Consider the following 72,089-nt stretch of genomic DNA (forward strand, 5'->3'; position numbering starts at 1 on the left):
GGTTATAGTATAAGGAAATTGATTGTCCAGCAAGACGCGCAGCAAAGTCGTCAGCAAGAGTAAAGATATGGGTGGGTGGCATGTTGGAACGATGTTATAAACAGCAGTTGCGAGTTCCCAAGCGGCTTTACATTGGACTTTTGACCAGAGATGACAAAGTACAAACATGGGCTGGGCCGGTTCAAAATTTTCCATTACTAAACCGCTGCAGCTGAGCCCATGGCTTCTTTACACTGGGAGCATCCACCTCTTACTTACTTTCGATGTGATTAATTTTAATGCCGCATTTTGTGGATCGGATGCACTCCGAGGGGGTTTCCAGGGAGGTTGGTATCGAATCGATCTCAAACGGCGCTCGTGGCTTTCGAGGCTGGCATGCTGCCGTTGTTGCTAATATTCTGGCCGGATAAAGGAGGTTCTATATTATACGCATGCCTGGATGCTTCGACTTTTTCAAAGGCGTCGTGGTCGGTTGGTGTGCAGAGCCGCGGGCCTATGGACAAACCCTTCCTTTCACCCGGGGTTAACCGTGGCGCTCCAGCGACAGGTCAAACTCCCTCTTTCCACTTTATATCATCCAAAGGATTGGGGCCGGTCAAGCTCAGAGGCTTTGTATAGTTTTTGTCAAGCAGGGTTTCAAACATATAATGGTGTGCGGCCCGCACCGGGGAGCAGTCGAATGTTTGACAAGTGGATGATGGAGCTCTTTATCAAATTTATAACAGTACAAAAATGATGTGATTCCCTCGTCAAACCTATAATTATCAACCCAACCCCACCAACGACCTCTGCCTTTCGAAATTCGACCACAACACTGTCGAAACACTGGTTGTATGGTGTAAATATAAACGATCGACGTCGGTCAGCAGCACTTTGTCCTTCCTAACGCTGTCCAGCTTTCAAAATGCCCGGTCGTCGGACAGTCGTCAAAAATGAATTGGAATGTTAGTATCGCAATGGTGTATGTCGACTGCGATTGCCTTGTCCAGTAGGTGGTGCGGATCTGCATCTCTATGCACCAAGGCCAATTCCCCTGACCCGGGATCTGTGAAAAGACCTAATCAACGTGCATTGAAGTTTTGCGTTCATCATATCTCACGGCTGACTTGATCAGGACGCCCGACTCGCATCCTCCATTCTTCCAACCTTGTCGCCGGTATGCCTTGCTTAAAACAAGATGGCCGAAACCGATAACTGGTGTGCGGGCGACGGAGATGTCGGCAGATGGGTGTCGATACGGTTTTGGATGCGGCTGCTGATGGGGTTGGCCTGCTCCAGTTGCGGATTGAACCAACGCAAATAAGGCATTTTATTATAAAACACCCTGGAGATGGCAAAGTATCGGAAGAGACCTTGGTTAAAACCTTGAGCAAGGACGCCGGGTGTTTTTGCAACGACCAAAGTTTGGACGCCAGCATGGCCACAAAGGCCGCCGGGCCGGGCTTCACGGCAACCGAATTTCGGTTTGTAAACAAGGAGAATAACCTTTTTCTGTTTTGTTTTTGAGATATTTACTTTCGTCGTGAGAGCCCTGGTCATGCTTCAAATATGATCATTATCGAATCTCGCGCTTCTATCGTCGGCACCAATGTCAGTAACTCGTTTCAAACTGCCCTGGAAGAGATTCGACAGCAGATGCAAAAGCAGAGGATCATAACAAGAATGATTTCATGCCGAAAAAAATGCATTTTGGCCTGCCTGCTCGGTTCCAGCGACCGACGCCCTTGTCCACGCGAAAAACAGCACAGCTTAATCTTTTCAGTCTTACAGCAGCCACGTCATCGGAACAATATAGGTGTCGCAGTGGAAACCATGGCGAATATGGACCTCGGCGTCAGGCCACCTGCTTTGAACACAGGAGGGCCTCGGCTCTTTCTTGGTGTCGACCATTCAACCAGCCCAACCTCCCAAATTCTAATCAGTTCGGCCTCCTTATCGTGGGCTTTGTTGCAACCACAGGACAGCTGGGCTATAACGCTCCTTCTGGCATATACGATCAAACGTCATTCGGTCGGACCAGAGAACCCAAAAGGGTAGCGGTGAAAGGCGCTGTGGAGCAGGTCCTTCTTTACAACGCCCATAATGCAAAGGCGCCAATCTGCCGTCGACATCGTCGAGTCCATTATGTGGCCTCCTTAAGGACTGGAGCACTGGAGGGGTGGGATGGAAGCGGGAAATAAACTGCAAAAATGTGTCGGCAAAATCCAGCAAAATATTGACCAAAGCAAAACCTATGTAGAAAGCAATTGGTTAGGCCGGCTAAAGGCTATATAAACCGAGACGTTGTGCATTAATAGGGATTATGATTTTGAGCAAAAGCTGGCCGGAAATCTAGTTTCATAAACTGCGCTTCGTTTCGAATTTCCATTCAGCAAGGAGCATATGGCATCGTCGGCTCGGTTATATGCTTTATTTCTATATGGGCGTCCACGAGGCTTGCATTGGCATTACTTTTTCTCGCACGACTTTTGTCAGCCGTGTTAAAAAAAACCCAAAAAGCCGGGACACAAGGGAAGCCTCTTATCCAAGCTCACTGTCTGCATCTTGCCTCTTATCCAAGCTCACTGCCTGCATCTTGCCTTCTCCCCGTATCTGGGTGTCCCAGCGGTCCCGGGAGCAAAACTGTTCGGTTTTATCACGAGGTATTACCGGAGGGTGGGAGCCTCGGTTGGAAACAATAACAAAGCCAATTTCGATGTTAGAGAACACGTGTACTATACGCCGCAAACCAAGGCAGGCGGAAGGGCAAGAGCACTCGAATTCGGAACGCACCAAGAATCGAGACGCACAAGACGCACAAGACGCACAAGACGCACAAGACGCACGAAATAGTAGCCGAAATACTTTCGTCCTATCCAAACATGCCAGTATGGGGATGGGAAATTAGGTCCTATGCACACCTGCAGAGAAAGGACTGCGTGCGGACGATCGTAAGGGTTTGAAGGCGACATGCGAGCCATCAGGACGATCGCATCGAACGGCAGGTTTGAGAGGGGCCGTATATCGACACGGCGTTGTACGATTGCGACGCAGTGGTGTTTGCGGATATAAAAGTCCCGGACAGGGCGCTCGAGCCGGAGCATTATTGCTGCTTCCCGGTACTGGGGAACCCTTTCGTAGGTGGTCGACGGAAATTGCGGCGTCGTCAAGCCAGGATTTATCTTGGACAAGCAGGCCGTGGTGGGTACCCAGCAATTCAGGGTGTGGTCGTGTCGGTGACAACCTGGTCCGAGACAAACTCAGGCTCGGACACGGGAAAGCCCTGTAAAGATATGCCAAAAGTGGTCGATGATGTAACTGAACGTGTCTGCCACTATCGCCATGCTTAACACACCGGACAAGCCCGTATATACGCTCAGGTTCGATGACGAATATATAATCACGTACCTCTTGTACTCTTTGTTCGGGTCGTCCCTGTAAATGGACATCGTAACGACGACAAGGTCGAAATTACGTCGGGGCACGATAACAAAGCCTCGGATATCGATTTGTAAAACAGCGTGCCGGACGTCTCGCCATTGACGAAACCTGCAATGCTATGGATTGGGTTATGTCGTACGGCACTGTGTATTTTACACTCCTGTTTGTCTCTAACAATTTCGTGTCCATATTAACATTATTGGGCCTCGTTCTACTTAACCTTTTGCAAATTTGACGCGGCCGTCCGCAACGGGCTTTAACACCGTCAGCTCGAATACGGCTCTTTTTGTTATATTTACATTTCCGCTCGTAATCGCGAAAGGTCCCGATTTTGACGACGCCGATAGCATGCTCCTCAGCACAAAAGGTCGACTGTGGGCTGCTGTTTCCTCAGCGTTCTAAATGGCGTTACGCATACCAGTCCTTCCACATTGCAACCAGGATTGTCGGGCTCGGATGTTATCTCGTACAAGGGCGTGCCAGAATCGAATTTCTTTCACTTTTAAAGACGAATGTGCGTCCGTCACCGCATATCCGAACGAACAACCTTTACACCATCGGCTTTAAGCATGAGTTTCCCCGAATATGCCGATATGTCGCTCACGTCCACTACTGTATAGTCGAACCTCCGAGCTGCCGACATGACGTTATGTCCGCGCAGATCCTCGAATCGGCGTAAGTTGTTTCCTCAAGTGTTTCGAACTCAGTCCTGCGCCTCTGGAGCCTCGTGATAACCCTGGCTTTCGGGTTGATTACGAGGTTATACGACAACTCGACCATGGCGGAATCGTATTCCGATCTTACGACCCGACGTGAATGGGGACTTATACGATACAACCAAAACGACACCTGGGGCGAGGTTCCGTTTTTGTCGAAGAATTCGGCCGTGTCTGTGTTTATGGAAGCGGTGACATTGCCAGGATACCGCTGCTGTGATTGGTTGCCTGGTATTCGTTCCATCCACCGGGGCCGTGGCTGGCCATGACTTTCCCAAAAGAGAAAACACCAGAAGATAGCCGCACGGGTTGGTTTTGAATGTAGTAGTGCTGTAATTACAGCGAGAGAAATGGCGACATGAAATCCAGCAAAATGATATAAAAAGGTTAAAGGGGAACATGGAAAGTGGAAAGTGTGAAAAAAGAAAACAAAAGCCGCAGTTGATAAAGAAATATTATGCCGCTTTTCCGTGGATAAATTATAGAGCACATTTGAACAAATAAAATATAAAATAAATAAATAGTTTTAAAATTAATAAACCGTTTTTGCCACCATTGCTAAAAAGAATAACCCACCAACGTTTTAAATTTTTGTTAAAAAACGAAATCGATTTTAATTACGAAATAATTATCGACGTAGTATATTTAAATGGTAAACCAATATTTTGTATAATTGATACGAATACCGCAATTTAACTTTCACGTTTTTCACGCAATCTAAACGTTAAAAAACGTGGAAAACGTTTAAATATTATTGGTTAAATACATTTTTAAAATTATCCGACGTTATTATCCACAATATAAACACCAATTTTGCATTTAACTAATTTAAAAACGAAACGAAATTGCTAAATATGAAAGTTTAATAAACTTTTATAAAAACATATTGGTTAATTGGCAAAATTAGACGTTATAATAAATTGCTGCGGCGAATTTACGAAATTATAATTGCAAAATGCAAAAAATAGCTTTTGAATTTGCATCGCAAACAACCGTAAGAATAATTAACAATACGGCAAATTTACACGGTTTAATACCAAAATTATTAATATTCGATATAATATTTAAAATTAATAACAACTTACCGCCCATAAAATATTAAATCGAACGTTTAAAAACAACTAACAAACCATAAATAAATTACGCAAAATGCAAACCAAACGGTAAATTAACGATACTATTAATACGCGCAACGGGCCTAATACGGGAAAAAAATTAAAATTTACCAAAAAAAGACGGTTGGACAAAACGATTTAAAATTTTAACGGTTAACGATAACGCGGTAATAATTAAAACGGTAAACGGCCAATTAAAATTTAAGAATATTTGTATTCGGCCGTATTACAAATCGCCAAAATGATTAAATTAAATTAAAAAAACAATAGGCGGAACCGGAACCGGAAAACCCGGAATTATTTACGTATTTAAAACCGGCGCAATTAAAACAACGAAATGAACCGCCAAAAATAGGCAATAAACAAAAAACCCCGGAAAATTACCCAAATCGAACCGGAAATTACCGTGGTAACGCAATTAAACGATAATTTTAAAAGCAAAATACCACGGCAAAATGCGCGCACCAAACGACTAAACGCGAAAATATTTCTAACTTAAAAAAACAATTGGTATGAAATATAACGATTAAATTAAAATAAAACACAAGATTCTTGCGCCAAACGCACCATTCGAAAACCAATTTTGGGAAAATCGAATTCTTATTGGCCGCAAACATAATTAAACCAATATATTATTTACAATTATTTAATATTAAAATTTTGGGATTAAAATTGGTGTGAAAAATAAAAGGATTCTTTAACGCGCCATACGAAGAATTAGTATTGGTTGTTTAAAATTACAACAATAACGGAAACAGCAGTTTATTTACGCAATCACCCACAATTATAAAATGCAATTAAAAATTTATATTAATATTTTTACTAAATTTAATCGCAAAAGCTTTTACGTTTACATTCCGAAATATTAACCAAACTTTCATATAAAATTCGACAACGCTGCAAAAATGTATTTTGCTGCGTATACCGCAAAAATAAAATATAGATATGCAGTAAATATAATAATATATATATTAAACCATTGTATGGATTTGCAAAATTAAAATTGCATTAATATGCAACGTACCAATAATATTATAAAAATTATTTAAATTGCGTTCTAAACAATTATAATCCGTATTTTTTTTAATAAAAACCAGAATTCTTTTCGGCGTTATAAATATGCAAACAAACGATACGTTAAATTTGGAAAATTAAAATTTTATGGCAATAAAAAGTTTGAAACTTCCGAAAATCAAATTTAAAACAAAATTACAGAACAAATTTATACCGGAAAACGAGGATAGTTTTAAGGGAAACCGTATGGTGATAAAAAACGAGTTAATAAAGTTAACGTAAAGAAACAGGAAAGTTGATTCGAATTTATACACTTTAAACAAACGAATTTAAAACATTAGTACTTTAGTTAAAAAGTGAAAACAGAATAAATCTTCTTTATACCAACCAAAAATAGCATACGACTTTGTTGCGGCGGTAAAAATTAAAAAAACCGCAGAATAAAAAGTTCCAATGGTAAATCGAAAACGCAAATAAAAAATTAAATTACGTTAAATTAAATTTATATATAAACCAAATATACGTGATTGTTAACGGACTATTCGCCAATATTAAGAAATAATTATCCCAATCGGTTATTTGATAATTTATGGCAACGGACGTTTAATAAATTACGGGACGATATTTGAAATTACCGGTAATATAATTTATTGGTTTTTTTTTATTCAATTCAAAAAAATAACCCTTATTAAACAAAGGCCAATATCAACGCAATTCATTTAACACGCCGGATCTGAACACCCTTTACTACGCCACCATATATTATCCGCAACGGTACCATTACATTAGCGCGACGACACCGCGTGCGCGCGAATTGGCATTTCGCCGAATCCGGACAACGTTTTTATTTTCGGGTTCGGCCGCGGACCTATACGTTAACGTTAAAAAACGCCCCACCCCCCGCAAACGCACCCCGGTTCCGTTTTTTGGTATTTATTTTTTTACAATCCGCAATTATAAACCACCGCGCATAATTTGGAACGGTTCCGTATCGCCTTCGAAAATAGCGCCCCCAATTTTATAATCGTTTTATTTTCCCGTTATCCCAATTTTACCCCGCGCAATCCCCGTTATTTTAATTTTTAATTTTATTTTAATTTTAACCGTTTTCGTTAATTGTTTTTTTTGCACGTTTAAACCGTTACCGGATAGTAAAATCCGGTGTTAAAATAACATAGGCAGCGCAACGCAAACGGAATTAATCCGCGATTCCGCCGTACCGGGTTTGTATCCGACCGAATTGGAACGGTTTTACCGGTAAAAATATCCTATAGGAATATTAGCTGGCCTTTAGCCCCCTAGCGTAATAATAAATAAAAAATAAAATAAAAATAGAAAAACAGTTGATAAAAACTTTGATAAATTTACGGTAATTATATAAGAATAGGGAAATAAATGAAATTTAATAAATATTTAGCAACGATAATCCGGCAAACATTATAATAATATAAATATTAAATAGAATTTTGGGAAAATTGGTAAACCGGAATAAATTGAAAATACGTATTAAAATTAGGTAAAACGTTTTCACAAAACGCCAAATTTACGAAAGTTGTAATCGCTATTACGGTATGCAAAACTACGGTATTTGTAACCTTTGTTACAATACGTAAATTACGAAAATTTTAACCGTTGATACAAAATAAATATAATAGCGCACACGTAATTCAATTCGAATATTTAAAAGGTATGCAAAAGAATATTAATTGCGCCAAATATTACCGAAAGAACAAAACAAAACGAAAAAACATTCCAAATAAACAAACCAAACAACCTTTTTCTATTTTTCCCCCGTTTCATCGCAAATTTGAAAATAGACATATTATTATTATTACCATTATTGGTGATGATGTTTAAATTAAGTCGACGTTAATTGGAAATATTCCACCGAAGCACATTAAACTATGTAAAAACTACCAACCGACCCGCAATTTTACGTTCCGAAACAAATATATATTTTAAATTAATACTATTTTTATTACTATTGCCCGTATAATTCGCGATTAAAAATATAATTTCTATCGTGGTGCGTTAACGATTAAAAATTTAATAAACAATTAATTACACGAACAAATTGCACAAAGAATAAAGTAATTTATAACCGGACGTTTATACGAAATAGAACGAAACGGGAATTTTTCGCCGCGTTTGCGCTTGCGAAGAATTATAATATTAACGTTATCGTCGTCGTAATTATGTTAACCGGAACCGAATTTTCGAACACGTTTTTAGTAATTAAAAATACGCAAAAAATATTGCAGGTTTAAAAACGATCGAAAACTTTAAAACATTGCGAAAGATTAGCGACAAATTGAAACCAAATTGTAAAAAAACGAAATAGAATTAAAATAAATATTTATATAACGATACAAAAATGCCCAAAAAATATTTAAAACAGCGGCGATTTTTGGGTTCGCTTGCATTATTGTAATAGGCGTTATCAGCACCAAAGTTGAACTGTTTGCCAACCAAATACGAGCGCAGGCAACCAAAATACGGTACAAGGCAATTAATTTTAAATACGATTAATTAAGAATATTTTATTCTTATTTATTTGTTATTACGCTAGGGGGATAAAACTCATTTGATATTTTTATCAAATAATTTTACCGGTAAAACCTTTTTTAATTGGTCGGATAAAAACCCGGTACGGCGGCGTTGCGAAACAAATCCGCCTGCGTTATATTATTTATATTTTTTCGATACGGGATTTTATTATTCGGTAATGGTTTGGAAATATAAAGAAGAAACAATTTACAAATTAAATGAAAAGGTATACGGGGTAAAATTGCAATAAGAAAAAAGTAAAATGTTTATAATATTGGAACGTTATTTCCGGAGACGAAACAAAATCGTTTTAAAATATCCGCGGGAATTTATAACGGGGGTTTGTAAAAGAATAAATATCCGGAAACGGTTCCAAAATATAAATGCGGAAAATGGAGTATTTTCCACGTTAATATATAAATTTGCGGCCGAAAACGAAAAATAAAAATTTCGTCCGGATCCGGTAAATGGTAAATTTGCACGCAAACGGTGATTTCGCGTTCGTATAAAAATACCGTTGCAATTAATAAATAATGGCGTAAATTGGAATTTTCGAATTCGGCGTATGAAATAAATTGCGTAAATATTTTATTTTTATTAAATAAATTCGAAATAAAATACGGTGTATAAATATTAGGGCGCTCTTTTTTAATAAACGGGTTTTATGTTTTTCGCATTATATTATTTAACGTTGAAATAAATATTATATTCTTTCCGGTCCCCCGGTAAATCCGCGTTAAATCCAGTTTTATTCCGTTGCAGTTTTTTATTGCATAATAATTACAATGGCCGATTAAAAACGACGTTTTTATAATATTAAACGGTTTCACCCACCGCCCGCACCCGTCAAAAACCCGTTTATTAATAACAACGAAAACGGCGACAATAACGACGATAATAAGTCCGGCGATAATAACAAACCGGTTTCGAAATAATTACGTAATGGGCCCGGTATATTTAAAATATCCAAATCAAAAAAGAATAAAATTCGAAAAATTGGTATAAAAATTATATTGGTAAATTTTTTAAGAATAATAAATACCGCTGCTATTTAATTTTTGATAAATATTTTATTATTTGTAAATATATTTGTAACGATATTAAAAGGACGGCTCGAGAAAAAAAGTGCGACCCGCGTTCGAAAATCATCCCAAATTCAATTTTGAAAACAGAATTGAAATTTCGCTATCCGATATTTCCCAGCGACGGTGCCGCATCGTGCACGCGATAGCGGCGCAAAATGCGGGAATTCCGATAATGGTGGACGACGGCCTAACAAAATTGGATTAAAACCGCTATTATCCAAACGCGGAAATTAGCGAATTCGGATTTTTAACGGGTTAACAACGGTATACAATCGATTTAACGACGAATACGCAAAATATTAATTTGCAAATTTTCAAACAAATCCGAAATTTTTTAATATAAAAAAACGACCATATAATTTATAAAATAGTGGTTTTCGCCATTTTTTTTAAAAATACGTTACGGAAATAAATCGAATATAAAATAAACCAACCGTTTATCCGTTAACAATTGCGAAAGATTTTTACAATTTACATTAAAAATTAATTAAACAAATCGGTACGAATTTAACCATTACCAAATTTTTATAAGCCGCGCTTACGGTTGCAAATTTTCCAATTATAAATTTTTCCAAAAAATATAAATAAAAATTATTTATTAAAATCGGATTTATACCGGTAAAATTCCGAAACCGTATTTACGTCGAAACAATTATTATTATTAATAACGTTTTATATATTAATAACGCAATTGCAATCCGGAAATTGCAAAACGGCGATTTAGTCGCCACGTTTAAAAACCAAACGAACAAATATATTAAAAATACGTTTTGGATTCGTACTGTATTTGGAAATACCGCGTTTGTTAAACCACGAAAAATTGCCCTAATAATAAAAATTTTTTTTGCGAAACGGTTATAAAATAAATACGATATAAATTCGTTTAAAATATTAATAAATAGAAAAATTAAACAAATTTACGGTACGGAAATAATAATTGCCAAATATCGGATCCAATTATTCAAAAATAACCAAAATAAAATCGGCCAATTATTAATTTTTATTTATATTATAGCCGCCGCCAAATAATTATACGACCGCAATTTATTTTTCGAAAAACAATTGTTCGACGTGGAATTATTTTACCGCGAAATCACGTTTAAACGCTATTATAAATACCACGGATAAAAATATATAAAAAGATATTGCAAAAATTACGAAAAATGCAAATATTGCGGTACCGGAATTTATTAGAGCGGAAAACGCATTTGTTTTTCGGCGAACCCGACGGTTCGAAAATATTATCCCAATTATAAAAATAATTATATAACGTAAAATATTATATATTTTATTTTCCAAAAATAAAAACGCAAAATAAAAACCGTTTTTTCGATGCGACCGTTTATAATTTACGCCGAAATTCCGAACCGAAACCACCCGTTTATTTTCCAAATTAATTTAAAAAATATTCCGAACCCGACGGTCCAAAAAACCCGCGGTAAACCCCGAAACGGATTCGCAACGTTTTCGACGAAATTCCAACGCGATTTTTTTTTTTTCAATTCCAAACCAACCAATTTAACAATTTTTATAAATAACGAACCCAATTTTCCCATTGCGTTATAATAATTATATTCGCTATATAAAATATATAAAAATTTAAATATAATTTAACGGTTGCGTTACGAAATAATATTAATATTATCGCAATTTAAAAATTTTGGCACAATTTATAAAATGGAAAATTATTTTTTTTAAAATTATATAAATACCGGACGGTCGAAAACGGCGGTAAAACTGCGATATATATTAGCAAACGGTGGAAACTCGCTTCGTATATAATAAAATTCGGTATTAATTAATATTTTATTATTTACGGCGAAAACGAATAAACTATAATTTTATAATCCATATATTTTCCAAAACGCAAACCCGAAATAATTTGGAAATTTCCGTTATACGAATTCGCCGGAAATATTTTTCGGAACCATTATATATTCGCAGAAAATTTTAATATAAAATATTTTTTTTAAAATATATACGGTAGGGAAATTTCCGATTCGGACGTTTTTATATTAATTGCAATACTGTAACGTTTTGTTTTCGTTATACCTTTCGAAAAAATAACGAAATTATATTTAACTTACGCAAATTTAATTTTGGATTTATTTTGGATTTCCGAATTATTACGCGTATAATATAAGAATAAATTCGATTGGTTTGGATCCAATTATTTAATAATAAAAATCAATATTAATTCCGGTACGGTTTTTGCATTTCCAATAATTAAAAAATGGTATTAATTTTTTATAAACGACGGATTTGTCGAAACCGAAACCTGGGTTAAATTAAAAAAAATTTTCCAATTTTATACCGAAAACCAATTTAACGAAACCGTTAAATAGTTAATACGGATTTTTACCGATATTATATAATTAATTATACCTAAAAAAACCGCCAATACCGGAAAAAAAATTCCAAAATAAATATTTTATATATATATTATTTACAAACGGGAAAAAACCGTTATACAATTTTTTATACGGAACCGGAATAAATATACGGCGGTTAAATATAAAAAAACGATAAATAACCGGAAAAAAACAATTAACCAATTTTTTCGCGCGTTATGGAAACGTATTTTCGCCGCAATTTCGAACGATTATAAAATTTTTTGGAATTTGGAAAAATGGGTACGTTTAAAAAATTAAATTTTTCCAAAAACCGATATTATATTTGCGTTAAAACGCCGGAAAACCAATCCAAATATTATAACAAATCCGGTCCAAAAACAGCGATTTTATCCGAACGATTTTTCCCCAATCCGCCCGTTTTATTAAATAATATTTTATTTATCGACCAATAATGTCACGGCCAGGCATACATTGGAGAACCTCAGTGTATTAGGCGCTATCGACGAAAATTCTAAACTGAAGAGAAGAGAGAAATTACAATTGACGGCGCGCTGGAGAGACGCGTTTTAAATCCGGGGTGAGTGGACCCTTTGCACGCCCTGGGCCTAGTGTGGCTGGTGAGTGGAGTGGTGATTCTGAGGGTGGGTCTGGTGGCCTAATCCTCACATTACCCCCCTCCAAGGCCTGATCGACGCAGGCGGTCAGGGTCTTGAGTTTGTCACGTGTGTCTCCTCGGGGCCTTCCGCCGCTCTCGTGTCTTTTTCACATCATGCTCGGCAACATTGTCCTCGGGTCCGTCCTCCGCAAAAACATCCTCTGCTGCGCTCCTGATCCATTGTTGCAAATTTACCCGAGGTCCTGCTGCGTCCGGGTACTCCCTGTGAAAGGTATCCAGCAGTACTGGTGAATTTTTCAAGTCGCGGGCCTCATACCATGTCTCATCAGGGTCGAGTCCGACCCACGATACCTGATATTGCAACGTCTTTTTTCGTCCGAATAGTCGCGAGGCCAACACTTGCTCCACCTCCCACTCCGGTTCTCCGTTAATTTCGACCGGTGGTTCCGGCTTTTGATACTGCTGAGGTAATGGATCCGTTGCTGCCTTGCGCAGTCGGCTGGCGTGGAACAGCTTACTACCTTTATACCAGGCAGGGGTGTCGAGAACGAAGCTGTGGCCCTTTTCCTCGAGAATCGTCCATGGTCCTGCATTTTGCGAGTCCAACTTGGTCGTAGGAGCTTCGGTGGAAAAACCCTTTTTGCTAACGTAAACCGCATCTCCCACCGTAAAGTCGACCGGTCGCCGCTTCTTATTAGCCTGCCTCTGTTGCTCTATCTGCGCTCCGAGTCCGTTGTTGCGGGCCAGTTCCTGAGCTTGCCGGGCTTGGCGGACCATTTCCAGCGCCTTTTGTTGCTGACCGGTCTCCAGGTCTTCTTCGGGTAAAGGTAGAGAGAGCGGGTCTCTAGGGCGAGCTCCTGTTTCTGCTTCGATCGGTGCCATGCCAATAGAGGCGTGAACGGACGAGTTGTGGCCGAAGTCGAAAGCGGGGATATGCCGTCGCCAATTCGTTTGGTATTTGTCTACATAAAAGCGCATTTTCTGATCCAATTCAGCGTTGGTAATTTCGACGCTGCCCTGACTTTGAGGGTGGCGGGCGCTTCCATGTTTATGCTTTGTTCCTGTCAACTCGTTTAGAGTGTTTAGGAACTCGGATATAAACGGTCCGGCGTTGTCGGAAAGCCATAAATCGGGGACGCCTTTCCAACGGTACACGGTCTGATAATACCGCATGGCCAAGGTCTCCGCGGTGTCCGTCTTTTTTCCCGGTAGGGTGGCCAAAAGTTTGGTCAATCGGCAGATGAAGACCCAGACGTAATTATAGCCTTCTTTATCCTTGGGCATATCTTTGCCGTCTACCATTACGTGCTGCCAACACCGTCTAGGGATCTCCAGTGGGTGCAACAGCCCAGGCGTCTTATCATGTCGTACCTTGTTGCGTTGACATTCGCGACAATTCTTAATGTAGCGTTTGACGTCTCGATTTCGGTCGGGCCACCAATAGTCCTTTTTCAGGCGGCTGAGGGTTTTATTCTGGCCTCCATGGCCGAAGATCTTGGGCTCATGAGCTTCGCGGATGAGAGCCGTTCTTAAGAAGATTTTGCCATCCTGGGTAGTCTCGGGTACCGTTAACAAATTGTCGTGGTGACCTAGGTTCTGTTTCAGGTTTTCTTCCAGGATAAGGGCCACCAGGTCAGCTCCCTGCGGTGCGGAGGGTTCCAAGTTGCTAATGGTTGGAAGAGGTTCGCCGGGTCGGGAGTCGATCTTTTCTGGAGGGATTAGTGCAATGGTGCGGTCTAACACAGCTCGGGCCTTGACCGTAGGGTTGTCGATGGTTTTGCGCGAAAGGGCATCGGCTGCCACATTATCCTTGCCGGGACGGTATTTAAAGGTGATGTCGAAGTTGGCCAGGTAGTCAGCCCATCGTATCTGGCGAGCGGACAAAAGTTTCTTGGTCGACCAATAAATTAGGGCCTGGTGATCGGTGAAAACACAGAACTTGGTACCCAACAGGGCTGGTTCGAAGTCCTTTAGCGTATTAATCACAGCTAATAGCTCCTGGTCCTGAATCGGATAGTTTTGTTCAGCAGGGGACATGGTTTTGGACGAATAGCCGATTGGCTTCCAGCTGCCATCGTCCTGTTGCTGCCACACGACACCGGCGGTGGCCCTGCCACTGGCGTCGGTGTCCATCCTGACAGGCATACCGGGTTTGAAGAAACTCATCACGGGGGCGGTGACCACCAGTTGTTTCAGCGCTTCAAAGGCAGATTTCTGCTCGGGGCCTCTTTCGAACGGGACTCCCTTTTTCAATAATCGGGTCAGAGGTTCTGCTTGTTCGCTGGCGTGATGGCAGAACGTCCGAACGAAATTGCATAAGCCTAGGAAGGATCGTACTGCCGAAACGGAGGTGACGTCGTCCCATTGCCAGCTGGTGATGGCTTCGACCTTTTTGGGGTCGATGCGGATACCTTTACCGATCTCTAGAAGTAAACCCAGGTACTCGATTTCGAAAACGCCGAAACTTGACTTTTTGATATCGCCTTGGAGTCCGGCTTTGTGCAGCCTGTAAATAACCTCCTCGGTTTGCTCAAAATGGACTTGCTCCGATTTGTCCTCGGTATAAATCAACACGTCGTCTGCGTAGGCGCTCGCGAAAGCGTCCAGCAGTTCATTAAGCTGAGCGTTGATAAAAGCTTGGAACCAGGCGGGTCCGACCTTCAGTCCAAAGGGTAGGACCTTCCACTGAAATGTGCCTTGTCGCGTTTTGAACGCCGTTAAATACCGTGACTTCGGATCCATTAGCAATCTGTTAAAAGCTCGAATAATGTCGATCTTGGTCATCCTCCGGGCTTTTCCACACTTGCTCAACGTCCCGGCCACGTCGGGGGCAAGTACTTGTCGTCCTTTGATGAATTTGTTTACCCATCGGTAATCCACACAAAAACGCTGCTCCTTCGATTGCGGTTTAGGAACGAACAAAGTCGAAGCTGCGGTCTCCTCCATTGTCCGTTCAATGAAATCGATCCTCAGAAGTTCGTCGATGGTTTCCTTTTCCAACTCCATCATCGCGAAAGGGGTCGAATAGCGGGCTGGCCTCCCCTCCAAAGGTTTCTCGAGTTCCAAAACCACGTCGAAGCCGGGTCGGCTAGGCGGGAGAATCGTCGACGCCTTTTTGGAAAAGAAACCTTCAAGGTGAGCAAGCGCTTTGGGTAACTTGGCTCGTACTTGCGCGATGTGCTCCGGGTCTTCGCCTGCAGGAAATGGAATGGGATGTCCATCGTGAGTCTTGTTCCATTGCAGGGCTGATACCGCATTGAGGCTGGTTGTAGGCGTATCGTTTACTGGTACCAGCGGTATAGGCTCCGTGGGTAACGGGGATCGCTTCCATCGATCTTGACGTGGGTCGTTAAGAAGGGCACAAATATTTGCTGGCAGGGCTTTGTTGGAAACGGTCTTTGGGATAGTCGGAAAGACGCTAATTTCTGCGATCTGAGCCTGGTTTCCGTGTTGGCGTTTAGGGCCTTGAAGTATCTTGCGGACCTGGATGCGACGGTCTTCTTGTTCCATCTTGCGGTCCCGGCGGACTGCGTCAGCTTGGGCCTCGAGGTCCAGAGGCGGATTTGAGCGTTGTACAACGATTGCCGGTGAGTATTGGGCCATGGCGGGCAGGTCGTTGGGCCAAACGAAGCTGCGGGTAGCTGGGAATAAGCCTACTCGATGCTTCGTCCACCATTCTTGTCCGATAAACACATCGTGTGCCGTCTCGAGGAGGATAAATTTCTGCCGTGGGAATTGTCGTCCGTCGATTTGCAAAGTGAGCCGAAGGTATTCGGTGGCTCTTGCGGTAACCTTCCGGTTAAAATCTCCAAAGTCCAAAGGTTTGGGGAGCTTTTTGATAGGTAGCTCTAAACGTTGGGCGACCTTTTTCGCGAGGCTCGGTCGAATGGATAAGTACACATCTGCTCCGGTGTCACAGAGAGCTTGGGCGTTGAGACCACGACCTTTGTCTTGCAATTGAATGGAAGCAAGAAAGGTGTTTAATTTAGGTGATCTATCGATTTTAGCTATCTGAGGCATGCAGACTGCCGAGGAGACTTCCGGCAGCCTTAGCAGTTTTCCGAATCAGACGAGGAAGATAAGCTGTGGCCGGATCGTCCACAAGCCTCTCGATCGCCTTCGTGTTGAAGGGCGAGAACGGCGGCGATGTGAGCGGCCTTTTCGGGGCAATTGCGTGCCAGGTGCCCGGCTTCTTTGCAAATGAAGCATCTACCCTCAGTGACCAATTTGGCGTTTTCTCTGCTGGGCGACTTCGGGGCGTCAATGGTCTGTGTGCGGGTTTGGTTCTTGGCTTCCTGGCTGTGCCGGCGATTCTCGCGTCGACGCTGTTTGCGTTCGGCGCTGGCTGAACGCTCACGGCGCTCTTCCCTCTTTTTGCGGTTTTCGCGGAGCTCCTCCCAAGCGCGTTGTTGGGCCAGCGCCGAGTTCGCAACTTCTCCGGCAAAGGTTTCGTACGAGATATTTGGGTCTTTGGATAGGCTGAGAAGCTGGGGGTTCAGGTTGGCAGGAATGTGCTCATAGAGAACCAATTTGCGTTCCGTTTTGGCAATGTTGGCTTTATCGGCTAGGCTGTTAACCTTGCCAATAAACTGGTGGATGTCTGTTGATTTGTCCGACAGATTAAACTTTAGGTGACGAAGCTCCTCACGGGCTTTGGAGGCTTGATTGTCATCGTGGTAAACAGCGGCTAGGGTCGCGACCATTTCGGCTGCGCTGCTGAAAGGCATAATGGTGGATTCATAGCGGCCTTGGATAAGGTCGTTGGCAAGCCCTTCAGTGAGGGAATTGATCACCGCCATGCGGCTTCTTTCTGTTTTATAAGTTTCGTCGTCCTCTACAAATTTATCTGCGATTTTGGTGATCCATTTATCAAAACGATCCTTATCACCATCAAACATGCCGGGGTCGATGCCGGCTTTACGTGCCGTCCTGTCGTAGGCAGGGTTTTTAGCATTTTGGTTACTTCCGTAAGGCTTAAATGCTGTCCGGGCAGCGATACCATGGGGCTTAAACTCAGCCCCTCCAAAGGCGCTGTTCAAAGGCGTAATACCGCGGGTTTGACGGGTGGCATTGTTACTCGGGGTGGCAAGCTGGTCTTTAAGTTGGGCAATGGTGGCCAAAAGATCTTGCAGCTGTGATTGAGTGATGGTAGCCTGGCCGGTTGTGCTTTCGCTTTCGTCTGCCATTTCGCTTCTCATTTGGGCGGCAGGCGAGGGCGCTCTGCTTGGAGATTTCGGAATTTCGTTCCTGCCGTCTGACGTTTTGGCAGAAGGTTGGTGGGGAGGGCTTCGCGCCTCTCCTGGGTGCTCAGAAACTGACTCGTACTCGTACGATCCGTCAACTTCGATGCTGTCGACTGGCTGATCTTGCTCTGTGTCGGATTGGGGCTCAACGGGCTCTTCAGGCTCTGTGTTGGCGCTGGTAGGAGCGGGCTCTACTGGCTCTGGGCTCACTGGGGCAATTGTAATCTCTCCGTTTTGATCCGAACCTTCGGTGTTGGGAATAGCAGTGCCGGAAGCCAAATTATCTGGCTTTGCTGAGTTTGCGTTTGTTACGCGTTGGGATTGGCGAATCGGTGGGCCGTAATTCTTACGCGGCGACATTGATTTCGCGAATGGTGTCCTCTGTTTCTGTGGCCTAGTTTACCGTCGCGCACAGCCGACGTAGTGAATGATTGAATGAAGGGATTGAACGATATATTTTAATTGCTTCACCAGCAAATCGTAGTGAGTTTAGAATTATGTCACGGCCAGGCATACATTGGAGAACCTCAGTGTATTAGGCGCTATCGACGAAAATTCTAAACTGAAGAGAAGAGAGAAATTACAATTGACGGCGCGCTGGAGAGACGCGTTTTAAATCCGGGGTGAGTGGACCCTTTGCACGCCCTGGGCCTAGTGTGGCTGGTGAGTGGAGTGGTGATTCTGAGGGTGGGTCTGGTGGCCTAATCCTCACACAAATTTGGATATTACGCCACCCAATATTTTCAATAAAAGTTAATCGCAACGTCCCCTAATATATCTTTCAAAATTTACGTAATTATTGAAATTGTGGTGGGCTTTCATTTCACGGTTTGTTTCCTTCTCGTGCCCCAAATAATTCCGCAAAATCGGTTCGAACCAGGCGAATATATCGTTTTTTTAAAATCGAAATTGCGCAAATAATTTTATTTGCATCGTTATTGAAATTATCTTCGTTAAAATAAGAATAAACCCGGGTTTTTATAAAAGGTTTTTGCAAAATACTTATAATATTATCGTAGGGTAAAAGTAAAAGATATTCAATATAATTTTAACTAATTCGGTTAATTTATTCGGTTATTTGTTTTTAAAATTGTCGATTTTCGGGTTTAAAACGTCACGACCATTAAATGCAAAACGCTAACGTTGGCCGGAACGTTGGTAATAAAGAGGTTTAAAAATAATTTCATTGGAAAATATCGTTTCGGCGGTATTATTTAGTATATTTTATAGCAAATATTAAATAGAAGCAATTAAAATATTACAATTGAAATATTCGGTGGTTTATTTTTATAGTTGTATACAGTGGGTTAAATTTATTAAGCGTTTATTCAGTACAAATACGGGCTTTTTATATAACCTTTCCCCTTTTTATTAACTGTTAATATTTATAATCGTATAAATATATATTTTTATTGTTTTATTTTATTGCTCACCCGATCTCGATATTATTATATCGTTATTTACAAATGCCGCAAATTTGTATTTGCATTTAAAATTGTAAGTAATTATCATGAAATAAATAAATAAATTTTAATTATACCGAGCTGGATTAAATAAGGTTGGCGTTACAATAATAACCGACTGTAAAGACTTTTCATTGAAATGGCCAATTTGTCTATTAACTACGTTGAAAACAAATCCGTTTTTACAAATAAATATTTTAATGCAAAATATTATGATAAAGAACGATTAATATTATAAGCTGAACGATTCAATCCTTTTACCTCGATTTAATTCTTATAGGGGTCCACCGTATAAATTATATCCATTTTTCCATTAGAACTGCGAATTGTCGAAAATGGAATTTTTATTTTAACTTTTGTATCGCAATTTTCGTGGAATTCAAAAAGTAGGTGAATATTAAAAAAATGCAATTATATTTTCGTGCAAATTTGGAGGGTGGTCTGGGTCTGGAAATAACTTTACTTTAATAAGGGATTTAAGTTTAAAGGCGTCTAAATCATATTCTCGCGATTCGTTAATTAGAAAAGTATTACCTAATTAATAGCGTGGAATGTTACGTAATGGAGCATACTTTTAAAAATAGGATAAAATCTTCATAATTTCAAATTAACCTTTGAAGTATTTAATTGAAAATTATAAAACTTATTACCCACGCACAAGTTACTTCTAACAGTAATTTGCAACCAGTTTACAAATACCAAACTGGCACCGTTTCCATAAATAGGGATCGTTGGTACCCAATAAAAGCGTCGCAACGCATAGCATTTCACTGCCACTGCATAACCTGCTATTTTTGCAGCGGGATTGCTTCTGGAAAGCAGTTTACTGCCTGCGACCTGCCCGGAACCGCAGGCCATATTCGGCCAAAAATGCTCGTTTAAGCTGGTGGGGGCATCGACCTAGCAAAAAGGTCAAGGTGGGAACCGCCGCCATCGCCAACCCTTGGTTGAACAAACGCAGGAGATGCAGCTATTCGATCCGCAACCAGTGGAGCACAAGGACACGAAAGCACGCAGCCCAGCCATATCCAGGGCCACAGGCGGCAAGCGACGTTCCGGCTACCGTGCGGAACTGCCGAGGATTTCCGGCCACCCCTTCTTCACCGTCGCAGCAACAAAGGACCGGCCAACCCCATTGCTGGCTCCGCCGGCGACAAAAACCACCCGCGACAGCATTTCCTCAACGTTGTGCTGATGTGTATGGCGTTGCAAGGGATATACACGTGATTTGGGCGCTTAATCAGCGATCAGCTCACGATAAAATCTCTGCGGTTCACGTTAGGCCAGATAGCACTTGCTTCCCTAATATATGGCTTTCCTAGCATTTAACGATTTACGTGCGCAATATACGAGGCCTTGGAGCTTCTACTCCTTCGACGCCTACCAGGAGCCGTAGCTTCAGCCTTACGGTGGTTCGAGCGGCCAGGGACCGAAGACCTCTTTTGCTTCCAATTTTACCAGCAATGTGGACGCGGCCTCGTCGGCAATAATACAATTCCTTCCCCCCTTGGCAGTAATTTTGTTGCCTTTGTGTCGTCGCAAAAATAGCGCCAGCATTGTGCCATTATTTCCATGTTTTTACAGGTGGTACTGCTAATTATTATATCTATTATATAATTTAGGCACCTAATTAGTGTTCAGCTTAGGACAAAATTTATGCGAATGTTCGTCGACGGTTGTTTGAAAAGGCGAGCGCGCCGCCTGGTGAAATGGATCTAATGTAGCGATTTGACCGACGCACTTCTGACTGCATTTGCGTGTGCGCAACACCTTGGGCTGGCCAAAAATACTGGGGACTTTCCGCCGCCGAAAACGCCCCTGCTCAGCCTCGTGCGGGCTGCGGAGTTAAAACCCACTTTATCGAGCAGGAATTGGATAAGGCCGGTCCGTCAGCCGTGCTTGATCCATTTCACCAGGCGCCCTCACCTTTTCAAACAACCATCGTATTTTTAATATTATATTGCGCACATACGTAAATATATTGATTGCCACGCACGGTTTTGAGCGCAAGCTTACAAAAACCCCGTTTTGTTTCCTTTTTTTTCTATCTTCTTTTTTGTTTCGCTGCGCCAAGGGCCGACCGCCCCTTTTCGAATGCGGAACTTGGTTTGGCCTTTTGTTCTTCTCCAATGTGCCGACCCTTGCGCGAGGAAACCTAACAAAGAAAATCCTTCATACGAGCGAGAAAAAACCTGCCTCTCCCCAAATATGGCCACTCCCTACAGGGCTTTTTTTTAAAATAAGCATGAGAGGGGTGAATTTAATTGGTAAAAACAAAAGATTACGACAAAACATCTGAATGTACAATCAGTTTGCGCTGGGGCTGCAGGTCTGCTTGCGACCTATATATTACTCGGACCTGTTGGTGGAAAACTGTATAGTAGACAGCGTTGAAAAGCGAGCTGATTACAGTATTAGTCTGGTGTTTGAACGGGGAATTGGGGTTGGTCAGCTTATGAATATAATGGTTGTAACAGCTAAAGCTTCTGGTAGGCGATATTGCTAGGATAACGGTTAAATTTGCAAATGTTAAATGACCAGGCTTGAACATGTCCGGTATCAGCTTGCATTCTCAATGGGGTAGGCGTCGGTACTTGTTATTTGGGCCATTATAGCACGTACGTATGCATATATGTATGTGTAATATATATAGTATTTAACCCATGTAGTGTTTGTTACTTTTGTGTTTGGATATGTCATTTGGTCGATTGAAATAGGGGCGGGGTAGTTGAGAATTGGAACCTTTTGCTGGCTTTTGTTTAACAGGTTTCGAGTAAGGAGCCCCTTTTTGGATTTATCCAACGTAGAGGCAAGGATGGTTTGTAATGGTGAATACTTTGTTCCAAAGGGAAGATGGGATTCTAAAGCGCTTTTCTGCATCGTTTCGTCTCTTATCGTGGATCGACCTTCCCGAGTTTCTGTAATCCGTGTCTGTAAAGCCACCACCCGCCGAATTGCGAGCGCTGGAGTGCCAGGACCGACGCCGAAGGAGAGTCTCTCGTCAAAAGTTGGAGCAACGTTTGTCTAATATCATGCATATGGCGACCGAAAAGGAAGCCCAACGTTTGAAGTCCAACCAATGTCTCTTATTCACTTGCCAAGCATCCTCCACATTCATGGGTCAGACCCACCTTTGTTAGCGATTCACACCCAAACACACCAATAAGCTTAACAGCTGAAGAATTTTCGCCCTCCGGGCGCCGGTCGTCATGGCCTCACCAGAGGTCTCAAACCGCCGCGCGCGCCCGCAGAGCACGCCGCAGGCTTTTCCGCAGGGCCAGGCCGAGTCGGAACACGTATCTCTCGACACGCGCACCGCTAACGCGCCTGAGCCGGCCGGCCGCGGAAGGTACTCCAGCCTCCCGGCCCTGGCCATCAAAACACTGCAACAGGAGCTGGAAAACGTGGAAACAGTCGGCAGCTGGCTCGAAGAGGTTTTTGCAGCCAAGCTCGAAAGCTTACAGGCCCCGGAGGACGCCGCGCTTAGGAGAATTGTTCTCGAACTTGACGATGTGATCAGCGGCTGGTTCCTCAGTCGCACCCTCCCTGAAAAAGAGCGTTCGCGCTCTCCGTCGCGTTCGCCGACCAGTTCCAGCGAAAGGCGCAGCATCTTAATTACAAGGACGGGCACGGCGTCGTCGGCCTCTAAAGGCAAAGGCACGCCCATTAACAAATCGGTCACATGGGCCGAGCGAGCCGCCACGCCACCAGCGGCGGCCCCAATGCGAATTTTAACCCCGGCCACGCGCTCGTACCCGATACGTACGACGCCCGGCAATGCACCTGACAGCTCCGCAGCTCCCTCCCAATCGGGCCGGGACCGCCCCCAAGCCCCGAAACGTTTGACAGAACAGCCGGCCAACCGCATCCTGATCCGCGTAAATGACAAATTGCGGATGGTGACGAGGGAGCCATACGCGGTAACCACCAAATTGGCCGAATTGGTCTCGGTGCCACACAGTGAAATCCCAAACGCCAAACGTACCCCCACGGGCTGGGGTGTTACGGTGGCCTCTGAGGAAACACGGCAAAAACTCCTCAACCCCAACGCAGTCAAGGCCATTATGGACGCATTGGACGCGCGGGAAGTCACTGTCCCGACAACCTGGCACACATACGCCGTCTCTGGAGTGCCCCGAACGCTCAATTGCCTGGACGGAAGAAAGGACGTACATGATGTAATCCAGGAGGAGATTACCGTGGCAGCAGGCCAGCAGCCAGTCAACTGGCACATTTCCAGGCATGGATACGACCCGCATACGGCTGAGGGCACGTGGATAGTGTCTTTCCTTCAACCCGTAAAGCCTTTTCAGCTTTTTGGGGTGTCGGGGCGTGCGCGGAAGGTTGAAAAGTCACGCAAAATTACACACCACCACGATGGCTGCCAGGGATATTGCGAAATACGTCGCTGCGTACGGCAAGCGCGTTGCGGCATATGTGGTGAAGCAAAACATGCGACAGAGGAAGAGCCGTGCAAGGCAGCCCCCAAATGCGTTAACTGCCACGGCCATTTCCCATCCGGACATGAGAACTGCCCTGCCCGACCTTTGGTGGTAAATGGGAAGCTTGAACGACCTTCACAGCGTAAACTAAAGGGGATCCGCAGAATCGGACGTGCCAACCGTGCCGCGATTATCAACGACCGGGCTGAGGCGGCCCGCCGAAAGCCAGCACCTGCAATCCCGGTCCTAAGCACCTCATCGCAGCATTCGCAAACCTCGAGCTCCCGATCGAGCATTTCAAACAAAAGAGCGCGGCCATGCGAGGCGGCAGGGGCGGACATCCGCAACTTCCTGCAGGCTGAACAGGAACGCGTGCAAGACGAAATCGTTTGGGCAGCCGAAATAGAGGAGGACGCAGCGGCTGCCGAACCTTGCCCCGCTGATGTGATAGACTTGGAAGCAACCCATCGATTGATATGACGAAATATTCGCTCGGCAACATGCAGCGGGAACGCCTCGACGTAGTTTGGGCCAACGTAGGCAAAAGGATGGGTGTGCATCTGAGCCTGTTGGAGTTATGCCACCAGAGAGAAGTGGACCTGGTTAACGTCCAAGAGCCATGGTGCGGGCTAAAGACGACTACACAAACGCACCCGGGCTATGATGTCTTTGCGCCAGTGGACGAATGGCACGCGAGCACTTACGAAGCCATGACTGGGCTCCGGCCCCGGGTGCTCACCTACGTCAAGAAGGGGGCAGCCCTAGGGGCCGCACAACGACGGTTACCGCAGGGCCAAAATACGCGGGACGTACTTTGGCTCGAAATTAACGGAATATTGTTTATTAACGTATATAGGGCTCCGGGTACTGAGGCCGCGCTGGAAATGGTATGCAATACCGTGCCAAATGGACCCACGGTGATAGGCGGCGATTTTAACGTAGCGGCTGCTGCATACCAGCCAGGCCGCACAGACGCACGCGGAGGGGATCAACTGACGGCATGGGCGCAAGCCCAGGGCATGCATTTTACAGGAAATATCGGCGTGCCCACCCACCGCGACGGGGGTTTACTGGATATGGTTTTTTCCAACCTCCCCAGCACGGTAACTGTGGTTGACAGCAGTCTTTACACAGGCTCCGACCACGAATCTCTTTATACCACGCTGCGGACGCGCGGCGTCCCCCGCCCGGAGGCGGTCAACGTCTCAGTTAGGGACGACCGGCTACCAAAGTTCGCGGAGCTACTTGCTTTTGGCATGCAAGATATGCCGGACCCGGGATCCGCGGCCGATGGCTACGCATTGGACGCGTGGGTAGCTGAATTTACAACTTTATGGGAGCAAGTGACGTGGGTCGTGGGTACGCCGGCGGGAAAAAGGGGCAGCTCGGCTCCCTGGTGGACCGAAAACTGCCAACGGCTTTGGGCCGAATTTCAGCGGGTTAAGCGGAGCGCTGTAAATAGGGCAAACGCCTCTGCCGAGGAGAAAGCTTACACGAAAGGGGTGCGGGCCGCGAAGCGGGAGTACTGGAGGCACCGGATCGACCAACTGCGCGACGATAAGGATTTGTGGAACATGGTGGGCTGGCTGGGAGCCGGACCACGCCTCCGGTCCCCGCCGCTGGTTATTAACGGCGAGCAAGTGAGCGAGCCTTTAGCAAAAGCGGAAGCACTGCAACGGGAGGTGCTTGGCCGATTTTCGGCGGAGGATGACCTGCAGGGAGACCCCTTGGAGGCCTGGTCGCCGGACGAGGCTAAAATCCCTTGGGACACCCAGGTTAGTGCGGAAGAGGCGGAGCGCTCCTGCATTGGGGTTACGAGCACGTCCCCGGGCATCGACGGAATGACCGTCCGGCTACTAAAAGCCGGATGGGCTTCGTTGGCCGAGCCGGTGCGCAGGCTCTACCAACGTTGCCTGGAACTCGGACATTTCCCAGCGCCTTGGAAGAAGGCCGAAGTCGCGATGCTACCGAAAACGGGGAAGAAAGACCGGAGCAGCGTTCGATCCTGGCGGCCTATAGCCCTCCTCTCCTGCATCGGAAAAGGCCTCGAGAGGCTCGTTGCACGCCGGATAGCTTGGGCCATACACGACAACGGGCTCCTTAGCTGCACCCACGGCGGTGCCCTACCCAAACGATCGGCGACGGATCTGGTTTGTGCCCTCGCCCACGATATCGAGCAGGCTTTAGCTCGCGGGGAGGAAGTCACCCTTGTCGCATGCGACGTCCAAGGCGCCTTCGACGCCCTCCTCCATGGGCGATTGATACGGAAAATGCGGAGCCTCGGGTTTAGTAAAATGCTCCTTAGGTTCGTGATTAACTTTTTAAGCGGCCGCCAGGCCCGAGTCCGGCTGGAGGGTACGACCACGGGCTTTAGGCGGCTTGGGTGCGGCACCCCGCAAGGGTCTCCCCTTTCCCCGATCCTATATATGCTATATCTGGCGTACCTCGTCAAAAACGGTGCGAAGTGGCGGCTGGCATACGCAGACGACGTGCTTACATGGAAATCGTCACCCTCGTTGGAGGAGAACGTACGTTGGCTGGAAGATAAACTCCGGGATATGCACGAAATTGCGGCGGAAGAGAAAATCCATTTTGCAGCGGAAAAGACAGAGGTGATCCATATCACTAAGAAAAGGCACGGTCGCAACCCGGAAATCCGGATTAATGGTAGAACGGTTACCCCGGTCCAACTACCGGGCGGTCGACGCGGACAAAGCGCCTCCGGGGCCGAGCGTTACCCGGGCATGCGTTGGCTTGGCTTTTGGTTCAGCCGACGGCTAGACGGGCGCCGCCACGTGGCCGAAAGGGCTGCCAAAGCAATGGCGGTCGCTGCTCACCTCAAAAGCTTTGGGGCAGTAAGATACGGACCGCCTGCGGCTGCACTTCGCAAGGCAGCGGTGGCATGCGTGGGTTCCTCGGCCACCTACGCAGCCGAGGCATGGTACAACCCAGCGCACAAGCAAAGAGGACTCCTCAAAGCACTGAACAAACCGCTGGTTTTAGCGGCACGGGCAATCCTCCCGGCGTATAAAACCACCCCCTCGTCCACTGTTCTCAGGGACGCAGGACTACCCTCGGCCCGCGTCGCGCTGGCCTACACCCGCCTGAAATACGGCGCCCGACTAAGGCTCGCGGACAAGGGGCACCCCCTTGTCAGCCGCCTGCGTGAAACACCTCGTGCCCGCAACTCGGGCCATTCGGCCACGACCCTGCAAACGGCTGCACAACTTCTCCCGCGGATCCGGAGACTAGAGTTGCGCGCACCTCGCAATGCCCCGGATTCTCGCACTGACCCCACCGGAGGAGTCCCGAAAGAGGAAGCGGCCCGCCGCTTTATCGAATGGCTGGACATGGTATCACCTGACGATATCGTGGTATATACGGATGGTTCGGAAAAACACGAAAACAACTGCGTCCAAATAGGGTACGGATGGGCCGCTTTTAGGGCGGGCCTGGAATTTGCCGCAGGCTCCGCATCTATTACGCCGGAAAGCCACGTTTTCGACGCCGAGGCGATTGGCGCCCTAAAAGGGCTACAGGCGGCAGCCAAGGCCCAGCCAGGCGCCCGGATCTGGATTTGTGTGGACAGCACCTCGGTTATTTGGGGTCTTAGAGGCGACGCGCCGCGTTCGTCCCAATGGGCCTTTCTGGAGTTCCATGACCTTGTCGATCTACTCCGAAAACAAGGTACCGAGGTTCGGGTCCGTTGGTGCCCTGGGCACCAGGGAATCCCGGGAAACGACCGGGCTGACGAGCTGGCCAAGGCCGGCTCCGCCGGACCGCCGGACCCAGACCCGAGGGCTCAGCAAACCACGTATAGCGGTGCCGGCACGGTCCTCAGAGCCATTCTTTCGAATATAGAGAAGGACTGGTGGCGTAAAGAACTCTGTGAACGGTCCCCCGCATATAGGGAATGGAAATTCCAATACACACCGAGAAAGGAGCCCGAGGAACTGCGTTTGCCAAGACCCCTACTGGGCCATTATTTGGCCATGAGGACCGGCCACGGCAATTTCAAAGCCTACCATGACCGTTTCAACCACCAGGATGCAAACACCTCGTGTGCCTGGTGCTGGAAGCGGACCTCCCCTGAGCACCCGGTGCACTGCCGCTATTCGCGGGCGGTGTGGAGAAACTGGCCGTGGCCTGATAACGACCGGCCGGCCGGGCCGCCAAATCGCGCCCAACGCTGGAAATTCTTCCAGACAAGCTTCGGGCAACCGAAAAGCTTTGAGGCGTTTTCGATAGCCACCAACTACTTCAGCGCCCGCCCCAGAGCGGCCCGCCAGCGCCCCGCGCGCCACGAACGCACTTTACGCCTAGGGACACCGATCGTAAACGACTCGAACTCTGACGAGGAATAAACTTACTGCCTTTTCACCCACACTTCACGGCACAAGCCGTCAGACGAACCCTCCGTGCACCTTAGGCACGGGGTCGCGTCAGTGAACTAACCCCCTAAGCAGGACCGGGCCCGAACCCGGTCAGGCACGATCCGCCTCTGCCCTCCTTGTTTTCCCCCTGTGTAAATAAAGAAGATAGAACGCGCGCCGAGATACCCCTCGGGAGGTTGCTAACGGCCGGCTAACAAGCCGGGCCGAGCCCGGCGTTAACTAATACTACTACTACTACTACTACTACTCTTATTCACTTGCATTCAATGGGGATATAACTACCAAAGGAGTACCCTCCTTTTCCTTTTCCGAAATTCTGTCATCATAAACGTCTCTTGGCAAAAAGACCTACGTGAACCTATTAAAAGCGTTTTCTTTAGGAGATTAATTTTATCGCTAATCTCCTGGGCGGTTTTGCATTTTATATCACCGCGTCGATCTAATTTGCGCGCGTTTTTGTGGAAAAGAGTTTGTTGCAGCCGGTAATGCTCCATCGACAATTTCATGCTTGTGCCCGGATGGATAGCAACTGCCCTATTATATTGCTGTAAATGGGTAACCGTTGTTTTCCTAATTTTGTCAGCCTCCCCATCCAGCTGGTCGAGATATTTGTCGAACCATTCAGGTGCTGGATCCTTGTGGAAAAAGAAGGTTTCGTACAATGCGGCTGCGCCAATGGTTTGCCACAATTTGTGTTTGCACTCTGGTGCAGGCGTGGCAAATCAGGCGAACAAAACCAAAGGGGCGAGGGCTTTTGGAGGTCTTAAAGCTTGGGTTTGCAGCAGAGCTTCCATCCGAAAAGAAAGCCGTCAAACGAATGGATATATGTATAATTCCACAAATGTTCGATGTACATGGGCACAATTTTGTGTATGTGCTGTTGGAGCGGCATTCCCTTGGCTGATATATTATAAACCGCAAAAGTTTTTTAAAACTGTATTGCTGCGCCACGGTACTTTGATAGAGAGCATGGCTCCAAATTAGCGTGTGTAAATTCGAACCTGGCTGCCGCAAATTGGATGAATCTTTCCAATGCATGTAGCTGCTGGTGGTTGGAAATGTCTAAAGCACGTCCATATCCTTTTTGGTCGAGGAGCCCAGACGGAAGCTGCGTTACGCCCGACTGGATTCGAGATAAAAAGGACTATATTTCCAACTCAGCAGTTTGCGCGCTTTTAATCCATGGCGTCCATGGACCAGCACTCGTTGCATTTCTTCCACATTTCCCCCCTCGTATCCTTGAGATTGCGCAGGAGCCGTTGCCGTCTCGTCGGCCATGCGGCCCAATTCCGAATCCAAACGACTTTGACTTTTGGTGGGGTTTGTTGGGTCGGGGGCTTTCGATTCGCTTCCAAGCGCTGGGTGGGCGACGTAGTTTTGGAAAAAAGGGGTAGCTCATCCGTTACACACCACCGAAAGGAACTTGATTGGACTTGCCAGTACCTGGGTGTTGGTCGCCTATATAGTAGCGCACCTGGAATTCTAACCTGGTTGTTTTACCCTTTTCCAAACTGCAACAACGGACGATATCTGGCAGAGGCAGGTTCAAGATGGCGGATATGATTGATGAATCGCCGGATCAAACGATTCAACGCGCCATGGCCAAAATAGCGGCCAAAAAAGTCGGCTCTTTACTTTTTCCTTTTTCCCTTTTTCTTTTTTTGCGACAACTAAAATTCTGCTAACGCCAAAAGCAAAAGGAAAACCTCCCGTTCGACTACAACTAACCTAGCCAAAGGGTTAATTGTCCATTCTCCACCTGGGGTCCATACCAACAGCAACGACAAGGCTAAAATTGCGCCTCTGCCAGTTTTCAAGCCTGAGCCCGAGACCAAGCACCGCTTTTGGGGGCCATACCTACAAGCCCCATGGGACGCATTATGGTGCATTTTTCCTTGGTCGCCCGTTGTCTTTGTCGCCTCGCCGTTTCAACCGGCTGCCTTGTTTTGTTTTGCGTCGTGGCCTATACGCTCGCCGCTTGCGCTTTGTCGCGGTTCTCCAACCGCTCCACCAACTTGGTCTTGGACACTTGGTTCGCATCTCTGACAGGGCCTCTCATTACCAGTCCGCCATTGGACCGTCCATTTCCGGCGTGGTCGCTACATGCTACAACCAACTGCTCACCCAAGAGGACTCTGACCGGCGCTTGCCCCCGGAACGATGGTGGGTAATGGACGTTGAATGACTGGGTGATGGGGCGCGGACCGAGCTACCTCGCCGCGTGTGTCGTCTTGGATTTTGAGCGAAGTGAAAGATGTACAAAAACGCATTAGGGAGGGCGATCTGAAAGATAGAAACCATGGTTTCGAAGCTTGACGTGTAATTTAACGTTAGGCACCCAAACAGCCATCGCCACCGACCATTTGGTCCGGGATAGCAACGGCGTCAACCCCAAAGAGTTGCCGGACTTGCTGGCCATGGAACGCTTATTCGCGCGCCGTTGGCATTACTCCCGCTTACGATTTTTACAGCAGCATTGAACAACGGTTGAGGGTTATTGACAAAAATATTCGGCGATTAAGAAACAGATCCTGATTTTGGCAGATACGAATAGGGTCAAAAACAGGTCAACCGACCGCGAGGGTTTCAACGCTACCAACGCAGAAATAGCCCAGGTTGGGAACGCCGTTTTGGCAGCCTTGTATGGCATTATTCTGGCTGTGATTGAAAGTCAGGGATGGGCGAGTTGGGCTTGAATTTTCTTTTGGGTTTCCTTTGTTTTTCTTTTCTTTATAGAAAGCAGTTTTGTTATGTGTACCTTGGATGCGACGATCAAATCCATCCACCAAGTCGGCCCGTCTCTCCTTGAACATTTTCGTGACCGAACTGTTTTGTAGACCCGACTTTTTCCGCTTATCCTCGTATAGGTAGAATTTCTAGAAAGTGCCACGGGCAGGCCCGTTGCAATTTATTTCTGTTCCTATTTAAATGTTGATTCGACGACACACGCAGCCTCCAAATGCTTCAAAATCCCAACAAATTACCGGGAAAGGAATGGACGGTAAGAGTTTATTTGGATTTGTGGCACCCAAAATGGCACCTGGAATTTGGCTGTAATAATAGCAGCCGTCGCGGGTTTGCGTGCAATGACGTCGACTTGCCTCCAACAACATCCACCGGAGACGTATTAGGTAAAGGCACGCGGTATAAATTCCGCCGCACAGGGAGGAAATGGAAAACAGAAAGCAATGTGAGAGATAAAAAGGATGTATGCCGCGTGGTCATGGACCGGCCTACGGCAACCGGCTCTGCCTGGCTCGGGTGTCCAGGTGGTACCAGTAGCCACACTGCGAATTATTGCACAAACCCCATATTAACAAAGTCATTGTTTTCTTGCATGTCCTGGTCATTTACGGCAAAAAAAAAAGAAAAACAAGGATCGGTGCAACCTGCTAATATACGTGCATTTGTTTTTTCCGTCATGTACCGTCCATTGATGATTGACAATGTACAATGTATCGCTAGATGCCTGTGGATTTCTTGACCAAGTTTACTACGACACCAACCAGCAAGTGCGTCCAATGCAACCCAAACTACACCAGCCCACCGGCGCGCCTTATCCAACGGAAACATTCTCGTCGACGGCATACACCAGACCTCATTCGCAGCATTAGCCGCAGCAGTCTCGGATTTATCGGCAGGAGCAGGCCCGGCGGGTTCAAAAGCTGCACCACCGAGAGCAGTGTCAGCAGGCGCACCATCATGTATATACAAATACGTGATGCTTTAATCGTTAGCCCCCTAGGCCGGGCTAGCCGTGCCATTTTCGCGCGATTGGACAGAATAAACTTGTCGGCTTATTTCTCATAAATCTCGGCCCGGATTAATCCATTTTGTTGACGAAAGAACAAAAGCAGAATTACACAATAGCAAAACGCATTTTTCTCTTCTCTCCCTTGGGTCTACATTTTGCGTCTCCAATGCTGGGCAACAGTCTCCAGCGCACGCAAATCTTAGTTACGAACCACGGCGCCACCCCGGTTTCCACCATGAACCGGACCGAGACCCAGCCCTTGACAGACTCGGAGCCTGTTGCAACACTCGTTGAGCGCTGGAGCCTTTCGTAAGTCGTGCTTGCAAGGCTTATGTTCTCAAACCTGACTCTGAAACCGAGTTTTCTTGTTTTTATCATCAGGATGACATCTGCAACTAGCAGGCAAAAAACGAAAATGGACTTGTTGAGATGCGATACGACAAAGGCGTTAAGGAGGCGCGGACGCATCCAGGCTAACGGGCAACAACTTTACAAAAGCCATTGTGGTTCCAAACGAGAATGTCATCGATCACTGTTTGAAGGCGGTCGCAACCTCCTCGTTACCAAAACCGGACCAAGGACGACAGGGAGCTGTTGGAGGATTTGATCGAGCTGGCCGAGGAAGCGGATGAAGCAGAGAAAGGCAAAGAGCGGGTGCGAGAAACAGTGCATCAAGTTCAAAAGCATCAAAACGCAACATCCAAGCGGGCGCAACAAACATGGCAATTCGCAATGCAAACCAAGCCAACGACATATATGTACAGGTATGCCACAATATCATTCGGCTTGCACCCTTCCAAGATGTGCAAAGTAATTATCGCAGCGACCACGAACCAATGGTTTGGATCCTCTCACGCCATGGCCTCACACCAACTGCTGGCCCTGTTTTTATGCCGTCGATACGAATTGTTCCGCCTTGGAGACGACAGCCCTCCCGCCTTCCGCCCCACCGCCATCCCAGGCTGCGTGCCAGTGCAACGCTTTGTCCGCGACGGTCAGTTTGGGCTGTCCATAAAATTGATTTTCGGGCTGCTTCTGGAGACTATAAAAGATGTTAGACTTTCTCTGCAAGCCATTGTCTCCATGCTTTGCCGACACGCACTTCTTTTGTTCCATTCCAGTCTTTGTTCCAAGGTTAGAGCAACTTGTTATGTCGTCTTTCAGGCCGAGTCAGCAATAGACACGCCCTTGGCTTCCTTGGACAGACCGGATCCCGCAACACCACGGGGCGGCCGTTTCACCAAGCCAACAGCATGGCCTACAGCATTAGCAGCAGCCGCAGCAGCAGCAGCTGGGGGCTCGCGGTTCCGGTGGCCGCCCGCCGTGCGCATGTATGCTTCTTACACCCAGGAAAGCATCATGGGCACATGGCCCACCCCGAGCGCCGTCGAGAGTATCTGGAGTTTATAAAGGCGCAAAGGCGTGACGAACTCGAGTCGAAGCGCAGATAAAACGGGACCCGACAAAATCGATATCCCAACTGCCCACGGTAAGCCAGCTCCCCTCCCTCGCCAGTCATTTCTCTACTTCGGGATGCACTCGGTCAACACTGTCAAGTATCAGTCTGTACTGCTCCGCGGATAAATTCATCATCTTCCCTGCTACGGCCACACATTTGCCCATTGCTTCTTGCTCTCGTGCCGACGGTTCGCCGTCGCGGTAAAACTGCAGTCTCCTTTTCATATTTTGGAATTGACCGGGTGTTGGGAGGATACAGCTGCTGGCTAGCTCCTCCGCCCGGCCGAGCACCGTGCTGACGAATTGTCTCAGCCCCTCCAGGCCGTGTTCGTCAAGGTTCAAAACTTGAAGATCCAACGGCCTCGAAACCGCCAATTGATCTTGTTTCAATTCGTCAACCTCGATGGAAAGAAGTGTGTTTCCCGACCAAGATGGACCTTTTCCCGTGCGCAGCGCATGTGGGATTCCTGCAAGCCCGACATGAGAGTTTCCATCCGTTGGACCAAATCGCCGCAAGAATGGCTATCCTTTTGCTTAGTTTGTGAAGAAGCGACCTTTGTCGCGTCATTTTCGTATGCTTCATTAATCCGCATAACTGCGACCAATTGTTCTTGCCCTTCGGGGCCGTTTGGCCCGTTGCGATTGTTTACATCGTTTCGAGACAAGGACTCCATTCCAGCCCCTAAAACTGTTTTGATCCGCTTAATGTAATCCACGTGAGGAGGACAGAACGAAAAAAAAACAAAGTCATCTTTCCACATACTTGTTCAGGCATCTCCCATTTGCTCCAATATTTGCATCGGCCCACACTGCCTCAGCCCACCTCGGCCTCGTGCGGGCTGGGTTTTTATCTGCGCAGTGCAAACATTGTCCGTCTTGTAACCCGTTCACGTCGATATTCAAACCACGGCGCGCGCCAACCAAGACCTTTTTGGCGTATTGTTCGTTCCTAAAACGCCAGCGTCTCTCCAAAGTCGAACCTCGCCCGTTTCCTTCATGGTAGCAATGGTACATACTGACGTATTGACGAGCTTGTCGACTCGTGTCATCCTCGGTGCTTTCCATCAACCTCGACATTTTTATGGCGTCAAACGGCCCCGGCCGACCTTGAACAGCCAGGGCTGGTTTGCGTGGGTGCGTGCGCGCATGTGCCCAAAACAAGAAGCAAACAACCGGATTCGTTCAGGGTTTGTAAAGCATCGAGGCCACGGGTCACAACGGGCTGCTGCATATATGTGTTATTCCAGCTGGGGCAGAAATGCGATCCCGCAACGCGACGCAAGCTGTGCGATTTCGTCGACGGGGTTACTTTGGGTTTGGCTTCCCGGACCCCCTCAGACACCTGTATATTGTAGTGGATGGTCGATAAATTGCGGGTCCCAAATTGACGAAATGCGTTGGCCTTGGATACACCACCGCCGACAACAAATCGGAGGCATAAGCGCTGACTAGTCGCCTTGTATTGTTGCACCCAGCAGGCTTGCAAACGCTCACCATCGGCGCCTTGGGGTCAGATGTTCCTATCCCGCTCCCGGCTCAGCGTGCGTCGTGAGGGTAACAGTACATGGCATGCGCGGTGGCATAAATTAGTGGACAGGCACCTGCGGTGACAAGTCCGCACCGTTTTGTTTTTGCGTGCTAACCACCTTTCCTATCAGGAAGACCTGTGGTGGAATGACACTTGGCAAAAGCTCGATTCGAAATGGTTTGCAAGGGATATATACACGCAATCTAAACGCTTCGTCGGCGCTCAGCTCAGGAAATTCTCTGCGAAGGCTCGTTACGCCAGAATTGTACGTTCATTTAGTCTCAGTGCTCAGACTAGACCCCCCTGTTTCGCAGGGTGGCCCGCGCTCTCCACTCGGGATGGACCTTCAGGTACATTGCTGAACTACGATTGAGCCACAGGTTCAATTGTGGAACTTTGGGTGGATGAGCTTTGAAACTGACGTTCCTGTGCGCAACGAGTAACGAGTGCGCAACGAGTAACGAGTGCGCAACAATAGTCGCTCCGGACCCACTTCCCCGAGCAAAAGCTCGATAAAGTGGGGACGAGACGTGGCGCGACACTGATTCATGTGGCGCAAAGGCGGTGGGAGCCACATGCATTTGATGTGGTTCCCCGCACCTCCGATTTCAGTTGAGGCCGGTAACTTGTCTGGCAAGTACCCCCCGGTCTTCCATCCCCCACCTTCAATTTACTTCGCTTGTACCCGTCTTGGCTCCGCTCACAACTTCGATTCCCTGTCGACTTTCACCATTGTGACGCAACTAACCACAAAAACGAGAAACGGCTGTTCGCGATTCACCTCAAATGCACCGAGTACAGGCGGCGACAGCGAAAACAGCGCAATTCTAGCGCATCGGTAGGCGGCTGTTAGCCAAATTCCCTAGTACACATAGAATTTCAACCGTCCAAAGCAATGCATGCTAACCAATGCTTGTGACTATTCAGCGCTACCGACAATCGCCATGGAGGAAGCGGCCTTTCACAACACATACCCGCTTCACGCCGAAGCCTCAGTCGAGATAGCCGAGCATTATTATGCAACGCACATCACCGGCGGTCGTTTCGGCAACTACAACTCAACACAAACCCACCAGCAAATGGCCCTGCTCGAACGCCTCGCTTCATCTCACTCGACCATCATCAGGGAATTGAACCGGAAATATGGCATCACCAAACAGGCCTACACCTATGCCGACAATGTCATGGCTATAACCCAAAATCTCGGCAAGTTTTGGAGGGACGGCTCTCCGGTACCTTATGTTTCGTCCAGCAGCATTTCCAACTTGCGAAAAATAGCCAAGATCGTCAAAGACAACTTCGGTGCGATAGATTTTGCCCACTTTGTCGAAACACGCTGGGACCCAGTCGGCGAGAGCTCGGACTTGCTCACAGGTTTCTGCTTTCGATTTTTTCACGACATTGCCAGCGGCCTCGACAACTATGCCGAGTCCCGTACCAGGAAAGCCTTGAAAAAGCTCAGGGCTTTTATCGCAGCTCCGCCCTCAATACACCTTCCCTCTCCTCCTCCCACTGACATTGCGTCGTCGGCCTCCCCAAACTCTACCACACTGGCCGAAACGAAACATCAGCCGCCTCCCTCGACTGTTCGAACTGCAATTCCAACGTACATCGGCGACAGCCACCCAACCAACCTCTTAGATCACCAAAAGACAATGCCGCCGCCCCCCTCCGCTCTCAACACAAACTTGTCAACCACCAGCCGCCCTTTAAACACCTTTGACTCGCCGCCCTGCACGCCGAGCCACAATGCAAGCTTTTCAACGGATATCAGTCGCGGATTCAGCGCTGGTAGCTTTTCAAGTGTGCGCTCGTGGGGTCGCAATACAAGTTTTGCCACTACTGTGGCGGATACCGACTGTTCCGACTTGCCCAACAGTCCACCGGATCTAACAGTGAGCCGCTTTTCCAACTGCCATCTAAATCACGCAATCTGCTGACAAAACTTTGCCATAGTGTGGAAACCAACTCGCATTCTCGGACGCCTTCGTTGGCGACGATAACGACAGTGACATATCCCCCCTTGACGGAAACCTTTCGCCTGTCCATTCTATACAAGACGAAACCCTCCTACGCGACCAGGAACCCGTGCAAAGGGTTCTTCTGCCCAACAGTCCACGCGGTTGCGCAACCTTGCGCTCGAACCAGGTACCTAGGATTGAAGACGCAATCCCAGGGACGCTGGCCGCTAGCCAAGACCCCATGCCGTATCTGAATTCAACGGATATCAGGCCCGTTGTTGAAACAGGGCAAAACATGCAAACAATCCAAGCTGAAGCCAGCTTGGTCAATTGCACAGGTCTCCGGTCTGATAAGCAAGTGCAAACTGTCCAGGATACTCAAACTGAAGCCAGCTTGTTCAACGATACATGTATTGAACCTGATACGCAAGTGCAGTGTAATGATGCGAATGAGCTTGCGGGTAAAGAAGACCAACTGTCAGCCCAGGGCCAACCGTGTTTGGAGCAGACGCGGTTGCGTCAACGTCCTAGTCAACCCACTCGTCGGGGACGTTGTGCGCCCCGGCCGCCTCTCGTTCGGCCCCGAAGTCGAGCTACCTATACTGAAAAAAGACTGAAGACAGTGCTGCAGCAGTGCATCGACAGCCCATATGGCCGTGCCCGAGGTTCACTTGGCAGTGCTCAAGCCTCCCAGATGCAGGCTGATCTTGTTCGTCTTGTTCATCGTTACCTTAACCCAGGCTCTGATCAGGCCGTAGGCGGTAGTAGCCCTGAAGACGACGATGACTATGATGACACAACTAAAGACGGTACGTACAGACCATCACGGAACGCGACATCAGGACCCTCGAGTCAGACCCGGCGCAAAAATCCACCACGACATTCTCGCCTTGAATCCTCGACAACCTCAACAACCCAAAGCCCTGCCCCTAGGTCTTTACGCAAAAGGCCACGGGAGCATTAGGATCTCGTCATACAGGTTCGCGGCCACAAGGAGTAAACGGCTGTAGGGTTTGTTTCTGTCAACCCGTATCTAACATGATTGATTTTCTCCCCGGTGGCTGTTGTGCTTTGGTATTAAATCGGCACATCGCCGTATCCCTTACAGAATGGGAAGGGTAAATGTACATTTGTATAAGTAACAGTGGATGAAGGCCTAGAGGACGATGAAGAATACAAAGGAGCCATCGGATGGCCACCGGTTGGCCGCGCGCTGATATGTAACCGCGCGCTGATACAAAAAAAAAGTATATTTGTAAATGGCATATTTTCGCTGCTATATACCTCGCTCAGTGAAGCCACTTTGAGGCACAGAACTTGAGAAACCTGAGGGTATGTTTTACTGTTTTACGCTGTAGCTTTACTGTCAATCTGCTTCCCGTAGCGTACCCAGCTGCCCCGACTAGAACTAGGTCTAGTCTAGTCTTCAATTCTGGACCACGATAGTGACCGAAGCACGATCGAACTACTTCACCCTGCGCAGCTAGCCTGATGGCCTGCCGTCATGAATATCCACATTCTAGCTGGCCAGACCTCCTCAAGCTTGCAAATGTGATGCTCTGCAATCCGACACGTATGCCGCCGTACCGAAATCCAAAACCAATGCTTGTAGCAATATATGCGTAAGATGAGAACCAGGAGGCTGAAGAGAATAAGTGCAAAGCACCCCCAAACCGAAATTCGGGCTTATAATTACAAGCAAAGGCATTTACGACGGGGGATAATAACATCTATGCGGAGTAAATATACAAAGATGCACAAGGATATTTTACAAGGAATAGAGTAGCACTACAACAACGTAGCAGGAAGCGATGGCGACGCCACGTCTGTAGCCTTGAACGGTTTTTTCATTCGCAGGCCGCATCTATAGGCTCGGACATGGCCATCGAGCTCCCCAGGACCTTGTTTTTAAATTTTATTTTCTTTCGGAAGGGGTCCAAAATCAGGGGCATGTTTCCGCTGCTGCTATAAACCTCCTCCAAAAGCCCTGTACCTTTTTCAGGTGCTGTCGGAAAACCTGAACATGTGTGTCGCAGCGGGCAGCGGGTCGGCAGCAGCGGTCTCTATCACCTACAGTCTGCCTGGATTGAGAACCTCGTCATGCTTCCGAATGCGATTCGCATGGGCAGACCACAGCAAGACTTCAGAATCCGCCAAAAGCACGCGGGGTACTGGCTACAAATCTAGAGCTCGACTGGAACATCAACCACAGCGACTATAAAAAATTATTCGAGCGATTTGGGCCCCTTGGGCTGCGCGCAAACCGAACATGTAACTTGGTACTGTCTTGCAAAGTAGAATTCATTTTGTTGCAGCAGCATGTGCGGGGCCTTTGATGGGTTTTGGCCGCTGCCCCACGTATTCGGCATCATTGGCCCGTGCACCACATGCTACTAATTCTCCACTTGCTGTGCATTTGTAACCACAGCAACGCCAGCAACCACTCGCAGTGGCAATAAACCAAAACCCACGTTTCTGTGACCTTGAATCATTCAACACCATCGATTTGTCTTCTGCCACAAAACCACAAGAACGCATCCCAGACGGACGACTATGAACGATCGCGACCTTTTGTCCTGGCTCGCTGCGATTCCATCCCACCGCCTTGCGCCGCTGCCCGACAAACGCAAACGCAAACGCGCCGCCGCTCCCCCGACGCCGCCGCCCGACAGTTCCAGTTCCAGCACCAATTCCACCCATATGACGAGTACGCCCGCCAAGCGCCCCGCCATCCACGGTGACGGCGACCTCGACCAGACCCCGAGACCTGCACGATCCCGGCCGGCCGAGGAATCTCTGGCTTCGACACCCTCCAAGAGAAGCAGGACGAGCCAGACCAGTTTCGCGTCCGGGAGCAAGAGGATAAGGGAGGCGGAATCCAGTGGGGATTTGTGCTCCCAGTCCTTTTCCAGGGACGACACGGACGCCCTCCCAGAGGCTCTGCGCACTTTGCAGACCGATTTGGAGGGCGCCTGCGTCGGAGCCCCCATCATCTCCTCGTCTCGGAAACACGAGATTTCGGCTGCTGGCGTGCTTGGCAAGAGCATTAGGGACTTTCATTTCCTCCCTCCAGATTCGGGACAAGTCGAGTCGCCGACTTTCCGAGATGTTTGCAAATACCAAAAAAGGGCTGCGATGTACAACGACGACAGGTTCGAGGAAGCGGCCTGGTCTGCGTGTATTATTATACCTTTGCTTGAACTGGCAATTTCGGATATTAAAGAGTTGGCTATAATCCCTTGGTTAGTTTTGTCATATATTTACTCCCCCCGTCTACCATTAAAAAGGCTATTGCATCAGACTAATTCTCCTTCCGCGACTGGTAGCACCACGGCAAAAGTGGCAGACAAGGACTTGCTACCGCGGGGCTATTCCAATTGCAAAATGGTGGACATCTGCCTCGCCCTCGAGCCTTCACACGTGCCCGAAACTCTCAGCGCGGTACGGCGGGTACAGCATCTTGCGCCTTCAAAAACCATCAACCACACAGACTACCACCCTCTGTCATACCGCCCAATCGGCCTGAGCATCGAGGTTAAACGCCCGAGCGGCAGTACGGTGGAAGCAGTGGAGCAGCTGGCAGTGTGGCAATACGCACAGTGGAAGATGCTAGAGATTTTGGCCATGAATCCGGACGACAACCAGCCTTTAGCACTGGAAGGACTTGAGTTTCTCCCAGGAATCAGCATTGTCGGCCACGAATGGTCTTTTTCGGCCACCATCCGCCGCCCGGATGGCAGCGTTGTTCAATGGAAAGGGGGCAAACTCGGCGATACAACAACCGCCCACGGGATTTACAGCATTGTTTGGGGGCTACGTCGTATCGCCAAGTATCTCACCGAGACCTACTGGCCGTGGTACGAAAAAGAGATACTACGCATGGTTCATATAAATGTATGACCCAGGAGGCAATAATCCTGTCCCTAATTCCCCGACGAAATGTACAATTGCGAGCACAAGCGATTTCCCTCAACCAACTTTCCAAGCAAGCAACCCTCGACAAGGACACACCGCAGCTTCGAAATATTAGAGCACCAACGCGTTGCCAAGACTTTCCGCATATTTGTCCATTCGATTCGATTTACCGCCGCCCCTGGCAGCTCAACTTGGGAGGATGTGTCTAATGTGCCAGCCACACTCGATGGTGACATGGTACACAAGTTTCTCGATGGGGGTTTACAGACGCCTGGCGAACGCGCATAGTCCGCGGATGCCCCGTTGCCCAGGCGGCGTCCGACCAACCCAGGAAGAACAGCCAAACCCGTAAGCGTTACCAATCTACCGATCACGTTCTCTGCCAACCCAAGAGCAAGATTCAGTCCCAGCTGCTACAAACTCGGTTGGATTTGTGGCCGGCGTTTCGGATTGCGACTTTTCTGCGCTGCGGGCAGCTGTGTCTCGTCAGCAAACATGGCTGACTGGATTATCGCATCGTTGCTACAGCCCCTTGCGTTGGCCTTTGGTGTAGTGATCTTAGAAACCACCGGACCCGGGTCTGGTGGTTCGCTGTCAAAGTATCCGCGGAAACGCCAAAAGCAAGGTGCCATGGTCCCCATCTACTTAAACAATAACGGGGTCCTTACCACGATCTTGGCATCACACCGTCAAATCGTTATCTGGGATTTATTTTGGTCAAACGGGTTAGACGAGCCAGTCAAATACTGTGGGTTGTCCCAAGAGTACCCGGGTTTGAACTGGCTTGGCGTTCCTTGATGTTGTGTTGTTTGTTTTTTTTACTCAGATACCCCCCTTGCAAAACTTTGTCTACTTCAAACGCAAGACTTTGCAGGTCCTATAGCCGCCCGTAGACAGCAAATTGCTATAATGCCTTAGCCAGGATGGACCTAAAGTTGACTAAATGCTGTCAAGATAGTATAGCGGATCAATTTGGGCGCCATGTTATTGCTTACACCTGCATAAATGCTCTGGCTTTGTGGTGCTTTAATATACCGTCCATTTCGCCGGAATTTTCACCATGTAGTCGAGGCGGCATTGAAGAAAAGTGACCACCCAGACTCGAGAGTTGACATTTCACGACCTCGTGACTTCCGTGACCTGGAATGCGACTGAACACTAATAGCAACGCCTGGCCAGGTGATCGGATATGCTGTTGATTCCGTGAAAATTTTCCATTTCGTAGGGCAGGGGATTTTACATGGCGGTTTCAAAGTGACGGCGTTGACCGACTTGTCTTGCTTTGGGCAAAAATAACAGGAAACACGAAGGCCGCGGGCAGTTTAATCAGAATTAAAATCAAACGCACCCATCCCACTTAATTATAACGGAGCTAGCTAGCCAAAGCCTGGTGCCAACGTTGAAAAGTGGGCCCAGTTACGTATATGTCCCCTACATTAGAAATTTGGTCAGCCACCTTCGAAATGCACCTTCCTTCCGAATGCATCCCCTCATTTGGGAAGCAATTGAGCACCCTCGTGCCAGTACTGCAAATTATAAACCTCGCACGAATGAAAGGTGCTGGACAAAAATTAAAAAAATTTGTACCGACCGGAAAATCCTGCTGCTGCTACCCAACAGATCATTCGAGCCAAAAGTCAAACCGATTAATCGATCCAAAAAATTGTCTAGCACGATTGTCTTTGCATTATTTTCTGACCACAACGGACCCATTGTTGCGCCTACCGACGGTTGGCTGCGTCACGTGCTTCGAATCTGCAAACAAACTTTTGTCCGTGAAACTGTATCACGTGGTACATCGGCTGCGCCTACCTTTTGTTTGTAAACTTATATTACGTGGGGCATCGGGTGCGCCTACTTTTCTTGCGAACCTTAGTGTCGCGACGTTCTTTCCTCAAACAAACGTGAGCCACATTGCGGTCCTCATCATATTGTACCTTTACGTGCTTGAAGATTCTTCTCCCACGCAATCCATGCGCTCACATAGCAACATGCACCAATCGCCATTCCAACTATCGCGCTCCCTGCCGCACCACGTTGCCTATTTGCCATAACATATGCCGATGTGATGGACCCCCGTGCCCGCGCTCTCGCGCGCTTGGAAAAGGTTGCTGGCATCATTTTGAAAGATGACTTTCACAAACAACTTAACGCTGCCTGGATCGACTTGGAAGAGGCCTTCAATCAGACAGGCGACATAGCCGCGCGCACCTTGGACAAGCCGCCGTCCCAACAGGCCTTCTTCTCGAGTTGGAACCGCATCGATTTTATCCTCTGGGTTTTTGACAATGCCCCGCTCAGTACCATCTTCAGCGCCCTGGCTGTAAATCAAGCCACCCTCTTCGAGTCGGCCAACCCACGCGTGCGATCCCGCATCGAAACGACATCCAAAGCTTTGGGCACCACCGCCCATGCCCTAGTCGCCCTTTTCCATCCCAGCGATGCGCTTTTCGTAAACCCGACGGCGATCGAAGCCATACGCGAAGCCGTCGACTGCCACCCTAAAGACCAGCCTCCCCTCACTCTACAACGCATCGCCGCTGCTCTGCAAACCATATACGTCCAAGAAGCATCCTTGTCTCCGTCTCGCCGACGTCGCAAGCTGCTCACCTTCCTCCGCCCTGCGTTGCAAAAACTCAAGTCAGTTTCTCCCCTGTTTCCCATTCGAGAAACAGCTTTGGTTACTGATCCAACCATGCGTGTTGCCCAGTCCCGGACTTTGGACGAGCGGCGACGACAAACCACCGAGTCGGACGGACGATTTACGAGGACGAGGACGAGGTGGTAGCCCACGCATCACCCCTGGACACAAGGCGGATTCCGAACGAGCTTCACGCAGCCCAGGCATACACGAAAACAGTGCACAAGGGCTGGAATTCGGCCGCCAAGATTCAAGCACCCAAGACATTGCCGAAACAGAACTAGGAAGAAGGGCAGATGCGCGAGAAGTCGAAGAAGCTGCGGATTCTTTGATACTGTTTTCAAACAGCCCAGAGCTGGGAACGGGAAAGGGAGCCGATTTTGGATTTGATGGAAGCCCCGTGTCTGACGGCGCCTCCTCGCCACCAGCCGCATTGAGCCCCATACGTTCACATGTATCCGACGAGATTGAGTTCATGGTTCGCGACGATAGCGACAGCGATACGGACAATAGTGCCGGCAGCTCACAACATTCCAAATCAGACCACAAGCGCCCACAAATGCAGGCGATGCAAATCGACGGGGCGAAGCGACGCAGACTGGATGCCGGCAAAAATGACAGGTTGCCTGACTGGTCCCAATACGACCTTGATCGCTTACTTCCAGGGAGATGGCTCAATGACAACATCATCAACACTCTTTCTGCGTATTGGGCAACTGGCTCGAAAGTGGGTATTCTTCCCAGCTGGCAGCCTCGATCCCGAACCGAAAAAGCCCGGCTGAACCTTCAGACGGCGTACATTTTCGGCTCGGATCTCATCCTCCTACCCATTTGCCAAGATAGCCATTGGCTTCTGGCCTGCTGGACGCGCGCCTCCCGCGAGCTCAAGTTTTATGACTCGGCTGTCACCTTGGGTCGGGTAGACCGTTGCGTGGAAAAAACCAAAAGCTTTTTCGACTGGCTGGACCCTCCACCGCCTTTGGATTGTCCCAAAACACAAGCCCATCCGGACATCCAAGTTGTGCGTGGAAAGTGCCCTCAACAAAGTAACAGCAACGATTGTGGTGCTATTATGCTCCACATCATCTACTGTCTGGTTCAAAACCTACCCATACCCAACAGTCTTTCGGAGGACCAAGTTCGGAATTTCCGCAGCGAGTATCACCAGCGGCTTGTTAGTCTCGTCTCCCGTCGGGACGGAATGAAAAAGCAAGGAGAGACACCACCTGGCGACCTGCAGCAAAAAGAGGAACATGAAGATTTTGGACCAGATTATGCGCCAACAGATGGGTCGGGCGAAGGACATGACATGCAATCACTAGAGTACCATGAGCTTGGAGCACACGGCCGCGGACAAGGGCTAGAGGAAGTGCTAGAAAGTGAGACCGACGCTCTAACCACATCAAACACTCGGTTTGCTTTGGACCGCATCGGCATGCTTGCTGGACGGTTTCGGCATTACGACGACCTCACAAAACTGTACGGGCCCGGCAAAGATAACGACATATACCGAATCCCCCTCATGCAACTTCGAGAACTGGAATTTGTCCAGGCAAAAGTCGACATAAGCAACCAGGCTGCACGGCATTTCGAAGTACTGCATCGCGAGGCCGTCGAGCATGCGAAAAGTGCCGTCCGCAAAGCCGCCGCACGCCAGCGTCAAAGAGAAGCCGATGCCGAGGAGTGTCGACTGTTGAATGCCTTCCTGGCCCATCGTCTGCGCCGCGCCGCCGAAAAAGTCGACGGCGCCGATCAGCAGCCACTGATTGACGACACTCCCGTCTCGATCGCCCTCGGGTTGACTCAGGAGGCCGCCCTCAAAGCCCAGCAGTTGCAAGAAAATGTGGAAATCCGTGGCGACAAGGACTGTGTGAACGCGTACCGACGCAGTCTTGTGCTTGGTCTTGTGTGGGCCAAAACAGCAGCCCAGTTTGAGCAGAACAAGGCCGAGCTGGGTAGGATAAAATGCGGATTGGGCTTTATGGATGGGAAAAGGAACGATAGTCGCAAAATAACCACTGCATAAATAAAGCATGATGACGATATAAACAGCAGCCTCGATTCGCAATTGAGGCTGGTCAATTGATCTCCGTCCGTCCGCACATCCGCACATCCATACATCCCAACCCTTGAAGCTTTGCCTTGGTGCCAATCCTAGCACACACTGCCGCCATTCAACTACAAGGGCAAACAGACGGCACAGGTCTTGCTACCAGCGGCTTGCTAAACTCCCATCCACAAACGTCAAGATCAAAGCAGCGGCAGTCCCGTCCATGGAATTGAAGAAGCCGATGGAGTAGAGCATTCCGGGCACATACTATAGGCGTTAGGGTACGAGTAGCTGCCTTGCAACCCAGACCATTTTCTAGGAACACGGCGGCGGTTTGTGAGATTTTTCCTGTCGATTAGTGCAAGACTGCAAAGGCCCGCAGCTATTGGGGCGACGAACTCGGCGCGGGACTGGTCGCCTTAAAGCGCGTTACTCACTGCCTTTCCTCACGTCGGCAGGCTCAGCAGCCCAACTCCCACAGTTCTCAATGCCTTGGGCACGCAGCCAATGTAGCACTGTCATGTCGAGGTCGGCTGTAACCGGAAATAGTGGCCATGGCAAGGCAGACCTTTGGTAGGAGCTTTTTCCTGTCCCTCATTCTCCCGCAACAGTAAGGAGGCTGGTGCTGACGGTGGTACCGCCATCCATTAAATAAACCAATTTAAAGCCGCCGCAGCGACAAGATATGCGCCATGTAGCGGGCGGGAGGGACAAGGATCAGGTAATTTCGAACCGATATTAGTCGTCAGGATGGCACCCACCGCAACCTCGCGTACGCCAGCGACGCTATGGACGGCGAGATAGTGCCGGGGAAGAGACTTTGGGTGCTGCCAACAAAAAAGGTTCCATGTCACTGAATTAAAAGCGTCGCCGACAGTAGTTGGCTCCCGACTGGCCTGTCCCAAGTAGAAACCACGTTTTTCGTCCTGTCCACGAGCCTTTATAAAATGGACCGAAACTTCAAACCAGCGACGACATGACGAGCGTTACACACATGTCGGCACGACGCAAAGCACATGTGGGCGACAAGTTTGGCAAACTTAATCGCTTCGTACCAACGTGATAGGCTGCAAGTATCACTGCTAGGCTTGGTCTGCCAAGACTTGATCTGGTTGCAAAACTATGCACCATTACGGTCTATCCAAATGCAACACTCACCATAATATTGGGCGGCAACGTCTTGCTTAGCGGATTTGGAATCTTTTGGATTAGGACTTTCGTCATGTGAGGAGGAGACACGTGCGTTCGGGCACCGCCATCCATCGATAAAGCTGGATACGGATCAACGGTAGTTGGTCACGCAAAACTTGGACTTTATGCAATCAATCAATATATATAATCGACAGAGTACTCTACGAACGGGAGACCAAGGTTCAACAGATCGATTGATTATTAGCAGGTGCTATTAGCAGAATCGGTGTTTGAGTTGCTTGCAATGTTTCTTTAGGCGCGACGGACGAAGTTGTCCGACCGAATGTTGTGCTGGATAAACACGTGATCTACGGTTAATTCAACGACCAACACACGACTGCTAGGTTGGAGGAAGGCTGTAATATTGGGGCTTGCGAGGCCATTAGCGCCAAACGGCCGTCAATGTTTGTGGCCTTGCCTCCATCCAAAGTGCCATTATTAGTTGACTTTGATCGGCAAGCCCAATTGTTATCCAGCAAAAGATAGAAATTTGATATAATCCTGTCACAATGTTGGCATCGTTGGGTGGCCGCGCCTTCCTTACCTTTGCATTACAAACTTCCTACCTATGCCCCTGCCAGCCAACTGCCTTTTACACCTGTGACTGCCATTTCCAGCAACTGTCACTTCCTTTTCCCGTTGGCACAATTGAGACCCCACCAAATTTTGCGTCTCTCTTTCTCGCATCTACCCCTTTTTAACTTTTACCCATTTCTGGCTTCCATCAATTACTCGCCTCCATCTCTTGCTCCATCTCTTGCTCCATCTCTTGCTCCATCTCTTGCTCCATCTCTTGCTCCATCTCTTGCTCCATCTCTTGCTCCATCTCTTGTTTCCATCCACCTCTTGTTTCCATCCACCTCTCGTTTTACTCGCCCACTTCGACCTCTTATTCATCTGCCGCCAGCTCCTGTCATGCATCCTTCGCCGTCTCGCCAATCCAGTTCTCGCTTTTCTCTGTCTCGTGCCCAAAGGGCACTCAAGCATGGCAAAATACGCGCAATACTAGCCAAATTCAATCCATCTTACCTCGATCTATCTTTATCAATTTGATGGACGCGGTGGGCTCCGGTATCCAATCCGGTATAGCTCCACGGTCCAGCTTTGCGATCGAAAAAAACCTCCCCAATATAGCATTCCACTCTATGCCAGATTACTGGAGTCCTAGCCTTGTGGCCGCAATGGTTCGGGGTTTTTAAGATTGTGCAAACATCGCTTTACAAAGCCCCATCACTGCACCATGTCGGGTTTGAAACAGTTGACTTTTGTTTACATTAGCTTCGTTTAAGTTTGTTTCTTGGTTGTAAATGGCCTTGAACTGACACGAAACAATTTGCGGATCATTATACCGCCCTATCCTCAAACTCCCATTCTCAGTGCCGGCTAAAGTCGCTCGCTCAAGTTCCTGCACCACCCGTCAAGGTTTTCATTTCTGCTAACAGATATCGACAGGATGTCCGGCATGAAATCGTCCTCCAAATGATCTATGTCGCGGTTTGCTCAATTATTTCGTCGCCGCCCATCTGGCAAATCCTCTATACTATATTCCCTCCTTCATCACACAAATTATTAACCAAACTTTGCTCTACTTCTGGTTGCGGAATAATATATTTGCCTTACCTTGTCCCAGGCACTTTCACAGCACTTTAACGCAGACCGACAACTCAATCTTAGCAAATCCGCTTTTGTAGGTCAGTCTTTCAGCTGTATTACTGTCAATACTAATTAAAACACGCAGCTCTCCCTAATATCCGTATTAGCAACATTGTTCCGATATAATGTTTTGTTTCCCAAACCCTCAAACAGCAGGACCACCAGGGCCACCAGGACCATAACACCGAGGCAAAGTATATTTCCATTTTTTGTAGCTGGACAAACTGGTATGTTACAGATGGTGCTCAACAAATTTCGTCCTTGAAGCAATTTTGTTTTTTTTCACGTAGCAGGTACGTATATACCTACATAGACGTTTAGAAAACATTAGCTGTTGACTAATTACCTTTTTAACCTACTTTAGCACAATTATGACCACAACTTGAAAGCCCTCGCGGAGGCCACCGAAGCAAGTCCTCTAAGTTTCCCCGACCTTCCGCGGACAGCGTGTTAAGAACTGGATTAAAGGTCTATAAAAGGAGGATTTACAATGGTTATTTAGGCGGGAAAGGTCAAGAGGAGGGATTGGTACAAAAGCCTTCGCAGTCTCAACCCTAGATTTCGATCGAGTTTCGCGCCCATAAGCTCGGATCCTTTGTTGGTCGTCATCGGTATGCTCCTTTTGTCGCTATGGTAGGATGACCTATATAATTAATAACGCTTTATAACACTGACCAGAACGTTCCACAGCCCTCGATATTATAACGCCGATAATAATGCACAGACTTTACTCTGCGGCCCAGTGATTTGGCCTGCTCGTGGAAACGCAAGGCGACGACATCTGCGTAAATTCGTGATTTGCTACTGTCAAAAACTGTCCCTTCGCATGTTCCTTTCTCGTTTTGATGCTGCTTTGGTGATTGTTAGTTTCCATTATCGCCCCCGCACGCCGTGTTTCGCTTTTAATACCACACCTCCGTGCTCGATATTATCCTATCCCTCAACATCGTAATAGTTTGCGCAATCGCACTGGCCCGCCTGCCTTGCCTATTTACATCATGCCATGGCTTTGGTTAGCCCAATTTGCATTTATCTGCAATTTTCCTTTAATAATACCAATGTTTGATTGCTCCCCCATACGATGGTTTTATGAATGATTTTTGATCGCAATTCAAGCTGTTGGTCACGTACCACCTTGCCTTTTATTATGGTGATCTTTGATGCGCTTTTCCTGCACCGACTCCTCCCACATACCTCCCTCATTGACACATCCCTTTTCTTCTCCGTCCGTCTCGCCTCTTGACAATTGAAGCAAATTTTTTTGACGCGAATTCATTCTATTTCTGCTTCCAATAACAATAGTTTAAGCACTAGGTGGAAATTATTTTCCAAAATCTACTGACTGTTTGCCATTCCAAAAGAGTAAAATTTCAAACGAATTCCCCTGTTGCAAATAGCAATTTGGATGTTTACTGAAATGGGCTTTCCTTGCATATATCCTGGTCGAGTTGATATTTTATGCGTGTTGACGACCCGAAGAAAGAAGTTCTGTTGGCTTATATATGGTTGTCCGCAGTCGGTTTCCAAAAGAAATCCCGACCTTCCATATCTTCTATTCGATACGCCAAATGATTCTCTTGATAGGTGTTATGTTCGCATAAGCGGGTGGCGCCGATGATTTGTGATGGAGCTTTCTGCAGGAGCTTTCGGAAACGAAAATCATTTCCATTTCGTTTTATTTATTATGAGCGCATTTAATTTGTTTATACCTTATGGAATACATTTCGCACCATTATTCCCCGAGGTTGGTTTTGCTAAATTTGCAGTCCTGCGAGCATTGTTTCTTTTGCCTTGGTCGGAATGCTTTTGCATACGTCCCTTTCTATATTAAGTCCCAGTTTGCCACCGAACCTATATGAGCCACACTGTTGTCAGTTTTCAAATAAGATAAACAAGAAAGTTTTTGACACAAGTTTTTGCTTTTACGCTTTGGTGGTTTTCCTAAAATAATTCAACTATTTTGCACATATAAAATTTCCCAGGCCGAGTTCGGAAACATTATTTACATATTTTTGGAATTTGTAATATTACCTAGGAACGGTTGCAATTTATTGAACCAACCATATTAACAGCGCGATTGCATTTTTAAAATGGGGCGCGTTGGGCACCCTGCCTTTTAATTAATATAATTTAATATAAAACAAAATTTTGGAATTTTTTTGGTAAAATTGCCAAAATTGGCGTTTACGTATAAGACTTTCCGTATTTAATCGGCGAAAATAAATTTCCCGACAATTTCCAGGTTCCGCATCCAATAAATCGCATTTTATTTTATATATTAATTTCGGATTTTTAAATATGCTTTTTTTTATTTTTCGCTGCCGAAATCCTTTTATATTACAAATAGAAACCCGTATCCGCCATATCCGGAAATGTTTCACAATTTTAAAAAGTTTCTCCGGCCATAAAATGCATTAATATGTTTAAAATATTAAAATTGCAGGGGTGTTTAAAATACGAAATTTACCAATTCCGTAACTATCCGATTATTTTATGTAAAAAAACGAAAATAAGGTTAAAATATGTTAATATTATTTTTTATTCGCTCCATTTTATATATTATATTATATATTATCGCTGTTTCTAATTTATTACCCAAAAACCTTCGTAAAACCCATCGCGCAAAATTTGGCGATATTACAAACAAAGCCTAAAGGCCGATTGGTAATTTCGAGGGCCGATAATCTATGCAACCACCTTTATTGTTAAACGCTGCCATGCAAGCGTGTGGAGGTTTTTTGTAATAAGGCTGTGTTATTTTATTTGCTGGTTGATAACCAAGATAAATAGCTAAAGCAAAGTCTCCGATTATTTCGAAAAATCTCACTAACTTTTGTCAATCGTTACAAAAGGGTGTTTTACATCGCGCCCGACGCGCATTGTTTGTCACTAATATACTTGGGGGCTGTGCGATTGTGGGCCCCCTTAAAGAGGGGGTTGCAAAATCGTGATTCACGACAAAACCGTGGGCCACCAACCTGTTTGAAAATCAGGAAAAATATGTGCCTCACCGGCATTTAAACGCTTATTATAAATCGAAGTTAAATCGAATAGGAAAAATAAAGGTACACTATGCAGTTCCGCTATTTATTAATATTATGAATAATTTTTTAATATCTTTCCATTTATTAAATAGCTGGTTATTTGTCGAATTTTGTAAAATCGCTACAAAGGTATTTGTATTTTCGACCCCCGGTTAAGAAATAAAATAAACTGATAAAAATATAGGGAAAAGTTTAATTTTGTTTTGACTGGCAAAATTTATTAAATATGAGGATTTCTTTTGATAAAATGGTAAAACAACCAAATTATTTACGAAAAACGATTTCCTGTACTAAATATTAAAAGATTTAATAGTTAATTTAATCAATAAATATAATAAATCTGGTGAAATAATCACCGAAAAATAAGAGGTACTAGTAAATATACTAAGTATAAGAGGAATTCCTAAAGCTTTACTTATTTTATCATTTGCATTAATGAAAATAATAATAAAATAAATAATATTCTTTTTATTTTAAAAAAAAGAAAATTGATAGGGGGAAAATATACAGACATTTATTTTTTATTTTTACAGTTAATTATTCTACTATACTTAGACGGAGACTGTTTCAAAATAAATAATAGCATCTTAACAATACCCTTACTTTTCTACTAAATAATTTACGAAATTTATTATAATTAATTGTTGATTAAACTATTTCATCTTTTAATATTTAATATGGGAAATTGTTTTTTTATAAATACTTTGGATAATATATTATTTTAATATTAAGTGTTTATATTTTGGTAAGTTTGTACAAATTTAAATAAAATTAAAGTTTCCTCCATATTTTTGCTATTTTATTTAATTGTTTAACCCGGGGTTCAAATTGCGCATGCGTAAGTACTTTTCTAGTTAATATATATTATGTATAAAATTGGGAAGAATCTCCATTAAATGCGGTTAAATCTTATAATAGCCGCCGTCTTACACAAGCTGTCAATATATCTAAATGTTATTTACCGGGGCTGTTTTGGGCCTATAATATTTGGTTAAATGGCGGTAAGGTACATATCTTTCCGGATTTTCAAACAGGTTGGTGGCCCACGATTTTGTCGTGAATCACGATTTTGCAACCCCCTCTTTAAGGGGGCCCACAATCGCACAGCCCCCAAGTATATTTAATAACATCCGCTACTGTAATCGGCCATTTGTCTGTTTTCCACAAAACCATCCAACAGCTTTCAATTATTTAATTTGCCTGCTAAAACTCCTTATTTGCTACTGTTTTAACCAGCCCTCGCAACCGCTCAATATAAAGGCGTACCATGTATATCTTTGTCAAAGGTTTTGTTTTGTCAAATTTATTAGTTTTTACACCGACGACCATGGCGATCTGCCCTTTTTTTATACCCCAATACGAAACACCTCGGCCAATTTTCGTTCCTCTGCTAGCTGCCTCAATTTAAATATAATGGTACACGTAATAATATTAATGATCTGCATTTTGCATTACAGTTTCCATTTTTAACACAATTTCGGAAACTCGAAACAATTTTAGTAGCTGGTTGGTTTGTTTTTATTAACAATATTGGTTTGCTGCTATTAGCGCTTTCATATTTTCTTTTCTTTTATTATCGCTATTATCTCCATTTAAAGTTTTGATTTTTTGGTCTTTTCCATGCATTTATATTTTGTTATTGGAACGATCGACGCTCTTACAAACGTTTTAAATTGCGATTTAACTTTGTGTCAAATAATCGCGACTTTGTCAAATATAAAAGTTGTCGCCCTAAACGAATTTTTGTAGTATATAGTGTTGCTCGTAAAGATTTATACGGAATTGTTTAGCGGAATGTGTAAACGTTCTTTTTATTTAAATCTTGGTTGAAAACCGATAAGAATTGTATTAAAATATACCAGGAAAATCTTTACATAATACCGAATATTGCATTTAATTTGTAATTAATATGCGATTAAATAATATAATTGGATCAAAATAAGTCGGAAGGCGAAAAATTGGGCTTATTAAGTTTGCTATTATTATTATTATTATTATTATTATTATTATTATTATTATTATTATTATTATTATTATTATTATTATTATTATTATTATTATTACTATTATTGCTATTAAAATTTCGATGTACATAAGTTCGACCTTTGGAAAATATTTCCGGTATGGTTTAAAATCGATTAAACGACCGTAAATTTGTTTTACACTTGGGCTATATTTTTAAAACGTTTTCGAAAACTCTATTCCAATTGAAATTGTTTGAAAAACGCCGTACCAATATATTTTTTTCGAAGTTGACGAAATTGTGGTATTTATTATTAAATCCGAATTTCTCGTTATTCGGTTCCGATTTTCCGTCCCCGATTTTCCTATCGGAAAATATCGATAGCAATGGTGGGGATACCCTTGGATAATTTTCTACCTAATATTTTCATGGCGGTCGACAGGTTAACATTTATACAGGGAACGGGGTTAGCGTTAACGCTCCAAAATACGTTGGCCCTGTTAGTTTATGTAACTCACTTCACGTAAACTGGCACGTGCGTGCAGGCACGTGCACGAACTTTACTAATTTAATCACTTATATAAAGCACCACATTAACGGTAGTTAATCACGTAAAAATAAATAAAAACAATCAATAATTTTACAACGGAATTTACAAAATATTTGATATTATAAAGCCCAGGTTTTACAAATCGATTGATTAGTTATAAAACCTATTAACACTAATTAATATTGCACACGCAATACAAATAACTAAAATAAAGGGATAAACCGACTTTTTTTTACCTTATACGTCCAAAGGAAATAAAGGATATTTTCCGGGCAAAATTAAAAATTTCCACCTAACCCGTGCGGGATTTCCCCTGCGCGAATAACACATTATTTGGGGGCTGTGCGATTGTGGGCCCCTTTAAAGAGGGGGTTGCAAAATCGTAATTTACGACTAAATCGTGGGCCAGTAAATCTGTCAGCAAAATCGTTAACAAAATAATTCGTCATTTTTCAATTTACGTATATAAACACCACAACCACGAAAAAAATAAAATTTGTAAATAAATTGAAACCGTGATTTGCGTTGTAAATATTTATTTATGGAATTTTGGGTTAAACGCCCTTTTCCGGTTAACCACTCGTTTACAAAACGACCCGGATATTTCCGACGCATTTTTTTTTCCGGTATTGGCGGCGAAAAACGTTTTTCAAACGGTATTATATATCGATTTTAAATGGAAAAGGGCGTTTCCAATAATATATAATGTGGAAACAGTTTGGAAAATTTATTAGGGACGGTAGGTAAAATTAATTGTAAAAAACGTAATACGTATATATTCATAAAACAATTGGAGTTTATATACACGGTAATACTAATTTGGGTACCCGTATTTCCAGCAAAAATTGGTTTTTTATCGAAAAACTATGGTTGTAAAATTTGTAAATCGGTTTTTTTTTCCAGGGCGTTTTTTAACCGTTGGAACGTTTTTTGCGTTAAAACCAAACTTTTCCAAATCTTTTTTTATTATATTTTAACCCCGTTCGATATACCGGCAATTTGTCGCCAATATTAAATCGCCTAAATCCTTTTTTATACCACGTATTTTTAACGAATTTTTTTATTGGTATATAGTTAATTTCTCGTTTAACGTTTGTTTAATATTATAGGCGACCCGCATATTTTCCAACGTATTGGCGGTTTGGAACTGGTTGTTTTTCGATTTCAACGTTATTTTAATTTTATAACGTAAAATTCGTTGCAGGCGTTTCTTTTTATTTTTTTGTTTTTAGGCGATACGTTGCCGTAAAATAATCGTTTCGTTGGCAACAGTTTGCAAATCCGAAAAAATATGAACGGTATTTAAATTAAAATAATACGTTTTGGCCGCCAAACGGGTTGCAATAGATTTAACCCGTAAAAATCGGTTAACGGTAGGAAAAAATTTGGATATCGCGGAATATTCGTTGCAATGGTTTAATTACGCAGTTTGGCGAATATTTTAGTGCCGTTAATTGGAAATAAACCTGTATTTTAGAAACCGGTTATAATATAACCGATGGTAAAAACCGCATTCCAATACCGTTTAAATAAATAAAATTTTGTTAATTTACCATTAAATTAACGTATAAATTTAAAAACTATTTATTCGGATCGCTGCAACAAAATTTGAACGGGTAAATTGCGGAATACCTGTTTGGATATATTTATACAATATAACCTGCAGTTCGTTTTTTAAATAAACGAACACCGATACGTCCATAAATTGTATAAAATACGTTAAATAAAGCGGTAAAATATCGATTTCGATATCGAATTTAAAATAATAATTAAATATTTTTTCACCAAAATAACCGGTAAAACCGTCGAAAAAAACCACTTCCAAATACGTATTTTGGTTCGCCGTAAATTGGGGTTAATATCGACCGCCCCACGGTTTGCAAAATCGAGTTTAACGTTAAAAAATTATAACCGAACCATTTTTTTAAAATAAAAAATCCAATCAATTGCACGGTAATAATTTGTAATTAAAAGTACCGGTTAAAATATTATTTTTAGGTAAATAAAATATTTCCGTCGGAAAACCCGGTATTTAACCGCGTAAAAACAATATCCGCAAATAAATTTAAATTAAACCAATTGTTCGTTGGCTATTTTGAAAAAATATAAAAAAACGGTAGCGATTACCCAGCAGCGTTCCCGGCGCCAATTAACATACAATTTTCACGGTTAACCGGATTTTCGGTGCGTAGTTTTTAATGTTTTTTTTTACAATTAATACCGGTACCCGACCATTTCGCACACCGATTTTAATACCGCATTCGTTAACGTTCCAAACGGTTAAAAACGTAATTCCAAATTCAACCGCACGAACCGCAATGCGGATATACCAGGTTTTAACGAATTCGATTTATTATTTCCAATTTAAACGATAAATTTCCACGGGTTATTGTTTGGTGATTTGCAATTTTGGATGTTTTTTAAATTACCGAACGTACCAAAAATTGTTAATTGGATTATAAAACGGTATCCGGTATTAACGCATTAAATTGGCAGCAAATATTACGTATTTGGAATTAAAATGGGCGTTTAATTTATTAAATTGTATAATATATATAACAAACCTTTTATTTTCAATTTTAATTAGCGTTAAAAACCGTCCAACGTGTTCGACGGATATATTGAATGCGCCAATCAAATTAAAATTCCGTATATACCGCTGGATATTCGAATATGGGTAACCATTCCGAATATAAAACGACCGCAACAATTCCGGTTTAAATTTGCCTTTCCGGGCGGTAACCGTTTTTTCGCCATACATTTTAAAATATTGGATATAAATACGGGTTGCCAAAATAGTTGGAAATTCGGGGTACGTTATAATATTTATATTAAAGGATTCAATGCGTTTATAGCGTTGTTGTTCGGTATTTTATATAAAAATAGTGATTTTGCTAACGATTTTTTAATTAAAAAATTGACGCGGGGTGGCCCACGATTTAATCGTAAATTACGATTTTGCAACCCCTTTTTTAAAGAGGCCCACAATCGCACAGCTCCCAAGTAATTCGTTATTACGTAGGCGAAAAAAATTACCAACGTCCTAACACGATCTGAAGTGTTTCCGAAATTGCCACCTTGAAATTGTAAAAGGCAATTTACGTAATTATTATAATTACAAACAAACAAACAACGATAATATAAACACCGAAAAACTCTTTTTAACCGGAAAAAGCGCCCTGGAAAAAACCAGGCGTTTGCTATAAATACGCTAAAAAATACAATAATCCGCAAAATAAATTTGAAAAAAACCAAAAAACGTTATATAACGATGAATACAAAATCCCAAAAAGTCCAAAAAATTTAACAATAAAATAAAAAAACGTATAAATTATTAGAATAATCGATAAATTACCATCTACCACCAACGGCTATTCTTGCAAACGATATAACCGAAAAACTTTTACGATTCGAAAAAAACATTATTTAAACTGGTAAAAAAACGATTGTTAAAATAATTAAACGCCCTTTAACCAAAAATAATACCGAAATTCCAGGTCCGCAAAAGGAAATATAGCCAAAAAATACGTAGATTTGTAAAACAAATATTAGGCGAATTAAAGAAAAAAGAAAACAGCAAAGAAAAATAATTAAACCGCCCATTCTTTCAACAATAATATTTTCAACCGACGATATTGAAGAGAATTCCGAATTATAAAAAAACGATTGAAAGACCAAGCGCATTAAAACGAACATTTAAAGAACGGGAAATTAAACAAACCCCGAATTATAAATTGAAAATAACGAATTTATCCAAATATACGAAAGAATTGGAAAAACCAATTTGTCGATATTTACAAACCAAAATTAATCCCTAATAAATTTCAAATTACAGTTCCAATTATATAAATGTCACGTGCCAATCTGGGGTTGGTGTGGCAATGCAGGTGCACAGGGTGAACAGGGCTTATAGTTGGGATCCGACGAGATACTTGCATGCGCAGGTATTGCTGAACCTTTTGGTTATTGGCTCATGCGTTAAATCGTCGGGCGCATGTGACAATAAAGCCCCTGCAAAAATTGAATATTTGTCCGATTATAACGTATTCCCACCATTGGAAATACCCAGCGAACATATTAATGCCAAATTTATTAAAACGTTTACAAATTTGTGGAAAAGAAACAAGGTATTTAGGTGAACCGTATAACGTATTTAACGATAAAATTAACGATTTTACCAATTTATTCGAGATTCTATAAATATCGTTAAACCAATTATATGCATTATTTTTTTATACGTTTACAAAAACCGCACACGCGTTTTTTCGAACGAATTTAAATGAAAAGAAATAATTTAGAAAACAATATATTTGGAAATAAAAGAGAATTCGACACGCATTATCCGTTAACAATATTTAATTTATTGGAATTTAATTTCGTTTTAAAACCTGCGCTTAAATCCAACAAACGTAAAGAAACCCAATATGGAAATTTTGAAAATATTTTTGGAAAAAATTCAAAGTGCCAAAGGGTATTGGGGTTTTTTTATATAAACGAAAAACAATTAATTGCCATTACAATACAAACGGTGCAAAATATACCAAAATTTAAAATCGCTATAACGAATCCGGCACGATTTTTGCAAATTTTACGCGCCCAATTATTCAACACTATATAAATGGAGGAAAATTACAAAATATTAGGTTAATTTTTTATTAGTTGCTAATACGGTAAAAAATACGTCAAAATTACACAACCGGGATTATAAAAGCAAACCACAACCAAAATAACAATACCGGAAATGCTGGATATGCAAAAAGCCTAAAAGCAAATCGGTATTGCACCCAAAAAAAACAGACAAAAACCCGAAAACAGTAGAAACTTAATTAAAAACGACGAAATAAGCCCCATAAAAAATATACGGAGTTTTTAACCTCAATTAGAAATATACGGATTTAACAAACGAATAATAAAATAATAATCCAAAAAACTGGAACGATTTAAAAAAAAAGGATAATAACGTTATAAACAGCGTTTATTTTGTAAATACGGTAATAACAATTTATTTAATTGAAAAATTGTGTAAATACCGCATTGCGACCCATTTGCAAATTAAAAAAAACCAGAAAACAATTTTTGCAAATTAAATTTTGCTGCAATACGGAAACTAAATAACCAATTGGCACCAGATTATTTTTTAATATAAAAACGGTAAAAGTTCCAACAACCGGTATTAACCAAATGCACGTTTTGCAAAAAAAAACCAAAAATTAAAATTAACGAGGGAAATGCAAACAAAATTCGTATTAAATTTAGATTAGGTAATCCAATACCAACGATTGGTATATTTCAATTTTTTAGACCAATCGAACATATTATTTTCCATATAATACCAATATTTACATTTTTCTTTTGTATAAAAAATATGGATGTATTCGGTATTTACCTGGATAATATCCGGAACGAATTGGTAACGAAAAAAGGAAACAAAATCCAAATTTTACGTAAATGGGACCACCTATAATTCTTTTTAAACAATATTTACCACGTTACAACTAATACCATGTTTATAACCAAAATAACCATTACAAAAACAATTTTTTAACATAAGTAAAATTCCGAAAATATTATATTGAAAACTAATAAACCGTTTTTATTACTATTACCCAATTAAAAAAACAACCCCCCCACGTTTTAAATTTTCGTTAAAAATTAAAATCGATTTTAATTAAGAAATAATTATCGACGTAATATATTTAAAAAATAAATCAATTTTACATATAATTGATACGAACACCGCATTCCAAATTGCACGTTTTTTACGCAATTTACACGCCGGAAAAAGCGTGGAAAACATTTAAACATTATTAATTAATTATAAATTTAAAACCACCCGACGTTATTATTTAGAATATAAATACCAATTTTGCGTTTAACAAAATTAAAAACGAAACGAAGTTGTTAGGTACAAAAATTTAACAAGTTCCAATGGAAACATATTAATTAATTGGTAAATTTAAACTTTATTATAAAATATTGCGGCGCGTTTACGAAATTATAATTGCACAATGTAGAAAAATAATTTTTAAGTTTATATTATAAACAACCGTAAAAACAGCTAACGATACGGCAAATCCAAACGGTTTAATACCAAAGTTATTAATATTCGGTGCAATATCTAAAATCATTAACGATTTACCGCCTATAAAAAATCAAATAAACCGTTTAAAAGTAATTAGCAAAATAATAAACGAATTACGCAAAATGCAGGCCAAACGGCAAAATAACAATCTTATTCACAACGCGAAACAGATTTAATACGGAAATAACCAATTCGAAATTATTCGAATTCGGAAATAAAATTAAAATTGACGAAAAAGACGGTTAATAATAACGCGATAACAATCCAAACGATAAACGGCCCAGCAAAATTTAAAAATATAAATATTAGGCCATATTAAAAATTACCGGAACAGTTAAACCCCAAAAAGCCAGCGAACTGAACCGGAACCGGAAAATCCGAAACCATTTATATATTTAAAACCGGTGCAACCAAAACGACGAAATAAACCGCCAAAAATCCCGGGAAATCATCCCAAACGAGCCGGAAATTACCGTAACGGTATAACCAAACAATAATTGTGGAAATAGAATACCACGGCGAAATAAACGCACCAGGTGACCAAACGCGAAAGTATATTTAATCCAAAAAAAACAATTGGTACAAAATATAAAGATTAAATTAAAATAAGAAAATAAAGTTTTTGCGCGAAACGCACCGTTCAAAAAAGCAAATTTTAAAACGATTAAATTCCTATTAACCGCAAACGTAATTTAACTAGTATATTATCTACAATTACTTAAAATTATAATTTTTAAATGAAAATTAGTCCGAAAAATATGAGATTTATTTAACGCACTATACGAAAAATCGAGATTAGTTGATAAAAATTATAACAATTAGGGAAAAAACGATTTATTTACGCAGTTACCCAAATTATAAAATGCAATGAAAAACTTATATTAATATTTGCACCCAATTTAATTCTAGAAAATTGTATGTTTATATTCCGAAATATTAACCAAGTTTATATATAAAATTTAATAACGTTGCAAAAAGATATTTTGCTGCGTAACCCGAAGAAAAAACAATATAAATATCCAACAGGCATAATATTGCATATAATTGAACCGCTATATGAATTTGCAAAATTAGGATTGCATTAGTATGCAACGTACCAATAATATTATAAAAATATTTAAACTGCGTTTTAAACAGCTGTAATCGGTACTTTATTATTGTAAAAAAATCTTTTTCGGCGTGGCGTTATAAGTATGCAAACAAATGACAAGTTAAATTTAAAAAATTAAATTTTATAGCAACAAAAAATTCAAAATTCGCAAAAATTAGATTTAAAACAAGATTTTAAAAAGATTTATACCGGGAAACGAAAATAATTTTAACGGAAACCATATAACGATAAAAAGCGAGTTGATAAATTTAACAAAAAAGGAACAGGAAAACCAAGTCGAATTTATTTAATTTAAACAAACGAACCCAAAATATTAACATGTTATTTAAAAAACGAAAAGAATATGTATATTTGTTTATACCAATTAAAAGCAATATTCGAATGTTTTGCGGCGGTACGAATTAAAAAACCGCAATAAAAAAACTTTTAAACCTTCAATAAAAAATTCCAATGGCAAACCGAAAACGCAAGCAAAAAATTAAATTTATATACCAATTTAATATACGTATTTATTGACGAATTATCCGCCAATAATAAGAGACTCATTTCCCAAATCGGTTACCTAATAATTTGCGGTAACGAATGTCACGGCCAGGGTAAGCATAGCACGGAAGCTAGTCTATTGGCACCTATCGACGAAGATTCTACTCTGAGGAGAGGAAAGGAAACAAACAAAGTTCTGAGCTTGACGCGACGTCGATAAAGGTATCACCCTGGTGGGTCGTTGGTCAGGGGTCAGGGTTAGGGTCTGGTGATCTCATGGTCCAAATGTCACAACGAACGTTTATCAAATTACGGAACGCTATTTGAAATTACTGGTAATATACTCCATTGGCTTTTTATTAAAAGCAAAAAGATAACCCGCAATGCTTTAACAAATGAACTTTACCGTATGGCGAACGGGTTTATTATGGATTACGAGATAGAACTGGCAATTTCAACCATTATAAAATTTAAAAACGTATTTCCAACTTTTACAATTATATATATAAATAATTATTCGTTTTATTAATATTTAGTATAGTTGGAATTTACAATAGAAAAACGGTTAATAATAAATTTAATAAATTTACGGCAATTATATAAAAATGGGAAAATAAATAAAATTCGTTGGACTTTTGGAAACGATAATCCGGTAAACGCCAAAATAAAAGAAACATTTAACGGAGTTTTGGGAAAATTGGTAAACCGGAATAAATTAGAAATACGTGTGGAAAATTGGGTAAAACGCCCCAATAAAACGCCCAATTTACGGAGATTGTAACCGTTATCGTAAAATAAAAATAACAGCGCAAACGTAATTTAATTAAAATATTTGAAACGCACGCAAAAAAAGATCGATTGCGCCAAAATATAAGCACAGCGAAACAAAACGAAAAAACATCCAAAGCAAACAAAACAAATTAAACCTTTTTTTATTTTCTACGCCGTTTTAAAACATATGTAAAAGTAGGCGCATTGTTATTATTATTATTATCGGGGATTTTGACTTAAATCACATTAATCGGAAATGTTCCATTACAACGTATTAAGTTATTCACAAACAACCAATCGACCCGCAATTTTGTATTCCGACGAGAATGTATATTTTAAATTGGTATTATTTTTATTATTATTACACGTATAATCCGCGATTCAAAGTATAATTATTATCGCGGTGCGCCAACGATTAAACATTTAAAAACAATTAATTAAACGAACAAATTGCAAAATAAAAATTAAAATATTTTCTAGCAGGCCGTTTGTATGGAAAAAATGAAGCGGGTACTTTTCGCCGCGTTTACGTTTGCAAAAAATTATAAAATTATTATCGTTATGGTCGTTATCGTGTTAACCGGAACAGAATTTTCGAAAACGTTTTTGGTAATTGAAAATACGCAAAAATAATATCGCGAATTTAAAAAAGTTGCGAAAAATTAGCAACAAATTAAAAAAGAATTGTAAAAAAACGAAACAATATTTAAATAATTATTTATATAACAATATAAAATGCCCAAAAAAATATTTATAATAGCGGCGATTTTTAAATTCGTTGATATTATTGTAGCGAACGCCGTTGGCGCCAAAGTTAAATTGTTTGCCGGCCAAATACGAACGCAGGCAAGCGAAACGCGGTATAAAACGAAATTGATTTGAAAGAGGATCGATTAAAGAATATATTAATGGAAAAAGAAATAATAAAAACCAAAAAGAAGTTGTAATTTACCAAAGATAATAACTAAAACCCAAGTTTTAACGAAAAAGTGAAAAAGAATACCGATAAATTTGGAAAAACTTTTGAAAAAACGTTAAAACGTTAAAACGCCAAAATTAAATTATATAATTGCCAAAACGAATAAAAGGTCAAATGTATTTGAAAAAATCGTTGCTAAATTTGAAAAGAAAAAACCTCGAAATGCAGGATTAAAAACGACAAAAAACCTTAATATATAAATAAAAAGATCGACAAAAGTTTGCACTCAATTAAACCGGATCGCAATTATTATTATTTATTAATTTATCAATTAATTAAAATACAATATGAATGGTTGAGAACAGTTTATATTGTTCGCAATTTAACGCCTATTGGAACGAAAATATTACCGATAATACGCGCACGCCACCATAACAATAAGAATATTATAATTAATTTCAAATAACGGAGATAGAATGATAAAAAGTTGTAAAAAAAAGGAGAAATGATTAATTAACGGGGAAAGAATTGTACTTTACAGGTTGCAAAAAAGACCGTTATTATTGATATTAATTTAAAAGATTTAAACGCGTAATTTATTAACCGAATCAACGATTTAGAGAATATCATCAATCGCCCAAAAAAATGCCGCTGTTAGTTTATATAATTTACCTTTCGTAAACTGGCACGTGCGTGCAGGCACGTGCACAAACTCCACTTACTTAATCACTTATATAGGCACCACATTAACGGTAGTTCATTACGGAAAAAGATAAATAGAGACAATTAATAATTTCACAACGGAATTTACAGAGTACTTTATATTATAAGACCTAGGTTTTACAAATCGATTGATTAATTATAAGGCCTATTAACAGGCCCAATGATAACCAGCGGACAATTATATATTTTCCAAAACGTCCGGAACTTAAACGTTTATATTTTCGAATATAGGCCCGAAATCTTTTCCGATTTTATGTTCGGATTTGCCGTTAATCATACTGTGAAATTTGTTTGAAGCTTTTTATTCCACCACTTTTATCTAATTGTTTTTAGTAATATTGCGTGTAATTAGTATGAGAAAATACATATAATATATAACGTGATAATAGTTTCAAACATTCGTGTATTAAATATATGGGATGTGGAAAAGGTTTTGAAAATGTTTTGCGAAATAACTTGGACGGAATTTTTCCCAAATGCGCCGAATCTTTCCTCATACTACTTGTTAGCAATCCTGGGTATTATTAGGCTTGAGTTATATGGCCTAAACACTTCGAATAAATGGCCTCAAAACGGATACTTCACAGTACGATTTATTTTTCGGTACAAAATTACTGGTAATTGCAAAACCACAAATGAATCCCTATTTAAAGCGCATGTTAATTAAACAAAACCGCACGTAATTCCAGCCAAAAAATAGCCCAAATACCAAATCCCAAACCGGTAAAAATAAAATTATTTACAATTAATATTTTCGCCCTCGTTACCATTATTACCCCCAATAATAATGCATTTTTAAACCTTTTTTTTATTTGCAAACGTTTTTCCTTCCGCATTTAAATATATTCGTCGAATTTGTTTTCGTATTCGGTATTGGATTTAAAAATATGGTTTTTCGCGTCGGTTTGCGTAAAAATTTCCATATAATGTAACGTTTGTTATATTTACCTGAAAATTATTAGTTTATACAACCCGTGATACAATTTATGCAATTGTATAAGCCAAATATACAGGCATAAGGTTGATAAACAGGGATATAGAACTACCACGCGTCTATTAAATTAATCTAATACAAATCGTTAAATTAAACAATGCATATGAATCAACGTGCATCATATTGTTTAATTAACAAATAAAAGTCTAACTAACAGGAAAAGAAAAAATAGATTTACCTGTAAAAATAGAAAAGGTATACGTGTTAAAATCAAATATATTTACAATATATAAAGGGTTTACAACCCACGTACAATAGACAAAACAGCTTTTAAATTATCGCAATTAACAATTATCTTCCTGACTTTTACAATACAATTCTTCCTACTTTGAATTAAGTGATTTACCTTTTTTACCTCTTTACACTTTATCGTAACTTTTGAATTCACTTCCCCTACCTGCCATTCTTCACAAAAATAATAATGCCGGATTTATACACGCGGTAATCGACGAAATCGTTTGGAACAATGAAAAAAGGCAACGTTATTATTATAAAACGTATTTTTTTGCGGCCGTACGTAAAAGAATATTAAATGGGGTTCGTTTACGGTTTAACCCTTTTATTAATAAACGTACCGCTTCGTTTATTTCGATAATTTTTTTACGTTTGAATATATTTGGAATTCGATTTTTACGGGTATTAATACGGCCACGGCCAAGGTTACGGGCAATCTGGTTAATTGCGTGATTATCGACCCCCTAGGCTGATTTTTATTTTATATTACGATTGGATTAAACGGTTTTGCATTAAAAATTAATTATACCCCCGGTATAAAATGCCCAAATTCCGAAATAATATTGGTAGGGGTAAATAATTCCGCAAAAACGTTCAAATGCGGGTATAAATTTGCATTTTGTTAAATGGATGTTAATTATTATTATTATTCGTACAATTCTTTCCAATGTTAAAATATTGCAAAATGCGAAAAATTTAAAGTTTTACCGTTTTGTAAAATTGTAAATAGTTTATATTTGCAAAACAAATTTATGATGGTTAATATATGGATGCGATTGCAGAATTTTGGCGGTGCATTTTGATATATTCCGTTACGCGTAAAAAACGTTTGCCGCAATTTTGCGAACAAAAACCGTAATATTCAATATATAACGTATTTTGGTATTAATAATTTAATTATTAAAATAGTATATACGAATAACCGTAATTTATGTAATTTAAACTTTCAACATTAGAATAAATGCCCAAATACCGTAGAAAAATTTCTTTTTAAACCGTATAAAAACCGTTTAATTATTGCATTAAAAATTCGATTGAAAAAAAGTTCTTAACGCCGTAATAGGGTAATTAAATAAAACGAACCGAAATTAATTTCTATATAAAATTCCGTTAAAATAACCCGAATTTAATACGGGAAAATATTATTTTATTTATAAAATAGTTAACAAACCGAATTTTATACGGAAAAAACCATATAATTACCGTTTAAATAATTGCACTAATAGGGTATTTATTCGCCCTTTCAAATTGCTTTAAGTTTTGTTTAAAATCGGTTTTTAAATTTTTATAAAAAAACGTTGAAATTAGGGTTTTTTTAAACCCGGCCACCGCGTTTGGTAACAGGCCCAAAATATATTTTACATTTAGCCAGCACGTTTATATATATAGACCGAACGCACAAAATATTGGAGATAATTTGGTAAACGCCGTAAAAACCGTTTATAAATGTTAATTTCCTGTCGGTAACGAAAAACCCTGGTATGGGTAAAAAAAGATTTTTAAAAATAGCCGTAATAATTTAAATGCCCAAATATAATCCGCTTTCTTTATAATTAATAAACGCGGCCGCGATTCCAAAAAAATTTCAAACGGTTAAACTTTTACTTTATGAAATAAAAATATGTTGAATTTATTCGTTTTATAAATGCAATCGAAAACGAGGATTTCGGATGCGTGGCGGTAAAAGGCGATTGCAAAAATCGGTGCAACGAATAAAACAGTAATACGATTTTTGAAATTTTGGATATAACGGTATTAATATTGTTGGGCGTATTTATTTAAATATTATTAAACCTTTATTAAATTAACGTGGGACCAATATTATAAATAAAATTTTATATAATTTCGTTTTCAAAAATATAGCGTTTTGGGGGTAAATTTAATGCAATTTACGTCGAATAATTATTCAATAGGTAATCGCCCGTTAAACTTTTTTGCGTTTTTTTTGCAAAAGATTTTTTACGTTTGTAACTAAAAAAAATATTTTGTTATTTTTAAATTTCTCCTGTATTTGAACCATAATTTGGTTAAAAATATTTTTTGCGCGCCAAAACTTTAAAATATTAAATTTCCAAAGATCAAATTAACGCCGGCAATATACGTGGTGGAAAATAATTATAAAATCAAATGCGTGGTTATGGCCGATAAATATTTTTCCTCCCTGCGGCGAAACCGATTCGATATACCAACGGCCGGTTACCGATTTTAATTTAATTTTAAAAAGACAATTCGTTGCCGCAAATTTGGTTTTTTTACGCCGTTTTCCGCTATACGTGGTCAACGTGCGGGCGTTCTTCGATTTTTTATCGATTTCCGGTTTGTTTTTAATACAACGATAAATAATACGGACGGAATTTTCGCCAAATTTGACCGGCGGGTAACGTTGGTTTACAATTAAATTGTAATTTTTTACCCAGGCGTATTCGAAAAAAACGGTTTGGGCGTTTTCCAAAATATTAAACGATTTAATCGAAGAAAAAAATATGGCGGGCGATTTTATTGCAAAACCAATTTTAAATATAAAACGCGGTTGGAAATAATTTTATTTTGGGGGCGTTATTATGATTTTTTTTAATTGCATTTATCGCGTATATTTTACGTTTTTTAATTATTTGGTGCGGTGGAGCTAAATTACGATTAATTTACGTAATTATTTTTATATTTATTTTTGCAGGTTTTTATAGTTGAAATTCGCCGTTATTAGTAATTTTGTACTGTTTAACGAAAGGTATTGTGGAAGGCTCCGTTTTAAGGCCATTTATTCGAAATGTCTAGGCCATATAACTCAAGTTTATTATTATAATACAGTGGGTCTTTAAAAGTGACGAGTCCACCCATTTTTTGGTTACCCGGCCATTATCGTGGACCATTTTTAAACCGTTACCACGCAACCAATTTTTGTTTAAAAATAAAGCCGTTATATTGTGTAAATAGTGCAAATTTTGGAGGTTTTTACGATTTATATTAATATTCGGTATACCAACCGTTCGTTTCGATAACAGCCTGCAAACGGTTACGCATATTATTTACCAACGATTGTAGGACCTTTTTTTCTATTTTTTCCCATATTTTAACGGCCGTTTGTAACAAAGCCTTTTTAAAGGTTAAATTTTTTGGTATAAGTCCAAATTCAAAATACCGTTCGAATATACGTTTTTTCAATATTTTCCATAGGTTTTCGATAGGGTTAAAATCAGGGTTGTGCGGCGGCCAAATTAGCAATTCGACCCCATTTTTTATAGCCCAAATACGCAACCAATTTTGCATTTTATAGGCCGTATACGTAAATGCGTCATTTTAAACGAATACGCTACCGGGTTGGTATATTGTAAATAGGTTTTCCTGCAAAAATTCGAATATTACGTCCGCCGTAATTCCTTTTTTTGGCGCATTAGGGTTTCCATATATAATTTATAAACAAATGCGTTTATAAAAATTAAAAACGCCCCAAAACATTTGTAAATATTTCGTTGGTTTAATTTTTGGTTGTACGTTTTTGGACAAGAGGCGTTTTCCCTATATTCCGTATAGATTAATTAATATACCGTGGTAAAAATAAATAGTATAAACGCATTTTTTTAACCCATATATATTTCGTTTTATCGTTTTGGCCACGGGTAATAGTAAATTTATTATTAAAAATCCAATTACGCCACCGTTTAACCAGTTAATTAATTTATAATGGGGCGAATCTTAAACGTTGTAGGGCGTTTTCCGGTGTAAATTTCGGTTTTCGAAATGCAAATCGGTGGTTATAATTTCGTTTAATTAATTTCCGGTTTAAAATAGTCGTTAAACACGTAAAATTGGCCTATTATATTAAATTTAATGCCGAAATAAAGGGATTTTAATCGATTAAACGTATGCAAAAATCGAAATCGCGTTCCGTGAATTTGGGGGTGCGGCCGGAACGCGGTTATAATCGACCGGATTATTGTAATTTGTAACGCGCGTAAATGCCATGCACGCTGCCGATAAAAATATTGTATTTAAAGGCGAAAATGCGTTTGGTTTCGCCCAAATTGTATTCCGTTGCAATTTTGGTGCGTTTATAAAGAGAATATTCGCTTGCACGGCGTATAGCCGAAAGAGATGCCATATGGCAGGTGTTTGAAATGGTGGTATCGATGTGGAAAAGGCGCGTTCGGAACGCGTTTTCTAAATTGGACTCGTCACTTTTGTTGACCCACTGTATATTGCCAGGGTTTGTCGCAGGATCGAATTGGCAATTTCATATCGACCGAAGGTATGTAACCGAAATCCCCCTGTCAGGCAAGGACTCCAAATAAAACATTTAACGATAATTGTAACTAGTTTGGATTTGAAAGAAATTCCATATTTTTGCGTAAGAAAATAAAATAAAGCTAGTTGTAAATCCGTATAATATTTGTAAATGACAGATTGTATCTGGGTATTAAAGTTTAACGTTTGGTAAAATAATATTTAATTTAATTGTTCGCTGGTTTTGATATTATTTGTCACGGCCAGGGTAAGCATAGCACGGAAGCTAGTCTATTGGCACCTATCGACGAAGATTCTACTCTGAGGAGAGGAAAGGAAACAAACAAAGTTCTGAGCTTGACGCGACGTCGATAAAGGTATCACCCTGGTGGGTCGTTGGTCAGGGGTCAGGGTTAGGGTCTGGTGATCTCATGGTCCAAATGTCACACTACCCCCTTCCAAACCTCGTATGTCGACGCAGGTGATCATGCGAGGCTCTTGTCAAGTTAACCATGTCGTCGCTTTTTCCTTTTACCGTTCAACTCTCCATGCTCTGGCACATTATCCTCCTGATTCGGTTCGTCCAACTTATCCTCGGCAGCGGCTTTTATCCAGATTGCCAATCGCTTCGGCGGTCCTGCGGCATCTTTATACTTCTTGTGGAAGTCGTCAAGGGCTGTCGCTGAATTTTTGAAGTTTTCAGCCGGGTACCACGTGTCGTCTGGATCACATCCTTGCCATGCGACCTGGTATTGCAATGTCTTACTCCGGCCAAATAATCGGGACGCTAGAACTTTATCGACCACAAACTCTGGTTCTCCGTTGATCTCTTCTGGCGGAGGTGGCTCTCTTTTCTGTTGTGGTAATGGGTCCATTGCGGCTTTGCGGAGGCGGTCTGCGTGGAACAAGTTTTTTCCTTTAAACGATTCAGGTACGTCCAAAATATAGCTATATCCTCGTTCTTCTAGAATCTGCCATGGTCCGGTCCACTGTGAATCCAGTCTGGTCGTCGGTGCGGTCGTCGGAAACCCTTTTTTCTTGACGAAAACATAGTCGTTAACCCCAAAATCTACTGGTCGCCGCTTTTTGTTGGCTTGTTCTTCCTGCCTCGCCTGCGTTTTTAGCGCGTTTTGGCGAGCCAACTCTTGGACTTCTTTAGTCTGGCGGACGATCTGCAGAGCTCTTCGTTTCTGGTCTGAATCAACGGTCGTGGTTGGCAGGTCGGTGGACAGCGGGTTTCGGGGTTCGGTCCCGAGCACTACCTTTAACGGGCACATACCAAGGCTGGAATGCCACGCGGCGTTGTGGGCAAAATCCAAAGCAGGCAAATGTACGCTCCAACTGGTTTGGTATTTGTCGATATAAAACCGTAGCTTTTGGTCCAGTTCTTGGTTGGTAATCTCTACAGCACCTTGTGTTTGAGGGTGCAGGGCGCTGCCGTGTCGGTGTTTAGTACCCGTGAGTTCGTTTATCGTCGCCATAAATTCGGAGATGAACGGCCCGGCGTTGTCGCTAATCCAAACGAAAGGTAGTCCTAGGAAACGGTATAGGTATCGGTAATATCGGGAGGCCAGGATTTCTGCTGTGTCGGTCTTCTGTCCTGGGATGGTGGCTATCAGGCGACTGAACTTGCAAACGAACACCCACACGTAGTCGTATCCGAACTTGTCTTTGGGCATGTCCTTTCCGTCAACTGCTACATGTTCCCAAACGTAATTCGGTATCGGTAGCGGATGCAATAGGCCCGGGGTCTTGTCGTGTTTGCCTTTATTTCGCTCGCAGTCGTGACAGTTTTTAATGTATTTCCGAATGGTTTGACTCATGCCCTCCCAAAAATACTGTCTTTTGATCGTTTGTATCGTCTTGTTCTGTCCTGCGTGGGCGAATATTTTGGGCTCGTGAGCTTCACGGATCAGAGCGGTCCTTAAAAAGATCTGTCCGTCTAAAGTCGTTTCCGGGACGACCAGCTTTCCTTGGTGTTGGCCTAGCTTTTGTTTTTCGTTCTCTTGTCGTATTAGGTCTACCAAATCTGCGCCGCTCACCACGTGGGCGTTTGGGGCGGCAATGTTGACGGCGGCTACCGTAGGTGTGATCTTCTCAGGTGGGATTAAAGTCATTGTTCGTTCTTCTTTTTCCCGAGCTTTAACTGTTGGAAGGTCTGCCGTTTTGCGGGACAAGGCATCGGCGGCTATGTTGTCTTTGCCGCGGCGGTACTGAAACGTAATGTTGAAATTGGCCAGGAAATCTGCCCAACGCACTTGTCGAGTCGAAAGGAGTCGTTTTGTGGAATAGTAAACTAAAGCTTGGTGGTCTGTAACCACGAAAAAGCTTGTCCCCAACAGTTCTGGTTCGTAATGTTCCAGCGTTTGAACCACTGCCAGCAGCTCTCGGTCTTGGATCGGGTATGCGCGTTCTGCTGGGGTCATCGTTTTTG

The 72,089-nt window shown here is 43.0% G+C and overlaps 4 protein-coding genes across 4 annotated transcripts; all 4 read left to right on the forward strand.

Moving 5' to 3' along the window:
* Window positions 1-32,398: 32,398 nt before the first annotated feature.
* On the forward strand, window positions 32,399-33,573 carry PpBr36_11306 (uncharacterized protein; the record flags this gene model as incomplete). Its single annotated transcript, XM_029898408.1, has 3 exons — window positions 32,399-32,472; window positions 32,706-33,216; window positions 33,328-33,573. 3 exons carry the CDS (start codon window positions 32,399-32,401, stop codon window positions 33,571-33,573), a joined length of 831 nt encoding a protein of 276 aa, XP_029743422.1.
* A 2,520-nt stretch (window positions 33,574-36,093) lies between these two features.
* PpBr36_11307 (uncharacterized protein) lies at window positions 36,094-37,305 on the forward strand (the record flags this gene model as incomplete). The annotated part of the gene is made up of 2 exons (XM_029898409.1): window positions 36,094-37,044; window positions 37,264-37,305. The coding sequence occupies 2 exons, from the start codon at window positions 36,094-36,096 to the stop codon at window positions 37,303-37,305; spliced, it is 993 nt and encodes a 330-aa protein (XP_029743421.1).
* Window positions 37,306-39,663: 2,358 nt separating this feature from the next.
* Window positions 39,664-41,010, forward strand: PpBr36_11308 (uncharacterized protein; the record flags this gene model as incomplete). Its single annotated transcript, XM_029898410.1, has 2 exons — window positions 39,664-40,352; window positions 40,437-41,010. The coding sequence occupies 2 exons, from the start codon at window positions 39,664-39,666 to the stop codon at window positions 41,008-41,010; spliced, it is 1,263 nt and encodes a 420-aa protein (XP_029743438.1).
* A 2,083-nt stretch (window positions 41,011-43,093) lies between these two features.
* Window positions 43,094-45,692, forward strand: PpBr36_11309 (uncharacterized protein; the record flags this gene model as incomplete). The annotated part of the gene is made up of 2 exons (XM_029898411.1): window positions 43,094-43,665; window positions 43,736-45,692. 2 exons carry the CDS (start codon window positions 43,094-43,096, stop codon window positions 45,690-45,692), a joined length of 2,529 nt encoding a protein of 842 aa, XP_029743428.1.
* Between the last annotated feature and the right edge of the window lie 26,397 nt (window positions 45,693-72,089).

This window comes from Pyricularia pennisetigena (assembly GCF_004337985.1).
Source record: "Pyricularia pennisetigena strain Br36 chromosome Unknown Pyricularia_pennisetigena_Br36_Scf_14, whole genome shotgun sequence".
Taxonomy (NCBI): Eukaryota; Fungi; Ascomycota; class Sordariomycetes; order Magnaporthales; family Pyriculariaceae; genus Pyricularia; species Pyricularia pennisetigena.